The following is a 72,089-nucleotide window of genomic DNA, read 5'->3' on the forward strand; positions in this document are numbered from 1 at the left end:
TTGCATGTATCATGGCATTTTTGTGAACATGGCGTGAGTAGTTCTTGTGCATGTAAATTATTCTTGCATGTCTCTTACTTCATCTTGATCACTCTTGACTTCATTTATAAGTGGTTGTGGCTTGCGTTTCATGGTTTCCTTGTTTTCGATCATATCGTCCCTATTTTGCATGTATCATGGCGTTTTTGTGAACATGGCGTGAGTGGTTCTTATGCAAGATCCTTGATGCCTATTGATCACTCTTGGGTTTCATTTGTGGATGGGTTATTGCTTACGTCTATGTTCCATTTGTTTCAAGCATATTTTTTTACTTTGTTTCATTGGCTTTGACCATGACAGCTTTCGTGTGCAGCTTGTGGCTTGCATATCATATTCTTTCTGCTTTGTCATTCAGTATGTCATGATTGAGGGCTTACATCTCATGTCTTATTGCTTTTGAGCATATATTGCCTATTTTATACGCATCTCAGTATTCGTATCTATGGTTGGTTGTTGGGATATCACGAGGAATCTTGTGCTCTTGCGGTTAGCCATGATCTCATGCTCTTGCGGTGAGCTACCATGATGATTGCAGGACATCACGAGGGATCTCGTGCTCTTGCGGTGAGCCATGATCTCACGCTCTTGCGGTGAGCAACCATGATGATTGCAAGGGTGATTGTAACTCCCTGACTTGGTTATCACCTAGGAGGTTTTATATTGGCATGATCTTGGAAGATTTGTACTTATCTCTACATAATTCTTGGCATAGCTACATATTACTGTTGCATGCATAGTTTTATTTCCTTGTACCACTCACTTAGATGTAACAATCTAATTCGGGTGTTTCATACCCCTAGGATATTCAACGTCCCAGGTATATTAGTCGTGCCAGGTATCCAAAGATAAGCATGAGAAAGAAAAAAAGGGGCTACAAGGAGGCCAAAGTTTAGTTTAACTTTCTGTTACTCATGTTTTATGGTTTTTATGTAATCTTTGGGTATGTTTTGAGAGTTGTGTATCGCAGTTATATAAACAAGGGTTACATAGGGCTTGGATTTACTTATTATGCTATTAAAGTTGTAAATAGTGATTACTATGTACCATGATTGCGGTAAGAGTTATTTGACGAATTTTTGAAAGTCATGCATTACGGTGTACTCATATTAGAGATTTTGTTATTGGAAATCCCTTTTTATCTATCTTCAGCTAGCTATCAGGTTCGATCCATCGCTTTCATTGGTAAGGATTTCCATAACACCCTTGTGGATATTAGCTTGTATTTAGCTTCATCATATAATTAAAGAGTGGGGCGTTACAGTTGGTATCAGAGGTAGAATAAGTAGTTTGATTTGGATTTGAGCTAAATAACGTTGAAGATATAATGGTGATATGGGATATGTTTGGTGTTACTAACCCTTGGATTTCATGATGGCAGGATAGGTCATGGGGCTACTTTTGGGGATCACAAAGGATGAAGTAGCAACATGAGATATCTATAGTATGAGCGTTATGGTGTTCATTATTACTAACCTTTAAGTTATTTGGTGGCAGGATAGGTTACGTGACATTCAAGGTTGTTCCTGACGACTATGGTAAGTCCAATAGGTAAATAAGCAAGGGATGAGGTACAAGTAAGTATTTTTATTATTTAGTGGACTAAGACCCCTTGCTACCATCTGGGGTAAGGCATGAGATCTTTGGAAACATTTCCATAAATGGTTTATTAGAGGATAATAAGCATGTATGGAACTATTTTATTGTTTAATTGTTCTACATAAATTTTGGAGTTAAGAAGACTATTTTGTCCTGTTGAAATGTTAAAATTCCAAAATATATAGATGAGCGTCAACGGAATCTGGTGGGTAAGTAGAGTGAGGTAAGGTATGGGTAAGTATTTTAATTGAACCCCTAGTCAAGATCATGAGTGATTTGTTGGGTTTTGGAAACATCCTTCCTTATAAGCGACTGCTTGGGGTTTTGAGAAAATTACTTACAATCGATATAGTCCATTTTGAATCTTGCGTTGTTTTACAAGGACTTGATAAGTTTGGCGTTTTAGGAAATGCCAGGTGATAGTCGTTGGGAGACTACCTCGCCTTGTAGACCTTTGATCTTAAGGGATCTTGGAGATTCTAGGTATTAGACGCTTGAGGGATGCCTAATTGTTTTTATAAGATAAGACTTGGTACAAGTATACAATCTTGAGGATTATAGACAGTAAGTTTTGGAAATGTATGCCCTAAAGACACGTTTTGTTTAATTTATGGTAATGATGTTTCTTTTAGTCAGTTTATGGCACATATATTGTTTGCATTTAATTGTTGAAAAAGTGTCCATGCTATTAAATAAGTGATTCATGTGATGGGTCGTTCTTCACAGTTAGGCATGAATCATGGGTACTTAATAAGCAAGAAAATATCACTCTTGATCTTTTGATAGAACTGAACATTCTATCATGATAAGATCATTGTGCAATAGATCCTAATGGAGGATGGCTTGCCTTAGCCAGTAAACAGTCCGTTTACTCTAATTGTACAAGCGCATTTGGAATGCGTAGAGTGGACCTGTGATAGAAGCTAATGACAAAGTACTAATTATCATGGAGCTAGTCTATCACTGCTACTACGTGGACGAGTACTCTAATACTTGAGTATTAGTTGGTGGTCTAGTGAACCTAGAGCTATATTCTTAGATTCACTGTAGGTGAGGTCTATCAAAGATCAATAACCTTTTGAGTTGGGAGTATGGTTTCTAATTAGCTAGGACAGACTAATACAAGATAGTTTCTGTGATTCACCCCCTTGTGATTGTCCAAGAATAGTCAAATAAACCAGGGCCCTGGGAACGTGACTTAAGAGTGTGTGCTTCTGGGTAGCTTCCAGTGATAAGCAAGTACATTTGAGTAGTCACGGATTATTGGACTAGTGGTCTAAGGATGGTAGAAATCATTTAGAGAGGTGTTAGTACATTATTCCTTTCTAAATGATGGGTGTTACGTAGAGGGGTATTTTCGTCATTACACTAGTAGGTCAAAGACATGGCATATGAAAAATTATTCGTGGGGTCAATGTTACCATATGGTGATAGTTAGAACACTTAGAATGACAAAATATAGCTACTAGGTAGCAGGGATATTTTGGTCATTTTAGTAGCAGTGAATAATTTGTCTTTTGGTCCCCGGGGTAGCTCGATATAACTCATGTATTATTTAATACATTTGGCTTGTTGGGTGAATTACATTGAGAGAGAATTATTTTATTCAGAATGGTCCATAATTAATTGGGCTAGAATAAAATAATAGTTCATTAGTTTTTAATTAATTAATTGGGCTAACCTAATTAGAAAATTAATTAAATGGACTTAGCCCACTAGGGTTTGGCCCACTAGGGTTTTAACCCTAGGGTTCTCCCTATATATTCTCTCCTTGGTTGTTTTTCACCTAAGGTTTTTTCTTTACTCTTCTTCACCGAAAGAGAGGCCACGAGTTTTGAGATATACCTTGGAAGATCGAAAGAGAGCCTTCAAGTTCTGATGCGAAGGAGCCGAAGGATTGCAGAACAGCCGTCGTCTCCACCACGAGAAGAAGCTCCCGCCCATCTTCCGCCTGTCGCTTCATTCCGTCCGGTAATCCGAAGGAAAAGTAAGTTTCCTAGATTCTAATCAATACGAGGAAAGTTTTTTTATATAAAAACGCTTCCGTTGCATGCTATGTATCCTCGTGATGATCCTTCAGTAAGTGCTCGGGAGATTATTTTTTTGTCAAATTGTTTCGCAGGGATTGTCAGATTTGAAAGATTTTCTAAACTAAGGTTAGGAACTTTATAAGGTTTAGTAGGCACTAGGTTCATGAAATCCCTGTACCAATTTGGGAATCCGGATATTTGAAACTTGTATTAGTGGTCAGCTAAATCCATGTGAGGTGGGAAAGTCAGAAACGTATGATTTATGTTTTGGTCTTATTAGCTAGTTACAAATGTTTCGGATTATTTTACTGTTAAAGGTTAAATGTTGACCTCATGATTTTAGGTGTGGATATTTCAGATGGTGAAAACTAGACGTTCTAGAAGATTTGAGCCTGTCACCCCAAACTATCATGAGAGTAACACCTAAGAGGAGGAAACACAATATTCTCGCGAGGAGATATCAGAAACTCCACAAGGAAATCCATCTCAAGGAGAAAACTCAGAGGGTGGAAGTCACATAGATCGAATGGAGATGGTGATGGAGAATATGTTGAACTTCATGCAAGGGATGCACCTAACAGGTCAGGCTAACCCTCGAACTCCTGATATCGTTGACAGATTTCAGCGGTTGAATCCGCCTATCTTTCGAGGCAAAGCGGGAGCCGACCCAAGTGAGAGTGAATATTGGATTGAGCAGATTGAGAAAATCTTTAATTTTATCTGCGACGATGAGGGGGAAAAAGTAGGTTGTGCCACTTTCATGCTTCGGGATGAAGCAAATCAGTGGTGGAAGACCATGCAAAGGACCCTACAAGGATCCGGGGGGCAAGGTACGCCAATTGTTATAGGGGCACAATTTAAGGAATTGTTTTATGCTAAGTATTTCCCTTTGTGTAAGAAAACGGAAAAGGCCCGGGAGTTCATGGATCTGAAGCAAACTGGAGACATGTTTGTTGCCCAGTATGAAGATCATTTTACTCGGCTAATCAAGTATATGCCCATTTACAACTTGGACAGGGAGGCAAAAGCTCAGAAGTTCCTTAGAGGGCTGAAACTGGAAATCTAGCTAGCATTAAGCTCTTTGGGGGCACGTACTTACGTGGAGGTGGTTTCACAAGCTCTGACCATGGAAAGCAATCTTCACTGAATGAATTCCCTAAGAACAGAGATCTAAGAACCCAAGGACATAAAACTTGGGAAAAAACATGATCTTGGGGTTCGAAAAGAAAATTTCAAAAATAGGGAGAACTGTCCTAGATGTCAAAAATTTCATCTGGGAAAAACCTTGTGAAAGAGGGAACCCAAGGTGCTATACATGTGGAGGAAAGGACCATATATCTCGAGATTGCTCGAAAGGACCCTTGTGTTTCAATTGTCGACAGATCGACCACTTCTCTAAGGATTACCCGCAAAGGAGAGAAGTCAATCAGTCACGGACGAACCAAGGAAGCAGAGAGCCACAACAGGGTTGTGTGTTTTAGTTGACGGGAAAATATGCTAGTGACAACCTGGCGGTTGTATAAGGTACCTTGAGTCCTCCTTAATGCGGTTGTCTGAGTGTTAGTCGGTTCCCGGTCAGCCCATTCACATCACCTAAGGAGTGATGATAAATGTATCAACATATAATTTGGAAAAGAAGGGATGCCAAGTAGAAAGTTGTAACTTTGAGTATGGTTTGAAACTTTAAGGAATGTATTTAAGAATGAAAAGAAAGATGTAACAAGACTACTCTAGACCTTAGTTATGAATTTTTATGAGAAGCTAGTAATGGTATTTGGGGTTAGCAAACGTACTTGTAACCTTTGTGAGTTGATGATAAAGGTGTTCAAATCATACTTATATGAGTTTGTGATTGTATTTATGGACCAATATCTGACTTATACTCCTCGATAGAATTCAAGCATGAGAAAGTGTCGGTACCAAAAGTGTAACTACTACATCGTATGCTAAGTGGGCTTGGGGAATCAGAGGTTTGGAAAGGGGGTGATGGAATGGTAATTGCATACGTGGGCTGGGGTACGTTGTAACTATGAGTGGTATATTTTCCTTGATGTGGGCATGTGATCTGTTGTGGGCTTACTTAGGAAATGTGTTTTCCCGTAGTAGCAAGCAATGGGATTGCGGTTCCCATACTTAGCCTTTGGGGAAGGGGAATTTTATCCTAGTTACTGACCTGACCTTCGGTTTAGTATGCAAATAGTTGTACACCCCAGTAATTTGGAGCGATTGGCTCTGATCTGGTTGTTTCGAATCTCCCTTTATTGATATAGTTATTGGTGTAGTAGTAGGTATACTTTGGTACATTTGGGAGTGTGAGTTGGCCTTTAAAAGTAGGAGAAAGTTAAGCTTGGGAAAAATGAGAATGAAAATTGGGGGTCTTGGCAGCTAGAAAATTTTGGGCAGTATTATGCCACCCATGGTTGGGAAATTGGTAGTCGATGGGTTTGCCTTGGAACCGTGGCGATGCTATATAAAAAATTTGAGGTTTTCGTGGGAGCTTGAGGTACTTGTTCGCTCATGGGATTTGAATGGGGGTGGTGACGAGATAGAGTTTTTGAGGGATTGCGCTTGTGCGGTCCAGCACCATCCCGGGTGAATGAACGTGGTGGCTAACAAGCCTGTTCTAGGTGAACGTAGTGGCTAATGCAGGAATGAGCCTGTTTTGATGACTCGAGGGTGGGGACTGGTGGAGGCTTTCTAGCCTGTGGCAGTGAATGTGATCCCTGAGGGAACATCTACTTACGTCGCTAACCTGACAATTCTGCCCCATCTGATGAACAGATCTGACAAGCTCTTTAGGAAGACTCAAAAAGTGTGGTCATGTGTTGACAATTGGTAATGGGCTGGGAAGTTTAGATAAAATATTCTGATTCCTGAATCGAATTTTTGTGCCTAAGGACACGAGTTAGGGCAAACCATATTGAACGAGGCACACCAAGCCAAACAATGTCTCTTGAAAATGGGTTCTAGAGACACCATGACGTTGAGAAATATGCTTGGAAAATGAGAATTGATGCGAATTTTTGAGGAACAAGATGATACCTTTGGTTAAGGTCCTATGGAGACATCACAACCTGGAAGAAGTAACTTGGGAAAGAGAATAGGAAATGCAATTGAAGTACCCATACTTTTTTGAAAATGCGATGTTGCTGGAGTGAATTTCGATGTTGCTGGATGTAATACCCAAAAATTTGCAAGCTATTTCCATTAATTAAATGAAGCATTTTCCCGATTTTCTTTAGGTTCTCGAAAACTCGAGAATTTGTGGGATTCAAGGATCTTTAGGGGACCTAAGTGCAATAGACTTCAAAGTTTTATTAAAACTAACTTTGGATTCCAAAAGTTATTAAAAGTGGCTATGGATTTCAAACCCAAATTAAATCAAGCTTGGGACACATGGCATAGTAGGAAGAAAGTAATGATGATAGCTCATATCTCGAGGACACGTGGCACCGTAGGATGAAAGTAATCATTATGGCTCAAATCTCTATGACACGTGGCAAAAATCCATTCATCGAAGGGTTTAAAATGTCATGATTAGACCCATATCTCAAAGGCCACTTGTTACAAGGGGAAGAAAGCAATGATTATGGTGCAAATCTCAAGTGCCAAGTGTCACCATCTTAAGAAAGTCAAGTGTCCCAATCTTATGGATTTAAGGGCTCTATATAAGCATGCTTTGGGATGGGTTTTTGGCCACTAAATTAAGGGGTAAGTTGCTTATAAGAAGGGAGAAATTCTGCTGGAAAAAGGGAAGGAAGCTCTGCCCGAGTGGAAGCCGAAAGCAAGTCGCCGGAAGATACGAACCTGTCTTGAAATTCGTGCAAATAGTTACCAAAATTGCGAGGTAAGCTCTTTTTTTCGGTAATCACGTAGAGGGTCGAAAGAGGAGTCCGTAGGTTTAAACAACACTCGAATCGGAATTAAAATGAGAGAGTTATGGCCGTTTTAATTTTTGGGGTCGGAAGTCCGTGCAGCACGTGTGCCACACGCGCCCAGCAAGGCTATGCGTCCAGGTGCGTGGTAGCCCCTTGTGGCCGCGCACGTGGGCACGTGAGAGGCCTTCTGGGCTTGAAATTTTTCATGCAACCTTCTATTTTTAGTGGCTACTTACCTATCCAAAAATATTTTAAGTTTGGGTACCAAAAAGTCTCGATTTTTACAAAAACATTTCACTTGGAGTGACGTTTGGCCTTAAACTTCGCAATCGAGAAGTGAGGAGTTAAGGTGAGTGGTTCTTGTGCATGTAAACTATTCTTGAATGTCTCTTACTTCATCTTAATCACTCTTGACTTCATTTATAAGTGGTTGTGGCTTGCGTTTCATGGTTTCCTTGTTTCCGAGCATATCCTCCATATTTTGCATGTATCATGGCGTTTTTGTGAACATGGCGTGAGTAGTTCTTGTGCATGTAAGCTATTCTTGCATGTCTCTTACTTCATCTTGATCACTCTTGACTTCATTTATAAGTGGTTGTGGCTTGTGTTTCATGGTTTCCTTGTTTCCGAGCATATCGTCCCTATTTTGCATGTATCATGGCGTTTTTATGAACATGGCGTGAGTGGTTCTTATGCATGCTCCTTGATGCCTATTGATCACTCTTGGGTTTCATTTGTGGACGGGTTATTGCTTACGTCTATGTTCCCTTTGTTTCGAGCATATTTTTTTACTTTGTTTCATCAAGTTTGACCATGACAGCTTTCGTGTGCGGCTTGTGGCTTGCATATCATATTCCTTCTGCTTTGTCATTCAGCATGTCATGGTTGAGGGCTTACATCTCATGTCTTATTACTTTTGAGCATATATTGCCTATTTTATACGCATCTCGGTATTCATATCTATGGTTGGTTGTTAGGACATCACAGGGAATCTTGTGCTCTTGCGGTGAGCTACCATGATGATTGCAGGACATCACGGGGGATCTCATGCTCTTGCTGTGAGCTACCATGATGACTGCAAGGGTGATTGTAACCCCCTGACTTGGTTACCAAATGGGAAGTTTTATATTGGCATGATCTTGGAAGATTTGTACTTATCTCTGCATAATTCTTGGCATAGCTACATATTGCTCTTGCATGCATAGTTTCATTTCCTTGTACCACTCACTTAGATGTAACAATTTAAGTCGGGTGTTTCATGTTGGAAATGTATGCCCTAAAGACACGTTTTGTTTAATTTATGGTAATGATGTTTCTTTTATTCAGTTTATGGCACATATATTATTTGCATTTAATTGTTGGAAATGTGTCCATGCTATTAAGTAAGTGATTCACGTGATGGGTCGTTCTTCACAGTTAGGCATGAATCATGGGTACTTAATAAGCAAGAAAATATAACTCTTGATCTTTTGATAGAACTGGGCATTCTATCATGATAAGATCATTGTGCAATAGATCCTAATGGAGGATGGCTTGCCTTAGCCAGTAAACAGTCCGTTTACTCTAATTGTACAAGCGCATTTGGAATGCGTAGAGTGGACCTGTGATAGAAGCTAATGACAAAGTACTAATTATCATGGAGCTAGTCTATCACTGCTACTACGTGGACGAGTACTCTAATACTTGAGTATTAGTTGGTGGTCTAGTGAACCTAGAGCTATATTCTTAGATACATTGTAGGTGAGGTCTATCAAAGATCAATATCCTTTTGAGTTGGGAGTATGGTTTCTAATTAGCTAAGACAGACTAATACAAGATAGTTTCTGTGATTCACCCCCTTGTGATTGTCCAAGAATAATCGAATAATCCAGGGCCCTGGGAACGTGACTTAAAAGTGTGTGCTTCTGGGTAGCTCCCAGTGATAAGCAAGTACATTCGAGTAGTCACGGATTATTGGACTAGTGATCTAAGGATGGTAGAAGTCATTTAGAAAGGTGTTAGTACATTATTCCTTTCTAAATGATGGGTGTTACGCAGAGGGGTATTTTCGTCATTACACTAGTAGGTCAAAGACATGGCATATGCAAAATTATTCGTGGGGTCAGTGTTACCATATGGTGATAGTTGGAACACTTAGAATGACAAAATATAGCTACTAGGTAGCAGGGATATTTTGGTCATTTTAGTAGTCGTGAATAATTTGTCTTTTGATCCCCGGGGTAGCTCGATGTAACTCATGTATTTTTTAATACATTTGGCTTGTTGGATGAATTACATTGAGAGAGAATTATTTTATTCAGAATGGTCCATTGGGCTAGAATAAAATAATAGTTCATTAGGGTTTTTAATTAATTAATTGGGCTAACCCAATTAGAAAATTAATTAAAAGATCTTGGCCCATTAGGGTTTGGCCCACTAGGGTTTTAACCCTAGGGTTCTCCCTATATATATCTCTCTTTAGTTGTTTTTCCATCTAAGTCGTTTTTCATTCTTCTTCACCGAAGAGAGGCCACGAGTTCGAGTCATACTCCGGAAGATCGAAAGGGTGCATTTGAGTTCTGATGCGACGGAGCCGAAGGCTAGCAGGACAGCCGTCGTCTCCACAACGCGAAGAAGCTCCCATCGCTCCATTCCGTCCGGTAATCCGCCGCAAAAGTAAGTCTCCTAGATTCTTATCAATACGAGGAACGTTTTTGATTTTAAAACGCTTCCGTTGCATGCTTTGTTTCCTCGTTCATGATCCTTCATTTCATACCCCTGAGATATTCAACATCCTAGGTATATCAGTCGTGTCAGGTACTCGGAGATAAGCATGAGAAAGAAAAAAAAGGGGCTACAAGGAGGCTAACGTTTAGTTTAACTTTTTGTTACTCATGTTCTATGGTTCTTATGTAATCTTTGGGTATGTTTTGAGAGTTGTGTATCGCAGTTATATAAACAAGGGTTACATAGGGCTTGGATTTACTTATTATGCTATTAAAGTTGTAAATAGTGATTACTATGTACCATGATTGTGGTAAGAGTTATTTGACGAATTTTTGAAAGTCATGCATTACGGTGTACTCATATTAGAGGTTTTATTATTGGAAATCCCCTTTTATCTATCTTCAGCTAGCTATCAGGTTCGATCCATCGCTTCCTTTGGTAAGGATTTCCATAACGCCCTTATGGATATTAGCTTGTATTTAGCTTCAGCATATAATTAAAGAGTGGGGCGTTACACTCTGCATGCTATTTCAGGTGCCTGTGCATCAGAAACAATGAGGGTAAGGGGAGGCATTGGGCACGTATCAACCATTGTTCTGGTAGATTCGGGAAGCACTCATAATTTTATGTGTGGAGTTCTTGTTAAGAAGGTGGGTTTACAACCTAAGCATGGAGGACGATTTGAAGTTGTGGTGGCTTCAGGTGAAAAATTATCTAGTCCAGGTAAGTGCACTAATGTGAAGTTGATTTTACAAGGAGTGCCTATTTTTGTGGATTTTGACTTGCTTCCGTTAGAAGGATATGATATTGTGTTGGGCACGCAATGGTTGTGTACACTTGGCCCCATCTTATGGGGCTTTGCTAAGTTGCAGATGAGGTTCAATGTGACAGGTAAAGATGTGGTTCTTCAAGGGGTTTCCATTCTAAAGGATAAGGTAATTGGGGAACTTAAATTCAGCCGTGAAGGAAAAGTAAAAAGGGAATGTTGCTCCAATTGTTCTCTCTTAGAACCCCACTCTAGAAGGATAAGGCTGGATTTCAACGTACACATCCACAATTGCATCAGATTTTGGAAACCTTCCAGGATGTATTTAAAGAGCCCAACTACCTACCACCTCCAAGGGCCCATGATCACAAAATTCCTTTGATAGAGGGAAAGGGACCTATATGTGTCGAGCCCAATCGTTACCCATATTATCAAAAGGATGAGATAGAAAAGTTAGTGGCAGAAATGCTCTTTTCTGGCGTGATCAAACACAACAACAGTCCTTATTCATCACCAGTAATCTTAGTTAAAGAGCATGATGGGTCGTGGTGCATGTGTGTTGACTATCGTGCTCTTAACAAGATCAAAGGCAAGGACCAGTTTCCAATTCCAGTTATTGATGAATTAATGGATGAATTAAATGGAGCAAAAGTATTCTCAAAGCTTGATCTGCAAAGTGGGTATCATCAAATTCGAGTGGTACCGAAGGACACAACAAAGACGGCTTTCCGAACGTATCATGGCCATTATGAGTTTTTGATAATGCCATTTGGCCTTACCAATGCTCCATCCTCTTTCCAAGCTCTAATGAATGAGGTATTTCAAAACTATCTGCCAAAATTCATCGCTGTATTTTTTGATGATATTCTCGTATATAGTAAATCTTAGGGTGAAGGTGAACATTTTCAGCATTTAAAAACTACATTGGTTGTACTAAGATCTCACAAATTATTTGCTAAAAAGGAAAAGTGTCAGTTCGGTTAAGGTGAGGTGCAATACCTCAGCCACATAATTTCTAATACAGGTGTTGCTATGGATTTGGAAAAAATTTCTGTGATGATAAGCTGGCCTAAACCTGCCACGCTTAAGGCTTTGATAGGCTTCCTTGGGTTGACCAGTTATTACCGAAAGTTTATCTAAAAATATGGTAAAATAGCTCGACCACTGACTGTAATGCTAAAGGACTCCTTTGTATGGACACTAGTTGCTGAAGCAACTTTTCAAAATTTAAAGGAAGCTATGACTAAAGCTATGGTGTTGGCTCTACCTAACTTCTCAAACGAATTTATTATTGAATATGATGCTAGTGGATCGAGTGTGGGAGCTTTCTTAATGCAAGAAAGGCCAATAGCGTTCTACAGTTAAGCCTTACAAGGGAAGAACTTGTTGTTGTCCACATATGAGAAGGAGATTTTAGTATTAGTACTGGCAATGCAAAAGTGGCGTCCATAATTATTGGGGTGACAATTCCTAGTGAGAACTGATCAACGTAGCTTGAAGTATTTGTAGGACTAGAAAATTACTACTACAGCTTAACAAAAGTGGTTGTATAAGTTGATGGGATTTGATTTTGTTATTGAGTATAAAAAGGGGAAAGAGAATATTATGGCTTATTCTCTCTCCAAAAGAGAAAATACAGGAAGGGAAAATGGAGAACTTGCAGCTATTACCTAGCCAATTCCTAATTGGGTAGAGGCTATCAAAGAGGAAGTTAAGTCCAATTCAGATTTGCAAGGATTAATTAAGCGCATCCAAGGGGGCGAAGCAGTGGGCCCATGGGAATTCAAGGGTGGAGTTATCTTTTTTAAGGAAAGGATTTATCTTGTTGAAAATTCTTCCTTAATTAAAGATATTATTAGTCAGTTTCACAATAGTACGCATGAAGGGTATCAAAAAACTCTCCAACGAATTAGAGTAATTTTTTATTGGAGGGGTATGAGAAGAAATATTAGAGAATTTATTGTTGCCTGTGATACATGTCAACGGCACAAAACAGAACAACTTTCCCCAGCAGGTTTACTCCAGCCATTTCCTATACCAAGCCAAGTATGGGAAGATATTTCTATGGATTTTGTTGATGGTTTGCCACTATCCAAGGGAAAGACCACTATTTTTGTGGTTGTTGATAGGCTATCTAAACATGCCCATTTTATTCCCTTATCACATCCATACATAGCTATTGGAGTCGCACAAATTTTCTTTGATAATATCTTCAAGTTGCATGGAATGCCTAGGACTATTGCATGCGATCGAGATCCCACATTCACTAGCATATTTTGGTCAGAATTGTTCAAATTGAATGGCACAAGTTTTAATTATAGTTCTACATACCACCCTTAAACCGATGGTCAAAGCGAAGTGGTTAATCGAACAATGGAGATGTACCTGCAATGTTTCACAAGTTCACCACCTAAGGAGTGGAGTAGATGGATAGCATGGGCCGAGTATTGTTACAATACAAGTTGTCATTCAACTATTAAAACCACTCCTTTCAAAGTCGTATATGGCCGGCCACCTTCTACCTTATTGTCCTACATTCCAGGCATGGCTAAGGTTAAAGTTATGGATGTGACGCCCCATTCCCACTAACGGGTGCTACTCGTGAACAATCAACCGAATTGCTCACATGCCCGGCCATTCGTGAAGGATAGACTATGTTTCAACACGAAACACCCTAGGTGGGAACTAGGCTTCATCTTTCGCTTCCCTCACCCCCAGGATCCACTAGCAGATTTGGGCTTTAACCATACCACACTTGGCTAATTAATTTCCGTTAAGTTTGCCCAATCGCCATTTTTATTTATTTTAATTCTTTTTCGTTCCAAGAATTCCACTGGGCTCCATAAAATTTACCATTTCAATCAACCCATTGATTTTTATCAATTTTGGAGGAAAAACTCATATAATTTAAATTATCAAAAAATTTGACATTTTCTTCAAAAATACCCAAAATCTCTTTATTTTTTAAAATTCCTCTGGGCCCAAAATTAACCAAGAATCCCCAAATTTTTCAAAAAAATTGGCCGACGGGGCCTGCCTAGCACGCCCACCACTGCACGCGCTTGTTGCCCGCTGTGGCCCCTTGTAAGCCCCAGCTGCTGCCACTTGCCAACCCTACACTTTTTTTTTTTCTTCTCTTAGGCTATCTGACCCAAAATTTTAAAAAATTACACCCGTCATACATACATAAAAAAATACCCACTTTTCCATAAAAGCTTACAAAGAAAATACTTATTTTCTTCTTCCACAAAGTTTACACAACGAAGGAAAAATACTACCTTTTTACACCCACTCATGGTGCTTATTACAACATAAAATCAATACAACCAAAAATAGGCTTCCCTGAGCCCTACAATGGTCTTTAATCTTTAATCCCATGCATCCACATGTCATTTCATCTTTGCCTTGATTTTTTCCATGCCTTTACAACCTATATTCGAGGGTAGAAACCTCATGAGCTATTAAGCTCAATAAGGGTGCAATGACAATAAGTATGAACAAAAACATATTATGTGATGCCAAATGCATGCAAGCAACATGCAACATGGTTAGGGCTTCCACTTCCTCACAACCACCTAGGTTTGAGGCTTTAAACTACCCTACCCCACACAACCTCATGACCATAGGTCCTTGAACACAAACAACATGCCAATGCACACATTTAAAAGTTTAAGTGCATACTCACAACTTGCAAAGCCACCACCCTTGGGGCTATCCCTTACCTCATTCTTTAAATCTTCCAATCTTCATCTCAAGAGAGCTCCTATCATCATCTTTTCCCATCTAAGGTGGCATTTCAAACAAGCAACTTACTTTTGACCACAAAGTATACCAAAATAAAGAGAAGAAAAATGGGACTTACCTTGAGCCCTTCATCTCCTTCTTCTCCTTCTTCTTCATCCTTTCCTCCATGAGAGACTTCTTCCTATCTATATTTCTTTATTTCTTTTTCTCAACAATGGAAGACTTCTTCCTTCTTCATTTCCTTTCTTTTTGATTTATTCTTCTAGTCTTGATATTACAAATGCAAGACTTCATCTCAACCCTCCATTCTTTTCTCTTTTGGAGAGAAAATCCTAGCCATACAAATAAAGCACAATCCATGTGCTCTTGAGAAATCTCAATCTCAACCATTGATTTTGAGGAGATCTAATCTCCACCATTGGCTAGAAAAACATCTTGGCTACAACCATATATATATTTACATGTGGCAATCACTACAAGAAAAGTAGCTTTTAGTGGCCACTTTTAATGGCGGCTAGAAGATATTTGTCACAAATACAACTATTAGTGGCGGCCAAAAACTGTTTATCACTAAAGAGGCATGTTTAGTGGCGGCCAAAAAAATTCGCCACTAAAGAGTTCATTATTTGTGACGGCCGTGATTTGTGGCCACTAAAGGTATATTATTGTGACAAATCGGACGTGGCGGCCACTAAAAGTAAGCTTATTTGTGAGGGTCGGCATGGGCGGCCACTAAAAGTACATTATTAGTGACGGCCATAGGTGGTGCGAACCCAAAAGGATTTGATCCTATGAACCCACAACCAATGCAAGATATACGCACCCCAAGAACGCTAAACACAGATTTGGATGATCCACACGAAACCCTTGGACACGAAAGAACAAGGACCCCGAATGTTGAAGACGCCACAAGGTTGATCAAGCCTTGATAAGTCGGTTAGTTCATAAAAGAACCCAAGAGAAGAGCACCTCTCAAATCTGGAATTCCAGAAAAGTAAATCACTCATTCATTGATTGATTTTCAATTGTTGGGAGAGTACAATTTATAGAGAGAGTAAACACTTAGGAAAATACAAAAGACCATAATTACTAGCCTAGGAAATATTCAAATCTGATTTCCCACAAAATATTAAATCTCTAACTTAATTAGCCTAGAAACTCAAAGTATTAAAGATGCTTGAAAATATGAAAAGTCAGATTGGGTTTTCAAGATTAAATTTTCGTGCACCCATGTGGCTAAGATTTAAAACAACATGTGCAGCCCAAAATAATAAAGTACAAGCCCCAATGAGTCAGCCCAAGTGTCCATTATGGCCCAAGCTCTTCATTTAATAGTATTCTGGCTCAAAAGACTCTCAACAGCTCCCTCTTCAGCCCATATAATGTTGAAGACGTCTTGCTTGCTTTTTAGGTCAGAATCTTGATAATTTTGATTGGCCCACATATCTAGAACCAGCCCATTCAAAGCTTCTTTAAGTCTTTTAGCTCTTGCCCTTGTAATTGGCCCTACTGGAACATGCAATGGGTCACTTGAATGATTTGAGTCAGCTTGTTCTTCGTGATGATTCTCATCAATAGGTGGCGGCCACTAAAGATGCAGTATTGTAACTTGTGGTTGTTTGGGTACTAACATGCTTATTTGTGACAGTAGGTGTTGGTGGCCACAAAAAGCTCATTATTAGTGATGGTCAGGCTAGGCAGCCACAAAGAGAACATTATTAGTGATGGCCATGAGCGGTGGCCACGAAAGGTGGAGTGTTGGTACCTACCACTTTGGTGCCTAACATGCTTATGCTTATTTGTGACAATTGGCCACAAAAAGGTGCATTATTAGTGACGACCACAAGTGGCAGCCACTAAAAGTGGAGTATTTGTTACTTATTTGTGAGGGCTGGCGTGGGTGGCCACTAAAAGATAACTATTTGTGACGGCCAAGTATAGCGACCACTAAAAGTGGATTATTTATGAAAACCAAGAATAGCGACCAAGTTATACTTATTTATGACGGCTAACTTTGAGTGTCATTAAAAGTGAATTATTAATAAAAAAATATATAATAATGTTTTAATATAAAATGTCACATAAAATATAATTAATAATTAATAAAAAATATTTTATTAAAAAGTATATTTTAATATGTTTTTATTTCATAATAGAATTCATTCTTCTTTTAATATTTTTAAGAAGTATATTTTTTATTTCAATATATTTTTATAATTATTTATTAATAATATACTTATTTTTATAATTAATTATAAATAAAAAAACGTTTGCTATAAGCCACGGGGAAGCTTGAATAAGTATATTATTAATAATAATTATAATTATTAATAATAGACTAATTTTTATAATTATATTAATAATATATTTTTATAATTAATTATTAATAATATATTTTATATTTTTAAAATATAAAATATAATTAATAATTAAAAACAAAGTATCTTTTTATTTATAAAACTTTAAAAATAAACAAAATATATTTTTTACTTATTAAAAACCTACAAAAACTGTGCAAAATGTATATATATCAAATAAGTAAAATATATTTTTTACTTAAACAAAATGTATGTATCAAAAACTGTGCAAAATATATTTTTCATCTCCCTCCGTCATCTCTCCCGCCTCCATATTCATTTCCCTCAATCTCCCTCATCTCTCCTGCCTCCACCCTATTGCCTTCGCCGTCTGAGTACCGTAGCATCTCCTTCTCTGGCTTCTTCTCCTTCTTCGGCTTCCACTTCGGCTCCTTCTCCATCTCTTCTCCGTCTCCATGTTCGACTTCTCGCCACTGGCGCGCTGTCGTTCGTGTTCTCGTCACTGGCGCTGTCGGTACTGTTTCACCTCTAAAACACCACTAATCAATCTCAAATCTATTACTTCTTTTTGTTAACTTCTTGGTTATCACATTTTCACTGATCTTCAATTTGTCTTTCACAATTTCACTGGAGATCTAATGAATAAGTGGTTCAATCTATGCTCGTCATCTGAAAATCTAATTGATCGAGGAAATATCTATGTGCAAAATACGTGTGTTGTTTGTGATACGCAAGTGCATTGTTATTTCGTACGTGCAGGCTTTAGTTTTTGCGATGTGATGTTGTTTACTAGCTGTCATTGGATTGGTTTGTAGAGGTTGGATCTATTTGATTGATTGGTGCTCTGTTTTTGGATTGTTTACTGCTGGTCTATACTAGTTTGACTATTATATCAGATAGTGCTGCCTTGGTTTTAAATTTATTGAAATTGGATAAAGTCTAATTGTGAACATTCCTCTATTATTATAAAAACTTATCTACCTGTGTTTAGGACCACATGGTCCCACTGCCTCTTACCCTTTCCGGTCCTCCCTTCCAACGACTCATGAGAAATTATTTTGTGTTTATTACATATTGTATTACCATACATTTCTTGTGTTTTCAATTTTCAATCAATTAATTTGGGGAATTTAGAGTTTCAGATTTAAGGTTTTAAATTAATTAAATGTAAACTATAATTGGTTTGATCTTGGTCTTTTTTCTCAACAACTTGGTTGAATTTATTGAAATCAACCTATGAATATAGAAGAAGGTAAGCTGTCCAAAATGTATTCAAAACCATATACTCAAAGAATGATAAGAATTCCCCAAAATGTAGGCCATGAAAATTCTAAGTTGGAGCAGCTATATGTAAGTTTGGTGCAAGACCTATAAATATGCTTACCTGCTCAAAACTTTTCAACTCATGGACAATTAAGTTTATCTATTGTAGATTAAATAATAGATATTTAATCTATCAATTTTCTATCAATTGCCTAGTCTTATTTTTGGACAAAATAACATTTGATAACAGAAGTCCTTGCGGCTAACTTGATATGATTCTAATAATACATCCATCAAATATTTATTATAGATTAAATGAATACAAGAGTCTGTTTTTCTTATTTGTTTTGTGCTATTTACCTTTTAAATCTTCTTTGCTATGAGTTTCATGTATTTGAGATGGCATTGGTTATTGGCATCTTTTGTTTTGTTTGAACTAATCGAAAGGTCCATCTAGTAAGAAAATAATGACAATTCAGGTTGTGTTGGAAATGGAATGGTATTTTGATTTATAGCTAGTCATGTGAATAAGTAAAAGATGCCAACATATCCAAGAGAGAATGTAATAAATAATAGTAGTCATCTTTCATCGTTGTGATTCAGTACATGTGTTAAATTTTAATTAATTTATTAAATAAATTTTTTAATTAGCTAGGAAAAAAGAACTAAAGAAATATGTTCTTGTGAAGTTGGTGACCGGTCAGATCCTTTTGCCAGCTGAGTTGAAGATTTAATTAATAGCTTCATGGCATCTAATGGAATATTTGTTTGTACAATTAGTACAATAATGCTGCCTGCTGCTGTTGTCTTATGCTTATCTTCCCTTCTATTAAAACATCTTAAGAAGCTAAGGGACAACTATTTAAAAATATGACCTTTCTTTGGTCTATTTTTGAAAGCAGAAAACCTTATACACTTGAAAAGGGAGAATGAGTGGCTTTATGAAAAATGGGGGAAAAAGATAAATGAATTTGTATTGGTATTGGTGGGACTGTGGGAGTGGGGAGGATAAGGAATAATGCTTAATTAATTAATTATAATGCTTCATATGTGGCCAGGCAGATTTCTGCTAGAGTCTATTAGTGAAAGCAACACCTTACTCAAAATAAAAAATTCTTAACAGAATTAGTTTCCTCCACTATGTACATCTTTTAAACACAAGACAACATACCTCTGAGTTGCATGATGGAAATGAAATTATCTGTCGGAAGAATTTGCATATGAAGATGAAAGCAAAATTGAGAAAACCAGTATTCTCAAATTGTACACACCATAATGAGACAGATGCAACAACTCAAAATTTATATGTGTATATTTAAGCTTATATTGAATTAAATTAAGTTGTATATATGTGTCTTACTGACCTATGATGTCTGTTAATTGGTTAATGTATCAGATGTAAGAAGTACACTTCAAAGATACTGCTATCTCTTGTTGGATAACCAGTATTCTTCAGATAGTTCTAGATATATGCTGAGCATTTGTCAGAGCCACTTATAATAGAACATTATAGAGTCTTAGGGCACATGTCTGTTTGTTATTTAACTAACTAAAACCACATTACAAGTTAAAAGGATTATGTCTATTTATTTATGAAACAAAATTTTCAATACCAAATTTTATCTGTATAAAATACTGTTGGTAACTACTTAAAAGTTTTGAGATATCATCAATAATATCTAAAATAAGAAGATTTTGTACAAGTAAAAATATTAAGGTCATCCCTGCCATGCTACACAAGGTTCTCTACTTTGTGAGGGTTAGGAGAGATTTATATTTGTGCATGGTATTTTCTTTGTATATCTTTGCAAATAAACTCTTTCTGCAACCAACTCAGACTTATAATCTTTCAATCATGAAGGAGCAATCTTACTGTGGCTACTAGTGTAGTCCCTATTCATAAGCAAAAATATATTCCTCATAAAGAAATTTGACTTTCATTAATTTATTTTTAGCATAGCATCAATTGAACTGCAACACACAAACTCTTAGCGTTTGCTACTTGTTTTCCCCCGGCCCCCTCTTTATATTCCAGAAAAAACATTTACAGTGGGTTGGTTGGATTAGTAATGCTTATGAATCTTTTATGCTAACCGTGTTGCCCTTCCTCATCTCCTAGAATGTAAAGTAGTCTATTTTTTAATAAATAACCATTTCTTTCATTTTTATGTGTGTTGCACATGCATTCGTATGTAATCTTATTATAACATATCCCTGCTGTGTCCCAACTTATCATTTTAATAATTGTTGTCCTGATGCTTTGCATTGTGTCATTTATGTTCCAAATTTCTCTATTATGCAGCGAAAATAATTAATTGAAGAGAATGTTGTGCTTAAATAACATGCATATCATTTATATATTATGATCGCAGATAGCCTGGAAAACAATTAATTGAAGAGAATGCTGTGCTTAAAGAACGTGCATGTCATTTATATATTATGATTGTGGACAGCCTGGAAAACAATTAATTGAAGAGAATGTTGTGTTGTCAAAACATGCCTATCACTTATGTATAGTGATCGCATATTTGAGATATGGCTAGTACAGTTTGGAAATTGGTTGACCGAAGCAGGCATTAAACTGGTATAAACTAATTCAGATGAGTTTAATCGGTTAACTATTTTCCTCCTTTGGAACAATAATTTAGCTCATGGATTTTCTGATTTATGGGAGGAAAATTCAAATGTGCTTATTATTATTATTATTCATCTTTGTTGATGCTCTCTCTCTCTCTCTCTCTCTCTCTCTCTCCATTCTATGGTGTTGTTGAACAGATGGGCATGGAATATGAATATCAATTGAAGCTATGGCTTTTACATTATTGCTTAAGTTTGTGCTTCCCGGCCGCCTCTACTGGATTAAGAGCAAATGTAAAACAAACGAATTTATTACATTTTTATCTGATTTCCAAATGCAGCTCTCAATGTTTTTTTTTAATTCAACCTATAAAATAAAATAAATAAAAGCTACTCGATCGAACTTATGGTTTTATGTTATGTGTTTTTTGTCTTCATGTATTTTCAAAAATCTAGAATACTTTACGATCTCTCTCTCTTTATATATAGGATTTTGTTGGGTAAACATCACCCTGGCTCTTGTGTGTTAAGACTGTTGGGGGCTAATTTTGGTTTATTTTTAGTATTATAAAATTTCATCTTACAAATTCGAAATAATCAGACAAGGTAAGTCCATAAATAGTCTCAAATAATTGGGCTAGGGAAATTTATTTATTTACTTGTTTATAAGTCGGTGAACTTTTATTTTACTATTTTTTAAAAATTATTTTGTAAAATGAACTTCTGAAAAATAACCTCATGAGGGAAGGCCATCAAACTATGTTTTTTTTGTTGGAGTTTATCTAAAATCTTAAATTAATAAATAGTGATGAAAAAATTGAAATAATTAGTATAATTAAACCAATCTAAGTACTCTAAAAAAATCAATTATGAAACAAACTTTTATCAATATTACTCATTTTGATAATAAGAACACTTATGAATCAGATAATATCATGTTAATTAGACCTATTTATTTTCACTTTCTTTGTTGGATCTATTCATCTATAGGAGGAATAGGAATTCCTCTTAATCAAGAAATAATAATGGATTTTGGATATATGCTTAATTCCGTCTATTAGATCTTTTGCACATAAATTTTCTTGCTTTCCTATCTCAAAATTTTCTTTATTTTCTTGCTATTATGGATGAGTACAAGAAATTAGACTGACTTTATTACTGATGTTTATTAATCTAAATAGAGGTGCAATGTGCAATGTGAAATAATTTCTTTGTTAATCTAATATTGTCACGCTTCTCATTTCCCTTGTAGTGTTGGTTTGTTTTCAAATCGTTGCGTTATTTGGGATTGTATTTGTATCATAAGAGGTATGTATCCCATGAGTGATGGGGATTTCATCACTCCTTCCGGGTGGTGGGAGATCACCCTAATTTATAGGTATGGAATATTAGTGAATATATATATATATATGTACATTGACATTGTGTATGTACATACCCCGTGAGTGATGGAGATTTTATCACTCCTTCCGGGTGGTGGGAGATCACCCTAATTTATGTGTTTATTTGTCCATTATGTTTAGACTGTCTAATGGATGTTTAACAATTTTTATAAATTTTATGTTAAAATTGATAGAATTGAATAGATATGGCACACACCAAGAGGGGGGGTGAATTGGTATAATTAAAAAAATTCTTTTGAGAAGTGAAAATACTTTCGTAAAGTAAAGAATAAAAATGAATTCTTATCAATGAATAAGCAAAGTCAATAGAGCAAGGATGCAATCATAAAAGAGAAAAAGATGAAGAACAGTGAAGACACAGATTTATAGTGGTTCAACCTTCCAAACTTAGTTCACTACCATAGCTATCCACTAAGGATTTTTAAAACCACTTTCACTATCAAACCCCCTACTCAATACGAGCAGGTCCTCTAGTTCTTGACTAGGCAGTGTACAACCTCCCAATTTAATGGGCCCTCTAGCTACTGCTAGGAAAAATACAGAAATTGAAATAAAGATTCCAAGAGTACAACTCTTATTTACAAACTCTCTCTTTAAATGAATTATCGAGGCTTAAAAGTAATGAAACAGTTAGATATCAAAGCCTCTTAAATGAAAATACAGAGAGAAAAAGTTAAGAGCTCGATGTAACAGTGAAGGCCCGATGATTCAAGATATTCAATATTTTCCAGCAGCCTTCAATGCATCTTCAACCACCTATTTATAGTTGATGGTGGGCAAGTTTGAATTTTGGACCGTTGTGGGTGGTTGGGCGAGCATTTAATGCGCCAAAAACTAGCCGTTATAAGTTTATGTGAAACACATAGTCGATAGAGAAAATAGGTTAGTCGACTATTTTATCAAATAAAACTGGCCATAGTCGACAGACACAAAATCATAGTCGACTATTTCTAACACAAACTTTCCATAGTCGACAGATACAAAGGCATAGTCGACAGATGTTAAAATATGAAGAGAATTTTGAATTTAAAGAACAAAAATAGTCGACAAATGAAAATCCATAGTCGACTATCCTTACTTGATAGTTGACAGATGAGAAAATAGTCGACATATGTCTTAAATAGTCGACAGATCAAACCAGCATAGTCGACTATCCTTATGCATAGTCGATTATCCTTAACAGCATAGTCAACAGAATGAAACACATAGTCGACTATCCTTTTGAAAACATGAAAACTTAACTAAACCTCATCTTGATTCCTTTGAAAGCAAGTTGAGATTATCAAAAATATATTTATTTTGAATCTAAACACACTCAACCACACTTCCACATTTCTCCTAAATAAATTTTCATAACTTTGCTTCAAGGAGATTTAAAAATTGATTTTCTCATACATATAATCCATATAATATAGATTGATTTTCATATAGTCATTATCAAAACTATTTTATTACCAAGAGTAAAATATCAAAACTTGTACCTTATATTTGTTGTAGTTTCCTTTATTAGTTTTTTGAATAAGAATATAATTTTTTTATATTTATTTTTAATTAGTGTGATGGATAGGAGTTGGATGCAATTGGATGATAGACTTTGTGACCAATACTTGAATGGAGTTAATGATTTCCTTGAATTCGCGTTCAGAAACCCACGCATAGATGGAAAAATCTGGTGTCCTTGTGTGCAATGCAACAATACATATTTTTTTGTCAAGATGATGTCAAGTTTCATCTAGTTAGGTATGGAATAGTTAAGAATTACGTTAATTGGTACTACCACGAGTAAGAGGTATTGGTTGAAGTAGAGATTAGTGATGAGGATGATGACAACAATAACAATGACGATATGCCTCCTATGCTGGAAGAAGCCTTTGGGTTGCCAGGTGTTAATATTGATATGGGTCACTATTCATCTAACGAGAATGAGCCGAACTCGAGTGCAAATTTTTTTTATGAATTATTGCATGATGCTGAACAACCTCTATTTCTAGGATGCACCCTGTTAGGAACCAGCCAACCGTGTAGCTTCGATTCTGCCTTCTTTGATCCGTAGAGTTGCAAGCGCAAACTCCTCCAAGTCGGTCCACACGATCGAGCCTTTTCCACGACGCCTCGAGTAGTGCTAGCAAACCCTGGGCGCCTCCAAGAGAGATCCGAATTTTCCTTTTCTCCTTTTTTTTTTCCAGCTTCTTAAGTGGCCTTTTATAGAGTAAAAAACCCTAATTATGCCTTTGAAAAAAAAAAAAAAAAACCCTAAACGATTTAGGTCTGGCCCATAATCATATTGGGCCGTATCTCTCTTTTAAATTATGGAACGGGCTCGATCTAAGTGTGTAACCCCTTAGGTCCACCATTGGGCTAGATGTAGGCCAACTCTATTGGGCTATATGAAGGCCCAACTCATTAGATTAATTAAACTATTTAATTAAACTTATGGGCTTCTTAATTAGCGCATCTTATGGGCTTCTTAATTAAACTCTTTAATTAATAGTTTTAGAATTAATCAAATTAATTCTAAAACCCTACATATCATGGTTAACGTCTAGCAACATGCCATGAATACCTAGCCAACGATGAAAAAACACGGACCTTTTCAATTGCAAATACCGTGCAGTAAAATCCTTTCATCAATCTATGTCCCGATTGAATTTAGGGTATGATTTTATGACGAAACCCTAATCATTCAATAACTATGTATCCATTCCAGATTTATGACTTGATAGGTGAAATCAAAACACTTTTTGATTTCCACCTCACCTTGGCCAAGGATTTCCTTAGTCATGAAATCATCGGAATACACAGGACATCTTCTCATCTTATCGATAAGTGATGAATTCTATTTCGACATCCACAAGTCTTCATATGTGATAAGGTTACGCCCAGTGATAATTTGTTAATAACTCCATTGGAATCCAAAAAAGAACCAAAGCGTAACCAATCAAATATAAGACTACCGTGATGTCTCAAGTCTAAGGACCAATCTGCACTATTGCAACACAGAAATTCCAATTCAACAATAAACAATTACCATTAGGAATTCTGTAGCGGGTCAGTTCAGTGTACTTATTCTTGTAATAAGCACCCACATATATGCACTAGTGTCCACACACCAATGTCTATGAAATAAGACATACTCCTAATTGAGCATGCATCATATATGCTAGTCTATCCGAGTTATTAGTGTCCAATCCTAATAACTCTATGACTAGGAACATTTAAGATCAAGGCTTATGAGGAATATGTTTCATGATCGTCATCTCTATGCACAACCATATTCCATGAGCCTATTTGATCTATGGACTTTGTCAAGAATGGAAATAATAAAGACAACCATCAATGACAAATAAAACATAATGCCTTACAATAATAATTGATTGAAGATAAAGAGTCACGATGAAAAAAAAAATATGATCAATTACATGTAAATATAATTGGCTTGTGGGGCATAACTCTAAGTCGAAGCTTTCATTTCTTGTGAAATTGTTACATTTGAAATGTTTAAGTGGGTGGAGTAACAATTCATTCAACATGCTACTTGAGATAATAAGATCTACATTTCCAGTGAGTGAAACTGTGCCTTCTTCTTATTATGAAGCTAGGAAATTCATCCGAGCTTTAAGACTCGATTATGAAAAGATAGATGCATCCCCAAATGATTGCATACTTTTCTGAAAAGAATATGAAAATTATCATGAATGTGTGAAATGTGGTGCTCCTAGGTGGAAGTCAGTGGTAAGAAAAAAAGATGTAATTGGGAAAAAGGTACCTACAAAAACCCTGAGGTATTTTCCATTGACCCCAAGGCTTCAGAGGCTATATATGTCATCCAAAATAGCTTTAGATATGCAATAGCACGAAGATAAACGTGTTAAGGATGGGTTATTACGTCATCCAATTTCTGAAGCTTGGAAAAAGTTAGATGAGCATTATCCTTCATTTTCAATTGAACCTCGTAATGTTAGACTTGGATTGGCAAGTGATGGATTTAATCCATTTGGCTCAATGAGCATTGCTCATAGTACATGGCCTGTGATTGTAGTTACATATAATTTGCCCCCTTGGATGTGTATGACACGACCTTATCTCATATTAACCTCACTTATTCCTAGTCCAAAAGCCCCTAGAAACCACATTGATGTTTATTTGCAACCTTTGATTGAAGAATTGAAGGAGTTATGGGAGGCCGGTGTTCAAACATATGATGCCTCAAAGAAACAAAATTTTCAGATGCATGCAGCTATTTTATGGACTATTAATGACTTTCCTGCCTATGCAAATTTGTCTGGATATAGTACAAAGGGAAAGTGGGCTTGTCCTTGTTGCAACAAACACACTGAGTCTCATTTGCTAAGTTATGGGAAAAAAATTTGCTATATGGGCCACCAACGATTTTTACCTAGGAACCATAAATGGAGTAATAATAAAGTTCATTTCAATGGGAAGGTGGAACGTAGGGACTGACCTCCACATTTGTCCGGATATGATGTGTTTGAACAATTATGCACTGTTGAAAAAGGAAAATGGGATAATTCTAATGATACTTGGCTAAAACATTGGAAGAAAAAAAAGTATCTTCTTTGAGCTACCTTATTGGAAAGAACTTTTGTTGCATGACAATCTAGATGTTATGCACAATGAAAAAAAATGTATGTGATAATGTCATTGGAACGATCATGCATATTCAAGGAAAATCGACAGATGGTAAGAAAGCTCACATGGACTTGAAAGAGATGGGTATTAGAGAGACATTCCACCTACTCGGTGAAGATGATAAAATACCTCTTGCATGTTACATGTTGTCTTCAAAAGAAAAATTGATGTTGTGTGAATTTTTTAAAGAAGTTAAAGTACCAGATGGTTGTTCGTCGAATATCTTAAGGTGTGTTAATATCAAGGAGCGCAAAATCTTGTCCTTAATGAGTCATGATTGCCACATTCTTATGCAACGATTACTCCCTCTTGCTCTACGGGGCCTTCTCCCTAAGAATGTTTTTGGTGCATTAATTGAATTGAGCAACTTTTTTCAAGAGATTTGTTCCAAAGTATTGAGGGTTGAAAGGTTAAATGAACTTGAACTCCAAATTGCTGAAACTCTTTGCAAATTAGAACGAATCTTCCTTCCAACTTTTTTCAACATTATGGAACACTTGCCTATTCACTTACCTAGTGAAACTAAGATTGTCGGCCCTGTCCAGTATCATTGGATGTATCCAATTGAAAGGTTTGTACATGTTCTTATTCATACTAGTTTTTTTGGAAAAAAAAGAGAAAGTTTACCCCTTTATTAAGGAGTTTAAGAAAAGTTATCAATTTCTTTGACAGGTATTTACGCACATTGAAATCTTATGTCCGTAATAAGAGTCGTCTAGAGGGTTCAATTGCAAAGGGATATCTTGCAGAAGAATGCCTAAATTTTTGTTCTAGATACCTAAAAGGATGTGAAACAAAATTCAATCGCATTGAAAAAAATGCTGACGGGGATGGTGTGAAAACAATTGGTGGATTATATGTGTTTACTCAAACAGGTCGTGCTTTAGGAAAAGTGACTCAATGTGAGCAAACAAGTCGTGCTTTAGGAAAAGTGACTCACAGCTTTAGGAAAAGTGACTCAATGTGAGCAAACAGGTCGTGCTTTAGGAAAAGTGACTCAATGTGAGCTTGGAAGAGAGGAATGATCCCAAGCTCGATTATATGTCCTTAAAAATTGTGATGAAATCCAATCATTCATAGAGTAAGTGATAATTTTGACATATTCTACACCAATTAATTTATAACAATTATTTTTCCATGAAATTTCTCTTACTTCTTTTTGTGTGTAATTTAAAATAGAGAACACAAACAATTGGTGGTCCAATCTCTAGCCTATTCCCATCCCAGAAACGTAGAAAACATTCACAATAGAGAATTTTCAAGTTGGTTTGAGCATCAAGTAAGTATATTAAGATCCAATATGTATCATTTAAATGTTTTGTGGTTAGATGTTCAATGCCATCCATTTAAACGATATTGTTATTAAACTCATTTCCCTTTAAATGGAAAGGTGACACAAATGTATAATTCAGAAAATGACAAAGTCACCAATCATTTGTTATCACTTGCTTGAGGGCCAAATCATAGTGCATTGTCATACAAAGGCTACATTGTTAATGGTTTTCGGTTCCACACCCGAGATCGAGAGAAAGAATTGAAAACTCAAAATAATGGAGTTTTCGTGAGAGGGGAAACTAATAGTTTTGCAACTACGAGAGATGATAACCTAACCCTTGGTAATGTGGATTACTATGGCGTGTTAATGAATATTATCGAATTGCAATATCTTGGTGGTCTACGGGTTCACTTCTTTAAATTTTGATAGATCATTGTAGACTAATTAACCATTTATACTTGCTTGCCAAGATGAATAGGTGTTTTATGTAAGGGAAATGGGGGAACCTAATTGGTATGTTGTTCAACGATCACAACCTCAAAACTTTTATGATATGGATGCCTATGAAGCCATTAGTGATGAACCATTTCAACAAAATGATCTATCAAACATTGGCCAATGTTCAACCCAAGATGTGGATCTAAATGATTGTGAGTTTTCATGCCATAGAAGTGACATTCTGCTAGAGATTGCATTTGAAGAAGGGACATTAAGACAACGAAGGAAAAGAATGTATCCTTCAGTTAAGGGAAAGAGAAAGACTAGAGGAAGAAGGAAACAAAAACCAGTTTTAAGTGATGATGATTGATTGTATATGTCTTGCTCGCTTAGTTTTGATATGTTTCTTTTTTTTTTTCCCTCTATTTTTCTAAAGCTTAGTGTATTTTAGTGTTTCTTTTTTCTTTAGTCACTTTCTATATATAGTTTTATGTTGTAGCCAATGGAGTGTATAGCTGAAACCAACGAACAAACTCTCGTCACACCACCTAATTTTAATCCATCTACAAGACAAAGTTGTGCTGGGAAGAAATAATTATCTATGTTTTAATAGTTTGGTTTTCTCATCTGTAAAATGATAAAATAATTATTAGTTTTTATTTATCATATATTTATTATATAGGATCATCATCATCTAATGTAAGAAAAAGAGGTCGAGGGAAAACAAAGAATAAAATACTAACATCTTTGGTGTTAGAGTTATGCCCCACAAGTCAATTATATTTACATGTAATTGATTGTACTTTACATTTTGATTCTTTAGGAACAATCAATTATTATTGCAAGGCATTTATGTTTTTATTTGTCATTGATGGTTGTCATTATTTATTGTAATCCATTCTTGACGAAGTCCATAGATCAAAGAGGCTCATGGAATTTGGTTGTGCATTGAGATGACGATCATGAAACATATTCCTTACAAGTCTTGATCTTAAATGTTCCTAGTCATAGAGTTATTAGGATTGAACACTAATAACTCAGATAGACTAGCACATATGATGCATGCTCAATTAGGAGAATGTCTCGTTTCATGGACATTGGTGTGGGGACACTAGTGCATATATGTGGGTGCTTATTATAAGAATAAGTACACTGAACTGACCCGCTACAGAATTTCTAATGGTTATTTTAATGTCGAATTGGAATTTTTGTGTTACAATAGTGCAGATTGATCCTTAGACTCGAGATATCATGGTAGTCTTATATTTGACTGGTTACGCTTTAGTTCTATTTTGGATTCCAATGGAGTCATTAACAAATTATCACTGGGCGTAACCTTATCACATATGAAGGCTTATGAATGTCGAAATAGGATTCATCACTTATCGATAAGATGAGAAGATGTCCTATGTATTCCGATGATTTCATGACTGAGGAAATCTTTGGCCAAGGTGAGGTGGAAATCAAAACGTGTTTTGATTTCACTTATTAAGTCATAAATCTGGAATGGATACATAGTTATTGAATGATTAGGGTTTCGTCATAAAACCATACCCTAAATTCAATCGGGACATAGATTGATGAAAGGATTTTACTGCACGGTATTTGCAATTGAAAAGGTTCGTGTTTTTTCGTCGTTGGCTAGGTATTCATGGCATGTTGCTAGACGTTAACCATGATATGTAGGGTTTTAGAATTAATTTGATTAATTCTAAAACTATTAATTAAAGAGTTTAATTAAGAAGCCCATAAGCTTAATTAAAGAGTTTAATTAATCTAATGAGTTGGGCTTTCATATAGCCCAATAGAGTTAGCCTACATCTAGCCCAATGGTGGAGCTAAGGGGTCACACACTTAGGTCGAGCATGTTCCACAATTTAAAAGAGAGATTCAGCCCAATATGATTATGGGTCGGACCTAAATCGTTTAGGGTTTTTCCAAAGGCATAATTAGGGTTTTTACTCTATAAATAGGCCACTTAAGAAGCTGGAAAAATAAGTAAAATTTTGGATCTCTCAAAGGTGCCTAGGTTTACTAGCATTACTCGAGGCGTTCATGGAAACGGCCGATCGTGTGGACCGACTTGGAGGAGTTCGTGTTTGCGACTCTACGGATCAATCAAGGTAGAATCAAATCTTCACGGTTGCCCGGTTTCTAACATTTGGCTCTTGGTCAAAAATTGCCATTGGATCAAATGCTAATGTGTTTGCAAGTCATATTGGCAAGATTGTTAAAGTATATGAAGATGCCCCAATTTCTTGCAAGCGTTGGGAAGATGTTCCACAAGACAATAAGAATAAAATGTATTCTTATGTACTGGTAAGATTAATAATTATTCTATATTATACTTATATGATATTGTATTAAATCGTTCTTCATGACTTATAACGTTTCAAACAACTTTTTCTTTTAACTTGTGTAGGAGAAATTTGAATTTGATGAAAACGAAGTAAGAAAAATTTGGATCTTTAGAAAGATGGGAAGGGCTTTTGCAAACCATACATATAAGTTTAAGGCTGACTATTATGACGCATATGACAATGATGATGATCGAATTAAGTTTGCTCCAACAACAATTGACCAAGGACAATGGAGACAATTTGTCAGTTGGTTGAGCTCACATGAGTTTCAGGTATTCTATACCCTTTATTTTTTTTATGCACAAGTCACTTTAATTATTTAAAACATGATTATTGTATTTGGTCTTACATATAGGTTTCTTGTGCTCATAATAAGTCTAATCGATCAAAGCAAACAATGACTAAAACTACAGACACTAGAAGTTTTGCTCGAGTTAGAGCTGAACAGGTATAATTTAAATCATTTATACATCTTTCTCATTAACAATTTTTTTTTTTTTGTTGTTGATTAACTTGTCTATTTAATATAGGCTGAAATATTAGGACACGAACCGTTTGCATGGGAAATGTTTAAGGTGACCCACAAGAAAAAAGACGGGTCAATGGTTAATTCCACATCAAAAGAAATAGTGGTAAATTTTATTTTAAACAGTTTATGTTGTTATTGTGATATATATTTTAATATTATGTTATAACATATCTATTTTATTTATGATCAAATTTCAGGACAAAATTCAATCTTTAGTAACCCAAAGAGCTGAGGAAGAACCTTCTCAAGCTATTAATGAAAATGGAATTTTTTCTGAAGTAATGGGAAGAGAAAGACATGGACGTGTTCGTGGGTATGGATTCAGACCAACTCCTTCTTTTGTCCTAGGAAATATTCCATCTCGTCATGAGCTGGTTACAGAACTAGAACAAATGCGACAACATAATAATGGTTTGAAAAATGAAATGCAACTTTTGAAAGAGAAAAATGAAGCGTTGTCGACAGAACTGGACCAAGTCAAAGGAAGGCAATCAATTTTTGAAGCTTTTATGGAAGATGTTAGGGAAAGAAGGATTAGAAATAACAATTGACTAGACTTAATTGTTTGATGTCTTTTTTTGATGTAAAGTGCCAGATGTTTTTTTTTTTATGACAATGTGATTGTAAATTGCTAGATATTTTTTTTTATAACAATGTAAATGTAAAGTGCTAATCAATTATTAATTGACTAGAGTTGTTTTCTGAAGTTTTTTGATGATTAGAATGGTGTTTATTTTGGATGCAATGTATTAAATTAATAGGGTTTAAAATATAGAAAAACAAGAAGTGGGTTGTGGGAAAATTTTATAAAAATCACTTTTTGTGACGACCAACAAAAAGTGGTCACTAAAAATGTCTTTTTTTGTGGCAGCCATGACTCTCACTAAAAGTATTTGTCACACTTTTTGTGGCAACCAAAATAATGTGGTCACTAAAAAACGTTCATATTGTGGCGGCCAACAGTATCACTAAAATCTTACCATTTGTGACAACCAACAAAGCCGACACAAAAAATTCATTACTTGTGACAACGGTAGCCGTCACTGAAGAGTCATTATTTGTGATGATCATGACCGTCACAAAAAATGACATTAGTGGCGGAGGATTGTGGTTGTCACTAATATTTTTTTTGTGACTGACACATCCGGCAGTCACTAAATGGTATTTTTAGTGACGGCCAGCCAATAATTGCAACTAATACTATTTGTGACAAACTTTTTAGTGACAGCTTGTGACGACCAACTTAGCGGCTACTAAAACTTTTAGTGACGAGTTTTTATGTTTTTAGTGACGATCTTGGCCTCTACTAAAAATCTTGTTTCTTGTAGTGAATTCATGCCAACCACAAGCTTCCAACCACCACCATTGGATCATTCTTCCAATTTCAAGACCCAATCTCATAGCTTGAATTCTTTCCAATTTTCAATTATTTAAATTGGACTAATTTCAACCATCACTTTGGAGACATAAATCCCTCATTTTTCATTTATATAAATCACCATATTTTCAAGCATTAATGGTGACTATTTTACTTTCTTTTTCATTTATCTTTTTCCCCAACATCATGATGGCCTTCATAAATGCTTTGAGAGACATTTATAATTTCTTTTCTCATATAATTAAATCCCATATTTTCCAAGGCATTAATGGTGACTAATTATCATTTCTTTTGGAATTTCTTTAATTCACCATAATCATGCCTCTCATTAAATGTTTGAAAGACTAATATCATTTCTTTTTGCATTTATTTAATTCTTTCCCTTATCTTGGACAAGAGCTTGCCGAGTGTCATGTCTAGATACAAGGCTTGGTTTTCAAGCTTTCATCTCAACCATCCATGTGGCATTACCACATTAATTCACCCATTTAAGGAGAAATCAATTATTTCCTCACATAATTGAATATTCATATTTTTCATAATTTAATTCTTTTATGGAATTTCACTCTAAATTACTAAAATGCCCTTTGTGAATTATTAATCCCATATATCTCCACATAAATTCAAAAATGAGAAATTAATTCACTTCAACACTTAATTCCACCTAGGAATTATTTTTAATTTACCAAAATACCCTTCATTGGACTTACTATCCAAATTACAAAAATGCCCATCTCATAGGGCACCATTATATTCAACGATCCATCACTTTCACAAGCGTATTTTTGAAAGTTTCTCACTTCCTTTCTCATTCTCTTAACACCAGTAACACTAAGTGTTACAGTAGAGAGACAATTAATGGATCGAGATCAGATTATTAAAGAACTGCAAACTACACTCAAAGAAGCTCAGTCACGCATGAAAAAGGTGTATGATCGCAACCACGGGGAAAGAGAATTTGAGAAGTGTGACTGGGTTTATCTTAAGCTTCAACCATATCGGTAAACATCCATATCAATGAGGAAAAATCTCAAACTATCTCCTAAATATTATGGGTTGTTTAAGATTCTTAAGAAAATAGGAGCAATGGCTTACAAATTGGATCTGCCTGAAAAGTCTCGAATTCACCCAGTTTTTCATGTCTCATTGTTAAAGAAAAGGATTAGTGAAAAAATTCCTATACAAGGTGAGCTTCCCATTATTCGGAGTGATGATGAAACTTTTTTTCCCAGGCCACAAGCCATTCTAGATCGTTGGACGCATCAGAAGAAAGAAGAAATTCTCATCCACTAGCAAGGATTATCACCTGCTAAAGCTACTTGGGAAGATCTTGCTGCTATGAAAAGACAATTTCTAGATCATAGCCTTGAGGACAAGGCCAAATTGTAAAGGGAAGGGAATTTGTTACGTTGTAGTTTTTCTCTTTTAAATAAATTCCTGGATGGATTGTTTATCTCTAGTTGAAGTCCTAATTAGTAGGAATAAAGTAAGGAGTTGAGTCCAAGTTGTTTGGAAAGACCTGGTATTATGGGAAGAGCTAGTCTTCTCCTTTTTAGATGGAAGTAGATCATTGTAACTTCTTTTTATGCAATGAACATTGAGTTGGATGCCTATATAAGATGAGGTAGATCTTGAATAAAGTAGAGATTTTTATTCCTTTTCAACATTCTTTGTTATATTGGAGGCCAAGGTTCCTCAGTCAACCTAAGTATATACTTTCCCTTGCTTTAACAGGTTATATTTTCCCCTGCTTCACAATAGGTTCCAGTAAACAAAAGAGGAAGAGTCCTCAGTACGTACCATAGGGTCATTCTCCTTAGTAATGCTAGACCCCATAAGAAGAGTGTTACCCTAAAGATGGAAATTATGAAAGCCTCTTCCTTAGGGAGAAGTCCTCCTGGGATGTGTCAAGAGCTTTCTATGGACCTAGGAAGGAAGTACTTTAGGCTTTCTAGCTTCCTTGAATATACCTCCTACAAGCCCGAAGGAGTCATAAGAGTAGAGGGTGGCCTACCAAATAGAGGCAGGAGTTGGGGAGCTGCATGAAGTGCTAACTAGAGAAGATCAATTATCAATAATTTTTATAGTAGCTAGCTCTGCAATATTCGAGCTGTTGATCCAAGAAGACAACTCTATGCATCAGTTTGTTTTTGTAACCACACCTGTTATAGCTTCCGCCCCCTTTACCATAAGGTGTTTGGCGTTCCACATTGGCTTTTTCAAGCTATGCGATCAACTATGATGAGAGTTTCTCGTGACCTTGGCTATGGGTATTTCAAAGGCAAGGAATTGTTGGAGCCGTCTACAGCGTTATATTGATCGTTTCAGGAATGCTATACCCGAAGATGTAGAATAAAGTTGTTTTAGATTGCAAATCAGAAGTAGCCAGCTTGCAAGTAGAAGTTGTTAAGTGAAGACATTACTAACTTAAAACTAATTCCTTGTAAATTATAGATGTAGGTGCCTGTATCGAACTACGCTAACAAAAATGTCCCTATAATATAAAAGAAAGTATAAGGTAATGTATATGTGTATGCTTTGTTTTGCAGCAATTAGGACAACGATTGAGAGTCTGACATAGTCCATATTGGGGAGTTAAAGGATGGGAACTCTTAAGCTTGGCCCATATTGATCTCTTGTAACCTCGAACTCAAAGTTAGACAATTATGAATAAATGAGATTTTGGACAGAGGTATTCCCGCAAGAAACACCATAAATTATTCGATAGTTTGATACAAAGACATCCACATGTTAAAGAATCATCATATAAAGACAATCTCTAAGGATGAATGTAAGTGAAAGGCCGAACTACCGAAACAAAAATATTCCATTGCATCGAAGCTGTGTGATTAGCGGTCAATTTTGCAAAATTTTGTTATAATTATAAACCATGTTTTGATTTTAAATTGTTTTAATTGAATAGTTATATGTAATATATATAAATATATATAATATATATCTACAATATATAATACATATATATAACATATTACTTAATTGAATGTCATGCGTGAAGCACATATATATAATATATAACACATATATATAATATTACATATACTCATGAGCGCTTGTGTAAAGCAGCAATTGGAGGCCCACTGTGTTAAATTAAAGCTGCATGCTCCACCATTTAAAGAAGGCCCAGCTCACAGACAGAGAGGTTGCGCTAGAGATTGAGAGGCTAAGTGCAATTGAAGCCCAATTTAAAGCCTAACTTTAAGCAGCCCATGAAATTAAATTGGAATTAAATAGGAAGCCCATCTTGTGGAAGCAATGAGCGCACAACAGCAGAATGCGATCCTTTCAATGTAATTAAATCTAAGAGAAGGGTAGCATTGGAGAGAAACTTTTGTGATATATATATATATATATACATGAGGAGGAGCAGAAGAAGCCCTAAGCCCTCATTTTCCATTTCTGAAATAGTAATAAGGGGGAGGCAGCGCTATGATTTCTCGGACAAAATAAGAGAGCACAACAACGTGGAAGGAGAAGAGTTCTTTAATTTACGCACAGTGAGAGAGTTAGGGAAAAGATAGAGGAAGAAAGGGTCAATCCAAGAAGAAACAAAATGGGAATGGTTGGGCACAAAGGATAGAGAGGTATTTGAAAGAGGCGGAATCTCAACAGTCGCGAGGGTTTTAAAACCCACGATTGGAACTATCAATAGGTACAACTAATATTGTCGATAGTTTGCGTTGAAATTTCAAACTTTAATTTTAGCTCTGCATATTGTCGACAATATTACTGAGACCTATGAGTTTAATTGGTCCATGACTTTCACTCGGTCAGGATGTTAATAAATGGATGACTATAGTGCACAGTAATCGAGGAGCCTTAATAGGTTCATATGGAGTTAGACTTCATTACCGTTAGGATCATCCTGAGTCCTAGCTAGTGGATACTTAGGATCCTTCGAGATGCTTTGGGGATTTGGAGAGATCCCTTTAATAGGTCGATAGGATCGACCAACGTCAAGGAGTTGACGTGTCCTAATTGCTACATGGTTGTGAACCTAGAAAGTCACACACATATTGAGTAATGCATGGATTAGTGATCCATTGCTCTTAGTATGTTCTTCATCATTGTGGGACAATGATTTTGGTCACTATTGTATATGGGAAATGCTATAAGATAGAAAAGGCCTTAGTGGCATTATTGGATAATGCAAGGGCCATTATTTATTAATAGTGAGGCCAAAATGGAATAATCATAAAATGGGCAGAAGTCGGTTAAGGTTGACTGTAATACCCCGAGAGCCCAGAGAGGTTAGTATATATCGAGGATAGTGTAAGAAAGGAAACAACACCAGCTAGATACCTTTTGGGCTGAATGTTGGCAAAGAACTCCCAAGTTAAGCGTGCTTGCCCGGAGGTAATCCAAGGATGGGTGACCCCCTGGGAAGTTCGTGTAGGCCCATCAGGGTGAGTTGTTCCGGTCCTTCCTATCGCTCGATCGGGATGTTACAAATGGTATCAGAGCCGACCCCCGAGCCTCTGAGCGCGATGGTGGGGCAAACCTCAGCGAGGACGCTGAGTCCCCGAGGGGGGGTGCGTGTAGGCACCTTAGGCGAATCCCACATCGGCCATGCATCGGGGGGAGATCTGGGACCAGTTGTAAGGTCGCATGACGAGGACGTCATACGCTTAAGGGGGGAAGAATGTAATACCCCGAGAGCCCAGAGAGGTTAGTATATATCGAGGATAGTGTAAGAAAGGAAACAACACCAGCTAGATACCTTTTGGGCTGAATGTTGGCAAAGAACTCCCAAGTTAAGCGTGCTTGACCTGGGGTAATCCAAGAATGGGTGACCCCCTGGGAAGTTCGTGTAGGCCCATCAGGGTGAGTTGTTCCGGTCCTTCCTATCGCTCGATCGGGATGTTACATTGACGATATCTTTTTGTACGGTTGACTGAAGCTGAGCTGCGCAGGTGTGGTCAAGTTTGGTCAACCGAACCGTGCAGCTCGGTTAACCTAACTCAAACTGCTCGAGTTTTGGTTGATTTTGATTGACTGAAATAGGCAGTTCAGTTGACTTAACATAGGTAGCAAGCTAGTCAACTGAACAGTGATCTTCAGTAAACCAAAATTCCACCACGTCGTTTAACTCCAACATTTGATGCCCTGAAGCTCTGCATGCAAAGGATGGGAGAGAGAATGAAGGAAGGTGTGCAAGGGTTTTAAAAAGTGGGATTTGCTGAGATATTAACAGGGAAAGGGTTTTAGAGGAGGCCAACTCTAACGGCTGCTCCCCTTTCTCTAGCTCTCTACTTCTCTTTCCTCTTTTTGCTTGGTTTTTCTTCTTCTTCTCTATTGTTGTGGCTATCATCTTCTCTTGTTCCTAGAGATAGCTTGTACAACACCTTCATTTCTTCTCCAATTCAAATAGGCTATTGGATAGCCAAGAAGCAACCCAATGAGGAACACCCATGGAGCAATGGTTCACCTCCATTGAAAGAGTTTTAGCCTTACTCCATTGGAGGGTTTTGCTCATATCTTGGGCATGGACCTACAAGGTCCTTCATAAGTGAGAAGGTGGGCTAGTCACCCAGAGTAATAGCTTGGACATGGGAGCTCAAATGAATGGTAAGAAAGAGCAACTACCGCCTGGACAATCGGCATCTCTGTTCTTCGAAAAGGTATACAAAGAAAAATCATGCAAACCCCTATGGCATGATTTTTCTTTTGTAGCATATATATCGAGTCTTGCAAGGATTGTTTTTGCTTTCTGCTTTGTGTTGTTTTGATGTTTTTCTTGGTTTTGAAAATAATTTTTAAACCCGTAAATCCTTGCATAGATCCACTCGTTGTTGGTTTTTGGCCTCGGGCTAGAGGTCAATGGATCCCATTAGCAATCACCTACCTCCATACGTCACTACACAGAGACCACATAGTGCATCTCCCACCGTGATAATCAGGTGGTTATTAGGAATGACAAATCTCAAGCACTAACATATAAGAAAAGTGTGTTACCTCCGGTCTAAGAACTATTAATACAATCAAAACTAGTGACAAATCATAGATTCTCTTAGCCATGTGATATGTCACTTGCATCACATTTAGTAAATATTCAACTAACATTTACCAACATGTCTCCTATATCCATCCCATAGATTATGGCATGTGACTCACCATCATTTATCATTTATATCTCATACTAATCAAATGTAGTAACCCATGTGCCAGTCCATAATAGATTAATCGTAGCCCATTTCTAAGAAATCTAAGGACTGAGAATCACTTTAAGAAATCCTTAATTTGAAAGTCTTCATCACATAATCTTAACACTTAAGAATAAGACTTTCATTAGAAAATCTAAGGGCTCATTCATATATATAGATTGAAGAGATATGAATGAAGATATGACTTTAAAATATGAAAACATATTTTATTATATTTGTAAGATTTAAATCATTAGTTACCATATTACATATGCTAGATGTCATCTAAATCTATCATTAAGAGTACCAACACTAACAAAGATATGCTCCTGATTTATGGAGGTGGTGATATCCATGTGGATGGGTACATAGATTCGGATTTTCAATTGAATGTTGATGATCGTAAATTGACATATGATTTTGTATATCTCTTGAATGGTGGTGCTATGAGTTGGGAAAGTTCTAAGTAAGAAATCACAACGGATTTAACCATAGAAGATGAACATGTGGCCACATGTGATCATGCTAAGGAAGCTATTTGGATTCGAAAATTTCTTCCCAAGGTTGGTATAGTTTCATCCATTATGTCACTAGTACCTTTGTATTGTGACAATAATGGAGCCATTGCACAGGTGAAGAAACCCAAGTCTCATAGAAAGTCCAGACACATTGAACATCGGTTTCACATTATTCGAGAGATTATAACACGTGGGGACGTGTAGTTGCAAAGAATAGATTTAACAAAAAATGTTGCTAACCCACTCACCAAGGCTATGACTTAGTCAAAACTAGATCGACATCTTGAGAAGATGGGTATCAGACACCTGCTGATGGTGAAGCATTAGTTGTAGATTTCTTGTAAATTAGTATTAGTGCAAGTGGGAGATTGTTAGTGTTGTATGCCCCAATGCTAGATTTGGATAACGTTTAGTGAGCTTGTAATTAATACATTTATTGTATCTTTGTACATATTTATAAAAGACAAGGTTATCATCATTCATTAACTCTCAAGTTTCTTATATGAATGAGTCCCTAGATCTCCTATTTGGGAATCTTATTTTCAAGATGTTGAGACTATGTGACAAGATTCTCTGGCAACAAGACTTCCTAAATGATTCTTGATCCTCAAATTAATCAGATGGGGACTCTGATTAGTCGAGTATGGATTAGCACAATGTTTACTACCCTGTTCAATATAAGATACTGATGGAATGATGGTGTGTCACTTGCAATATGATATGAGGATGTCTCTAGTAAACCTGTAGGTGGTTGTTGGGGAAGAACAGATTGAATGTGACGCTAATGACTGACCACATGGCATTGTGGATAATGATCATGTTGTCTAGTTGTGATAGTGTAGTTAATCCTTAGACATGAACCAGCACGATTGTTTTTTATATCAGTGTGTGGGATTTGTTAATATGTCGATCCATCCAATTGCGAGGTAGAGAGGTTCATCTACGTGGTTCTATATTGCTAGTATATGGAGACAAGTGTTGGGGATAGGATCCATCACCCTCATCATAATTGATGGGGTGAACATCTTATGTGATCTACTGTTAGTGTGACGGGACAATCGCTAGTCAGGGCAAATTGATTATCAGGAAAGGTGTTTCCTAAGGTGTCATTTAGTCACATTGACAATATCAGACACATAGTTACTGAGTTTGTAAGTTTATCACTCCATGGCTCTCACTTAATCGGGACGTTAGGTGATGGAAGGATTATAGCATACAATAATCGTCAACTATAATAGGTTCACTTGAAGTGAGATTTCATTATCACCTATATTGTCCTAGACCATTTCCAAACACTATCCAGGATCTCTTAGATCATCACTAGGATATGGAGAGATTCCTATGATGGGTTAAGGTGTTGGCTAGTACTGAAATGGGTTTTGGTGCTATCTTATTTCTAGCAGACAGTGGATATAGAAAGTCACACACCATATAATGTTATGTCTGGTATCAACATTGTGCATCTGATGTGTCTTGATTGTTAAAAGTTGACTTATTGGAGCATCGAGAGTTGACTGCCTCGGTAGTGGACTCGCTAATGGGTGGAAGTCAACTCCCTATGCTGCCTTAGCCCTCCAAGTGTGGTCCACATGGGAGTCAATTGGAGAGGCATTTTGGGTGAAGAGGCGGTGGAATTGATGGGTGAAATTGGTGAAGGAAAATTACAAAGGATTTTCACTGCTTGCTTCTCTCTGTAATTCCCTTGCTTTTTTTGTCTTCTTTTACTTCTTGAAAAATTTTAGGTGTGTTAGTGCCACGCGTCAATTCAGACACAGGTGCTAGTGATACGAGATCCCCAGTATAGCACAAGAAGAGGTGCCCAAAACAGTACTGGACAATACGCTAGGTGTGAACAGCCTAAGACCACCATAACATGAGGTGGATCAGTCTAAGTACAGAAACAGTTTTTGTATCCCAACTTGACATCGGACTCTAGGTATTTGTTTATTGTATTTCATGTGATGAGATAGCGTGTTGCTTTAAGATCCAAGTTGTGTATATGTGTTTATGAGTTCCACTGTGTATATCTGATGTAAGTAAAAAAAAAAATTGTTTTTGAAATTGTTTTTACCAATGCCACCATACTTGTAATTCGTTATAAATAGCCCTTAAGTTGTTCTTTTCATTCAATCCATGAGAGGCCAAAAAGAAGACATGAGATGCATGGAAATCACTGTGCCTCTAAGCCATTGATGCTATGTGACGTGCAGGTGAGAGAGCTCCCTCATTGCCCATTTTGAGCTAGAAATCTTCAAGCCTTAGGAAGCTGCTCCCTTGGAGGTTCTCGATGTTGATTGCTTGTGTGGATAGCATTAAAGGCCAGATGCTTGGATGACTTCATGATCGCCTTCATCAAGAGTTGGTCTTGAATCTTTACTTCAAGATGTAATACTTTTCCCTCTCTTTCGTAATGTATTCCTTTAAAGAGATCCTAAAAGAATTTATGCTTAAAAATTTCTTATTTTTCTACTATGCTTATGATCCTTAAATTCCTTCATTAGGCATATGTTAAACTAGCTATAGTGTAAGTCAGAGATTATTATTATATTCCCTACAGCTTAAGTGTTAAACACCTTAGGCATTAGGAATATGTCGGACTAGTTGTAGTGCAAGTAGGAGATTGTTAGTGTATGCCTTATAGCTTGAGTGTTAAATTGTACTTGATATGCAACTTAAATTTTAAGTTGTACTTGATACACTAAGATCTAATGTTATTAATGTATATCCTACAACTTAAGTGTTAAGTTTTACATGATACATTAAGGTTGGATATATTGATGAGTAATATTTATATTTGTCTCATGTTCGTGACATTCAATTAGCACATCTTTGTCTTTTATATTTAATTATATAAGATGCCTAAAGACAAAGTCCCTAGGAATATTATATGTAGAAAAGAATTTAAGTGTGACTTTAATTGTAAGGTCTTTGATACACACGAGTATATACCTTAAAAAGTCCCTAGTTAAAAGTGTCATTGCGATGGGACATCAATGACGTAAAGGGATCGGTGTGTACTATGTCATCACCTTAGGGAAGGTGGCAATTGATCTTATAGACTATGAGAATTAGATGCTTAAGCTAGTACACGAGTGCTTGTTGAAAAACAAGTTCACTAAACGGTGACCCAAATTGAGGATTCCAAGTGCATTTTGCAAAGAGTGTCTGAAGAAACATCTTGTGGCAATTTTGCAAGTGATTCTTTGACTTGAGATCACCATAGTTGGATTCGTATACTTTGACACTGTTATGGAAGCATCTCAATAAGGGGTGTGAGTACAACATTGATTAGGTATGCCATGAAGCATGCGAAGGCTGTGCATGGTCAAGATAAGATTCATCTACCCTAGTCAAGGGGAGATATGTTTCCTAAGCCCTTTGGTGAAATATGACTTGAAGTTTGTTGCCATAGGTGGATGTTGATCCAAAAAAGTCATCATTTTCGGAAACCAAGGAATATCATGATCAAATCAAAAAGGAATTGACACTCTTTCCATATCCTTGTTTGATCGAGACACATTAAACCCATAAAATGATTGAATTTCATGGGAAGACCACCACTAAAAGGTAGCAATCACAACTTGATTGTTCTACTAATTGGCGGCCATGATGGGTTGCTAGACTTTGCTCTTGGTCTATGGCCTTTGAGAAAGGTCATTGCCAATATAAGAAGAAACCTATGGTTCACATGCATAAGGGCAAACATCACTAGGTAATGGTGGGCTCGTTTAGGGTTTGAGGAAACCCTTGTAAAGAGCTAAAATAAATAGAATCCATAAATTAGGGTTGCCAAATTCCACCCAAAATCCTAATTGGACTAGGTTACCTAATTAGGCCTTAGGTTTTTGTGGAAATTGATACCTAATTAATTAGGATTTTATTTATGGACTAACCTAAGGCTGTTGGGGTGTTTGAAGGAGCTCAATTGGCTATTTTAAAGTGTTTAAAACTAAGGCCCAAATGGGTTGTTTTAAAGTGTTTAAAACATAAAGCCCAAAAAGACAATGGAAAGAAAAACCCAATATCATGTTTTAAAGAGTTTAAAACATGGGCTTAAAGACCATGTGACCCAAACCCTTCAATTAGGGTTTTGTGCCCAAGGGTTATAAATAGCCCTCAAGTGATTCTTTTCGTTCAACTCATGAGAGGCTAAAAATAAGCCACAAGATGCATAGAAAATGTTGTGACTGTAAGCCATTGATGTTGTGTGATGTGCATGTGAGAGAGCTCCCACACCACCCCTTTTGAGCTAGCACTCTCCAAGCCTTAAGAAGTTGCCCCCTTGAAGGTTCTTAGTATTGTTTGCTCATGTGGATACCGTTAGAGGCTGGACGCTTGGATAACTTCATGATTGCCTTCGTCAAGTGTTGGTCTCGAATCTTCGTTTCAAGATGTAATCTTTTTCCCTCTCCTCCGTAATCTATTCCCTTAGAGAGATACAAAAGGAATTTATTGTTTAATTTTTTTTTATTTTTTCGCTAAGCTTATGACCCGTAAATTCCTTCATTAGGCATATATTGAACTGGTTATAATCCAAGTGGGAGTTGTTAGTAAATGCCTTACAACTTAAGTGTTAAACACCTTAGGTATTAAGCATATGCCGGATTGACTATAGTGCAAGTGGGAGATTATTAGTGTATACCTTGTAGCTTAAGTGTTAAACACCTTAGGCATTAAGCATATGCCGAACTGACTATAGTGCAAGTGGGAGATTGTTAGTGTATGCCCTACAGCTTAAGTGTTAAATTGTATTTGATATACAACTTGAGTGTTAAGTTGTACTTGATACACTAAGATCTGATGTTGTCATATATGTCCTACAACTTAAGTGTTAAGTTGGACTTTATATATTAAGATTTGATATTGTTAATGTATGACCTACATCTTAAGTGTTAAGTTGTACATGATATATTAAGGTTGGATATACTAATGAGTAATATATCTATTTGTTTCATGTTCATGACATTCAATTGGCACATTTTTGTCTTTTATATTTAATTATATAAAACGCCTAAAGACAAAGTCCCTAGGGATACTATATGTAGAAAAGAATTAAAGTGTGACTTTAATTGTAAGGTCTTTGATACACACAAGTGTATACTTTAATTGTAAGGTATTTAATTGTATTATGCCATCACTTTAGGGAAGTTGGCAGTTGATCTTATAGACTGTGGTCACTAGATGCCTAAGCTACTACACGGGTGCTTGTTGAAGAACAAGTTCATTGGACAGTGACCCAAATTGAGGATTCCAAATGGATCTTACAAAGAGTGTCTAAGGAAACCTTTTGTGGTGATTGTGCAAGTGATTCTTCAACTTTAGATCAACATAGTTGGATTCATATACTTTAACACTGTTATGGAAGCATCTCAATAAGGGGTGTGAGTGCAACAATGATTGGGTATGCCATTAAGCATGCAAAGATTGTGCATGGTCAAGATAGGATTCATCGACCCTAGTCAAGTGGAGATATGTTTCTTAAGCCCTTTGGTGAAATATGAATTGAAGTTTGTTACCATAGCTAGATGTTAATCCAAAAGAAGTCATCATTTCAGGAAACCAACGAATATCATGATCAAATCGAAAAAGGATCGACACTTTTTCCATATCTTTGTTTAATCAAGACACATTAAACCCATGAAAGGATTGATTTGCATGGGAAGACCACCACTGAAAGGTAGCAATCACAATTTGATCGTTCTACTAATTGAGGGCCATGATGGGTTGCTAGACTTTGCTCTTGGTCTATGGCCTTTGAGAAAGGTCATTACCAACATAAAAAGCTTATGGGTCACACACACAAGGATAAAAATTGCTAGATAATGGTGGGCTCGTTGAGGGTTTGAGGAAACCCTTGTGAAGAGCTAAGAGAAATAAAATCCATAAATTAGTTTTGCCAAATTCCACCTAAAATCCTAGTTGGACTAGGTTACATAATTAGGCCTTAGGTTTTAGTGGAAATCGGTACCTAATAAATTAGGATTTTATTTATTATTACCAAAATACAACAATCAAAACTTGTAATGTGGGGACATGGAGTAGGGCTTGCAATTTTTTGCTTGCCAAAGGGTTTGCCGGTGCTCTAGGAGGAAGATCACTCCAGGATGAGGGTTGGCTCTAGAGGAAGGTCACTATGGGAGAAAGGTTGTCTCCATGTGGATGGGTTCACTGGGTGGAAAGGAATTGCTCTAGGAGGATGGGTCCTCTAGGAGGAAGGTGCAACTCCACGTGGATGGGTCCACCAGGAGGAAAGGTTCACCAAGAGGAAAGAACCTTTGGGAGTAAGGGAATTGCTCTGGGAAAAAGGGTCCTCCAGGTGGATGGGTCCTCTAGGAGGAAATGTGTTATTTCCAAACTATAACAATTAAATTTAATTGTCTTGGGATCAACCAAAGCAGAGTCATTCACAGTGGTAGAGGGTTTGAGATGTCACAAGTGTGGACAACCAAGTTTGAACCTAATTCACAATTAGAGAATGCCGAGGCTTCAAGAGCTCGGATGGGGTCCCTAGAGCCTTTGAGGTTGCTGGCCCAGAAGGGTTTTCGGGGATCAAAGGTTTCAGTCTAGCCCAAAAATGACTTCAGGGGATTGTTCTTACCTTAGTTTACGAGCACAAAGTCAAAAAGGCACACATATGACTCCCCCGCGTGGGCCCTCCGATGCCTAAGTTAGACAAAAGTCTGAGATGTAGTTACAAAAGTATGCGAATGTATGTTCAATGTGTGTCTTAGGATGTATTCTAGTGTCCCAAAAAATAGGGTAGAGTTCTTCCGAATGGGTCTTAGAGAGAGAAATGGTAGAGTCTAGATGATCCTTGAAGGTCCAGAAAAGTCCTTTGCCTTGGAAGAGGCACTTATTTATAGACACTAGGTGGGGCCTATGGTTAAGTCCTCAAATTCTTCTAGGGAATGCATTGGGTGAGGCCCGAGGGCTTGAAGATGTCTTCGGAGGCAAAGTGCCCCGATGACTATCTTTAAGTGGCCCAAATGGGTCATTGGGGGCCACTTGGAATCCTTCATCTAGGAGACTCTATGGGAGTCTTCAGACTTATGCAAATGAGGTCAGATCATCCCAAGGAACCTTCTAGAGGGCCTGGGTGACTACTGTCCTGAAGACTCTTTGGGGATACAATATGTAATTGCTTAAAACTTAGGGAATTTTTAGGGCACCCACAATAATAGCTCTCTACTCTTGCCTTAGGCTGAAAGGCAAAGGGAAGAGTATAACAAGGTGGGTCCCAAATTTGACTCAACGGGGGAGAGTCTCTGAGGGAATAATGATGATTGGTCTGCCGAGGACTTGGACTATAAATACGAGGAGGTCCCATGGGCCACATTTCCCCTAAAGAGCATGAGTCATCCGGAATTCCTAAAGACTCTCAATTGTCTCGAAGTCTCTTTGTTACTCTTGGCTCGAAGACTATGGCTTAGCGAAAGACCAACTCTTAGAGGTAAAATCATTTCTTTGCAACCCCTTACTAAAATTACTATCTTCCTACAACTGCTAGCTCCAAGTCATGTGTCGGGTAGTTTACTTCGTGCCTTCTCAACTGATATGACCCATATGTGATCACTTGAACATGTTGTATTAATATGCAACCTAAAACTATTTTCGAGGCATCCATTTACACGACATAACCTCCAGGCCCACTTGGCATAACTAGGACTGGTGTTAAAGTCAGTCTAGTCGTAAGCTCTCAAAAGCCCTTCTCGCATTCGGTAATCCATTCAAATTTTATTCCCTTCTGCATAAGCCTTGTCAGGGGTGCAACTATCTTTAAAAATCCCTCCATGAATCTTCGGTAATAGCCAGCCAATCCTAGAAAACTTCGTATCTCAATTATATTGGTCAGCTATTTCGGCCCTTGAACAGCCTCACCCTTGGTCGAATCCATCGTGATTCATTCGATCAATATCACATGTCCCAAAAATATCACTTGGGATAACCAAAACTCGCACTTGGAGAATTTAGCGTACAATTGGTGCTCCCTAAGGGTTTCTAACACTATCCTTAAGTGTTTTTCATGTTCATTCTCATTTGAAGAGTTTATCAATATGTCACAATAAATACGATAACGAATTTATCCAAATAAGACCTAAATACCTAGTTCATGAGATCAATAAACGCAGTTGGCGCATTGGTAAGACCTAATGGCATTATTAAGTACTCAAAATGCCTATATTGGGATCAAAATGTCATCTTTGGTACATCATCGAGCTTAATCCTCAACTGGTAGTATCTATACCTCAAATCAATTTTTGAAAACACTTTCGCTCCCTGTAGCTAATGAAATAATTTGTCGATTTGTGGGACTGGGTACTTATTTTTCATCATGACCTTATTCAATTGATGGTAGTCGATACACATCCTTAGACTTCTATCTTTTTTCTTTACAAATAATATTGGTGCACCTCACGGTGACATACTTGGCCTAATGAATCCTTTATCAATCAGCTCCTGCAACTAACTCTTTAATTCTCCCAATTCAGATGGTGCCATATGGTATGGTGGTATTGATATGGGTCGCGTTCTGGGCATCAGCTCGAAGAAAAATCCGATCTCCCTGGGTGGTGACAATCCTAGTAGGTCTTCCGAAAACACGTCTCTGAATTCTCGTACAATTCACACCCCTTCGACCTTAGGTGTCTCCTGTTCCACTAATTGAGCACTAGCTAGGTACCTATATGCCCCTTTGTTCATTAGTTTTACCGCTTTATGTGTCAAAATTATTCTCTTTTCCTCGGGATTACTCTGTCCCTAAAACTTCACCAATTCTATCCCGAGTTTTCTTATGGCCACCATTTTCCTTCAAAAATCCATGTTGGCATCATATTTAGATAGAAAATCTATCCCTAGGATAACATCAAAGTCGTTCACATCTAGCAGTATCAGATTAGCTTGAAATCCATTACTGCTCATGCCGATCTCGCAATCTTCAATTAGCTTCGATGTCTCCATGGTTTTTTCCCATGAGCTTCCCCTATCACCTGTTAGTGTAGGTGCTCTAGACCCAATCAGATTGGGCATGTTGTACACTGACAATTGTAATCATGTTATTATTTGAATAAGGAGTTATTCAAATTCACAAGAAGTCATTCTATTAGTTTATTGTTATTATTGTAATAACCGAATGAAACTAGATAGAAGTCCATATGATGTATACTGTGAATAATCTATAAAGATGTGAGATGATGCATCACAGTTTATAGACATCATTAAACGTCCCAAGTCGTAGCAATGTCAAGAATGGACATTGACAATTGCGGTAAGACTTGTATGTGCTATGTTTTTGCTATGTGATAGCAATGGGGGTCTCACACCCATAGGCATGGGGATGCCTAGACAAGTACATAGGTGACTAATGTTGGAGAACGTGTCACTGGACATGACTCGCCATGAGAATCCATTTTGGTTAAATGTTGATGGAATTCTCATACGAGATGGGTGTAACTAATCCTTGGACCTGAGGTTGTCACGGTCATCTCATAAGAAGACCGGTATGCTTTGACATCGTTTCGATGGGCCTAGACAAAGGCTGCACGTGGGCGATCGTTGGGTATATCATGAGGCTTATGGAGATGGGTGCATAGCCAAGATGGGACTCGTCTATCCCTTGATAGAGGATGATGTATCTAAGGCGCATTCGGTGGATATTCACTTTAAATCCATGGCCATGGTGAAAGAGATCAATAAGGAATTATTGATTCACTTTCTATTAAGTGAAGATATCCGAAAGACCGAAGAAAACTCATGTGATCATTATCAAGTAACACATCGCCATACTTGAGATCACATAAGATGCATTGACGAGAGGATCGTATTACACGGTAACCATGCTCGTGAAAGGTTATTTGCGGATTATGAATCCTTCTGAATAATTGGGTAGGCATGACGCCTTGCTAGAGGCCAATCTTGTCTTATGTGTTCGTACCGACACATTGCCAACATATTCGGAAGCCTAATGAGTCATACGCAATAGGCACGGTCCCTGGCTTAAACTAGGAGAGTGGACGTATGGTTAAGTGGGACACTTCGGCAAGAAGTTGTGCCGTCGTATGTTCTCACGGAAAAAGAACAGATAGACGTAATGACGTCGATATGACGATGAGTCGTCGTAATGGAAAGAGTTTCCTAAAAATGGCATTTGATTAAATTAGGAAGGAGTTTCTAATTTAATGATTTTCTATTTGTTGGAGTGGCAAATAGGAAATAAAATATTTTTGGGCTTAAGTTAATATTTGGACTAAATTAGATTTGGGCCAAATATTAAATTAAATATTATATTTGGACTAAATTGGATTTGGGCCAAATATTAAAATAAATATTATATTTGGACTAAATTAGATTTGGGCCAAATATTAAATATTATATTTGGACCAAATTAGATTTGGGCCAAATATTAAATAAAATATATTTGGGCTTGAATTAGATTTGGGCCATAATATTTTATTTAACCTATAAAAGGATTGGGCCATTTAATTATATTTCTAGTTGGACTAGAATAAGCCCACTTATGATTCTAATTAAATTAGAATTAATGAGCTAGCCCAATCCATTAGGGTTTTAAAAACCCTAGGATATTTCATTATAAATATCCTTTTATAGGTTGCCCATTATTGAGGTGATTTTTGGTGTCGTTTTTCAAGAGTTGAAAAACGCATTGCCGTTCACTCTTCCCCGTTTCTTTTGGCATCGATTTGAAACGTGGGTGTTCTTTTACCGTCCATACACAAGCCGCGCAAAGGAGAAGGAGCTAGCACTCCTATTCCGCTCTCCTTGCCAACGGACGCGTGCCGCGTATCACGAGTTAGAGGCCGGACGCTTGGACGGCTCGAATCCGCGAACGACTCGATAATCTAAAGGTTAGATTTATTTATTTGTTTGTGAATGATTTGATTTCGACGTTGATCCAATCGCCGGGATCGGGGTAAGGTTCAAAATATTTGAACTACGCTGCTTGCCCCGTAGCGATCTTGCTTTACTTTCAGTGGTATCAGAGCCATCGTCGAAATATTTCAATTCCTTACGTGCGGATTCGGTTATGTTGTTATTTGTGAAATAATTAAATGATTGTTGCATTTGTATTTTTGGATTGCAAAACGTTTTTGGGTGAAGGGAAAAAGATCGTGTATGACACGAAAAAGAGCGAAACGGGGTTCGGGGTGCATACGGATGCACCGGGGCGTCGAAAGACGCGACCGAGCGGGGCCCGCGCGCGCTGGGCACGGCCTGGGGCGGCCTGGGCGCGCGCAGGGCCCGGCCAGGCGCGGCCGCGCGTGCGCAGGCAGCCCCAGCCGCGGCCGCGCGCGCGCAAGGCGGCCCCAAGCGCGGCCGCGCGCGCGCGCATCGCGCGGCCGGGCGCGGGCGCGACCCGCAACCCGCGGGTTCGACCCGCGCGGCCTTTGCGCGCCCCGCGCGGCCCTAGTGGGCCGCGCTCGCCCCCCAGCGGCCCCTGCTGCGCGGCCGGGCGCGCCAGGCGCGGCCCAACCGTGCCCAGCGCGCCCAGGCGCGGCCCATGCGCGCCCAGGCCTGGCAGCATGTTTGACATGCTGCCCAACCGCTTCCCGGCCCCTCCCGCTCCCTCGGGCTTCGGTTTGACCCTTCCCGGGGGTCCCCGTGAAGCACCCGGGCCGACCCTTCGGTGGCCCAGTGCGTTCCGTTCCCTTTTGGTGGGGCCCAGCCAAGTTGTTTGGCTATTTTTATTATTTTTATCCGATCCATGAGTGTATGACACTTATGGGCGGTGATTAAAATTGGGCCAGGGCAGTTAATTGGTTTATTTTTAATTATTGGGCTGCTAGTGTATGTTGGACATACATTGGTTGATCCAAGGCCTGTTGAGCCTTGTTAGTTAGACTAATTGATGGAGTCCAAGCCCAACACAATTAAAACAATTTTGTTTTTCCAAAATCATACAAATTTTTCAATTTATTGAAAGCGTTTCATTAAGTTTGAAATAGATGCGACAATTAATTAACATAATCTAAATGAATCAATTAGATTGATTGCATGGGTGTATGGTATGGATCGAGTCGACCATTTATTTTATGTTGGGAATGAATGCTTGTAAATTTGGTTTTTGAAATAGGGCCTGCGTGTCCTGCCTCTCTTATACTTTGATGTACATTCTCTTCTCATCTCACTCCCCCCGAATGTAACTCGGGGTTTCTGATTCTATGTAATGTATGTAGAATAGAATAGAGTAGCGATAGTTGTAGTTTGTATGAAGAGCAAGAGATGGAGCCAAATTGAAGACAAGATTCGAAGACCAATGAAGGCTTGAAGAATGTGCTTATGAAGCAAGATGTGATTCTTCACCTAGGTTTGACCCGCTAGCTTCCCTTCTATGGCTCGAGGGGACTAGCCGTAGTTATCCATACCATACACCGGTTTGAGTCGTTTATTATGCATTATTAATTTGATTAATTGCATGTGATGAGACCTAAATAAATAAATAATAAATCCCTCATTAATATTAAGCCAACTTGCCTTCCATCATTATGAAGCATTAGGTTTCTAGCTGGCACTTGATTTGTTGAGTCACTCAAGGTCATGTGTCACCTATGATTCCTATGCTTCATGGGCCATGAGATGTCCTTGAATGATGGGTCCGACTTAACTAGAAAAGTGGGGTTTGTTGAGTCACTCAAGGCCTTACTGAGTATAGAGGCAAAGATTGGGAGTCACATAAGATGTGCTTGACAAGGAGTTGTCAACCCAATGAATCTAGGAGTTGCATGGAGATGCAATTGGTAGCAAGTACCTACCTAATCGATCCTAGCACAATTTGTTGAGTCACTCAAGGTTGTGCGAGGGGAGATGGGATCCTAGCCTGCTAGGAAATCTTCCAACGGGATTTCCCTAGTTATGTCTTGAGGGTGGCAAACTCGTAGAAAATAGTGGGAGCAATCATAAAATGTTACTTCTTGCAATTTATGATTTCGTAATTCAATATGATTATAATAATATCTCTATTCAGTTGTTGATCCAGAATGTCTGGAAACATGTCGATAAGATCGATACTCGAGGGCAATAATACCTTCAACGGACTAATTTCTATGACTGGGAGATCATCTTGAGGATAGTCCTCATGTGTGATAAGATTCTTTATGCGATAAAGAGCTATCTTTTTACGAAGCCACCAGTTAAAGAAATAATAGCACATTAGGCCTGGACGTTGCACATGGGTGATATGATCATCGCTTGATATATCGTTTTGGCTGCCATGACCCCGAAACATAGGTCGCCACATAAGAGTTATGATACCTATGAGATCATGGCTAGGCTCAAGGATCATCTGTTGAGAAGCATGTCATGGAGATGATATGTTTTATCAATAGGTTGCTAGAGCTAAACTTGGGTATGGATGCCGAAACTTACCCTAGATTTGGTGCTACAGTCCCTCCTTAACGGCTATGGAAAAGACTCTTGGAGAGTGGTTATCCATACTTAGGGAGACCAAGCCTAAAATTGATTATAAGCCAAGAGAAGTGTTCTCTTAGTTGAAAGGCCCAAGGCGCACAAGGGCAAGCCCAAGAGTAAGAAAGCCAAAAAGGAAGAAGAGTTCTTCCATAGCGCAATCTGGAAGAGTCCAGAAGACTAAAACCCAAAAGGCAAAAAGGATGCAATCTATCTCCACTGTGATAAATCGAGAAGTGCAGAGTAAGAAGAGTTCTACTCAAGGCACTTCAGGTATTTATGTTATTGGAATTAATCTATTTACTTCTGATCAGTCCACATGAGTATTAGATACTGGATCTAATGCTCATACTTACACCTTTGTGTATGGGCTTAGGAGTACGAGGAGATTAATAATAGGAGAAGTGTACCTATACGTGAAAAATGGATCAAAAGTTGTTCCATTAGTTGTAGGGACCTATTTATTGACATTGCCCACAGGACTTGTATTAGAGTTACATAACTGTTACTACAATCCTAGTTTGACTAGGAATATAATTTCTAATTCTTGTTTGACAATGATGGATATTCATTTTTTTATTTAAAGGACAATAGTTGTTCATTTGATAAAAATAAGTTGTTTTATGGTAAAACAACAGTACGTAACAGTTTATATGTCCTTGATGTTGATACTCCTATCAATAACATAAATATTAAGCGACTTAAATCAGATGATTTAAATAGCACTTATTTATGGCATTGTTTCCTTAGCCATATAAATGAGACTCGCACATCCAACTTGTATAGAGATGGATATCTCGGCACATTTGATTATGAATCATATGGTGCTTGCAAATCTTGTTTACTTGGTAAGATGACTAAGTCTCTTTTTAAAGTAAAGGGAGGCTACATAAGTGCTAGGGCTTGTGCACATTGATGTGTGTGGGCCCATATCCATCCAGGCTCGAGGTGGGTATATCTACTTCATAACCTTTACTGATGATAGATCATGTTTTGGTTATGTGTATCTTTTAAGACACAAATCTGAGACTTTTGAAAAGTTCAAAGAATTCAGATTTGAAGTAGAGAAACAAACTGAGAAAAGTATCAAAGTACTTCGATCAGATCGAGGTGGTGAATACTTGAACAGTGAGTTTCTAGATCATCTGAAGTAGAATGTGATTCTCTCACAATGGACTCCACCTAGAACATCAGAGATGAATGGTGTGTCTAAAGGAGGAATCGGACCTTGTTGGACATGGTCTGGTCCATGATGAGTCGCGCTGAACTCCCTATTTCATTTTGGGGATACGCACTCCTCACCGCGATCTTTGTTTTGAACAGGGTTCCAACTAAATCAGTTACTCAGACTCCATATAAGATATGGAAAGGAAAGAAGCCAAATTTGTCTTTCCTTAAGATTTGGGGTTGTCAAATTTATGTTAAACGTGTTGACAGTAATAAGCTACAACCCAAATCGACGAGATATCTGTTTGTGGGATATTCAAGTGGATATTACTTTTATCACCCATGTGAACAAAAGGTGTTTTGTTGCCAAGCATGTGGTATTCCTTGAGAAGGAATTCTTAGATGCTGTGGCTAGTGGGAGGAATGTTAAGCTCGAATAAGATTCGAGGCGAACCACAAACAAATACTCCCCTCCAGGAACCCAAGAAAGATCACACACAAGAAGTTGTGTCAACTCCCCAACCTTCTACACAAGAACCTCATAGGTCGATGAGGGTTCGTTGCGAGCAAGAGAGATATGGATTTCTCATCTCGGCACATGGAGATATGCTTCTGGTTGTGAACGATGAGCCTACTACCTATGATGAGGCAATGTCTGACATTGACTCTGGGTTATGACAGATGAATGACAAAATAGCTTTCCTTAAAGGAAACCTGATCGAGGATGTGTATATGACACAGCCTGGTGGTTTTGTTACTCATAAACAAGCAAATAAGATTTGCAACTTGCAAAGGTCCATTTATGGACTAAGGCAAGCATCCCGGAGTTAGAATCAATGTTTTGATGAAAAGATCAAAAAGTTTGATTTTTCACAAAAGGGAAGTTGATCCTTGTGTTTACAAGAAGGTTAGTGGGAGCGTGGTAGTCCTTTTAGTCCTATATGTGGACAATATATTGCTCATAGGGAATGGTGTTCCCATGATGCAATTAGTTAAAATATGGCTTTCAAAATATTTTCTCCATGAAGAATTTGGGAGAAGCAGCCTATATTCTAGGAATAAGGATCTATAGAGATAGATCCAGGAGGTTGCTAGCACTCTCCCATAGTGCGTACATTGACAAGGTGCTAAAGAGGTTTAGCATGGAAGATTCTAGGAGGAGAAGTCTTCCCATGTCACATGGAATACATCTCTCCAAGGCTATGTGTTTGAAGACACAAGATGAGAGATAGGATGAGTCGAGCGCAATATGCCTTGGCTATTGGCTCGATCATGTATGCCATGTTATGTACGAGGCCTGATATCGCATATACTTTGAGCATATGTAGTAGATATCAAGTTGATCCAGGTTAGAAACACTGGATTGCTGTGAAAAACATTCTTAAGTACTTGTGAAGCACTAAAGAGATGTTTTTTGCCATATGGAGAATAAGAGCATACCATGAAGGGGTTCATGGATGCCAGTTTCCAATTTGACCATGATGATTTTAAATCACGTACAGTAGAAATTCATATTCTGCCTATATGGCTGGGCCATGAGTTGGAAGAGTTCCAACAAGAGATAGTGGCAGATTCAACAACTGAAGTCGAATACATAACAACCTTCGAAGCAGCTAAGGAGGTTGTATGGATCCATAAGTTCATTGATGAACTTAAAGTGGTGTCCAGCATTATTGATCTAATAACAGTTATTGGGACAATAATGGAGCCATCGCATAAGCGAAGGAACCACAGTCTCATTAACGGACCAAACTTGTATTGCGGCATCACCATATGATAATGGAGATTATCAGCTGAGGTGACATATGTAGAGAAAGTATCGACGGATGACAATGTCGTAAATCCCTTGACTAAAGCTCTGTCCCAGGAGAAACATGAAAGTCATGTTTGATCATCAGGTATAAGATACATGAATGATTGGCTCGTGCAAGTGGGAGATTGTTAGTGTAGGTGCTCTAGACCCAATCAGATTGGGCATGTTGTACACTGACAATTGTAATCATGTTATTATTTGAATAAGGAGTTATTCAAATTCACAATAAGTCATTCTATTAGTTTATTGTTATTATTGTAATAACCGAATGAAACTAGATAGAAGTCCATATGATGTATACTGTGAATAATCTATAAAGATGTGAGATGATGCATCACAGTTTATAGACATCATTAAACGTCCCAAGTCGTAGCAATGTCAAGAATGGACATTGACAATTGCGGTAAGACTTGTATGTGCTATGTTTTTGCTATGTGATAGCAATGGGGGTCTCACACCCATAGGCATGGGGATGCCTAGACAAGTACATAGGTGACTAATGTTGGAGAACGTGTCACTGGACATGACTCGCCATGAGAATCCATTTTGGTTAAATGTTGATGGAATTCTCATACGAGATGGGTGTAACTAATCCTTGGACCTGAGGTTGTCACGGTCATCTCATAAGAAGACCGGTTTGCTTTGACATCGTTTCGATGGGCCTAGACAAAGGCTGCACGTGGGCGATCGTTGGGTATATCATGAGGCTTATGGAGATGGGTGCATAGCCAAGATGGGACTCGTCTATCCCTTGATAGAGGATGATGTATCTAAGGCGCATTCGGTGGATATTCACTTTAAATCCATGGCCATGGTGAAAGAGATCAATAAGGAGTTATTGATTCACTTTCTATTAAGTGAAGATATCCGAAAGACCGAAGAAAACTCATGTGATCATTATCAAGCAACACATCGCCATACTTGAGATCACATAAGATGCATTGACGAGAGGATCGTATTACACGGTAACCATGCTCGTGAAAGGTTATTTGCGGATTATGAATCCTTCTGAATAATTGGGTAGGCATGACGCCTTGCTAGAGGCCAATCTTGTCTTATGTGTTCGTACCGACACATTGCCAACATATTCGGAAGCCTAATAAGTCATACGCAATAGGCACGGTCCCTGGCTTAAACTAGGAGAGTGGACGTATGGTTAAGTGGGACACTTCGGCAAGAAGTTGTGCCGTCGTATGTTCTCACGGAAAAAGAACAGATAGACGTAATGACGTCGATATGACGAGGAGTCGTCGTAATGGAAAGAGTTTCCTAAAAATGGCATTTGATTAAATTAGGAAGGAGTTTCTAATTTAATGATTTTCTATTTGTTGGAGTGGCAAATAGGAAATAAAATATTTTTGGGCTTAAGTTAATATTTGGACTAAATTAGATTTGGGCCAAATATTAAATTAAATATTATATTTGGACTAAATTGGATTTGGGCCAAATATTAAAATAAATATTATATTTGGACTAAATTAGATTTGGGCCAAATATTAAATATTATATTTGGACCAAATTAGATTTGGGCCAAATATTAAATAAAATATATTTGGGCTTGAATTAGATTTGGGCCATAATATTTTATTTAACCTATAAAAGGATTGGGCCATTTAATTATATTTCTAGTTGGACTAGAATAAGCCCACTTATGATTCTAATTAAATTAGAATTAATGGGCTAGCCCAATCCATTAGGGTTTTAGAAACCCTAGGATATTTCATTATAAACATCCTTTTATAGGTTGCCCATTATTGAGGTGATTTTTGGTGTCGTTTTTCAAGAGTTGAAAAACGCATTGCCGTTCACTCTTCCCCGTTTCTTTTGGCATCGATTTGAAACGTGGGTGTTCTTTTACCGTCCATACACAAGCCGCGCAAAGGAGAAGGAGCTAGCACTTCTATTCCGCTCTCCTTGCCAACGGACGCGTGCCGCGTATCACGAGTTAGAGGCCGGACGCTTGGACGGCTCGAATCCGCGAACGACTCGATAATCTAAAGGTTAGATTTATTTATTTGTTTGTGAATGATTTGATTTCGACGTTGATCCAATCGCCGGGATCGGGGTAAGGTTCAAAATATTTGAACTACGCTGCTTGCCCCGTAGCGATCTTGCTTTACTTTCATCACCAACCAGTCTATTCTACTTTTAGCCTCTTCTAACAATCCTGTGCAATGTGCCCCACTTGCTCGCACTTAAAACACACGATCCTCCATGAGTTTCCCACAGAAGTCATTTCTTTCTTCTTGGGAAAGTCTCTTCCATGTGTCCTTCCTCCCCACACACAAAACAATGAATCAGCCTTACCGAGCATTTCCTTCTTGGGTGGTTCTTCCTGCATTAGGGGCACCGCTTGCTACTCTAAAATTTTTTATTCCCTGGTTCAAGCTCCATATTCCATTTTGTCTCTTCAGACTTTATCAATCTTACTCATATAAGATCTCTTTCTGTGGTTAGAGCTCGATTCAAAGCCTCCTCGTAGGTATCAATGGACCAAGTACTCAGAGCTTGTTGTTACTCCACCTGCAGTACGGACAAGAACTTTTGTGTGCCTTCTGCTATTCATTCGTGTAATACCTGAAGTCTCTGTAAGAAATTTATAGCAAAGAAATAAAGTATCTTTTGATATAAGGGGACTCAATGAACGTATGTGTAGTTCTCGGGAAAATTTTTGGGAACAAAGGTAAAATTTCCAAAAGATTCTGGAGGCAAAAACAAGAAACCATTGTTCTAAGGACTTTTATTAGGTTCAATGCAAGTTTAAGGGCTCAAGTGTTAAAGAGGCAAAGTACTTTTAGGCTAAAGTGTGATACTTGAAAAAATTATAATATCTTAGGGGTGTAATGATGGAGCACAAATCACCATGTGAGGGCATAAATCTATAGGGACACATGGCGCGATATAGTGAATCTCATGATGAGTTCTTATCTCAACAAGACACATGGCGCAATCGGGTTCGTCGAAGTTGCCTATGAATATAAGGCTTTGGGGAGATCATTTTGGGCACAAAAAAAGCGGGAAATGATGAGATTTTGAGAGAGGAAACATTGCCAAAAGGAGAAATTATTTGCCAAAAATGATGAAGAAAAATGCCTCATTAGAAGGTTCGAGCTGTCGTCGTAAAGCATGCCAAACTACATCAAAACTACAAGGTAAGTCCAATTTCTCTTTATAATCCGGTAGAGGGTTAAATAAGGGTGTCGTAGGTTCAAACGGAGCTAAAACAAGGGAGTTATGGCTAAAAAATCAAAAGGAGACGAAACTATGCGGTTCTTAAGGGTAACGCTTGTAGCTCACGCGTTGGCAAGGGATTGCGCGTGTGGACGAGTCAATCACCTTCTGACGGCACGTGAGGGGGCATTCATGCTCCATTTTTTTGTGAAAAATTCTAGTTTTGTTCCTTTTATTGTTCCCTACAACCTTATGTAATAATATTTAAGATTTGGTTTGCAAAAACTTGTGATTTTTTACAGAAAACCATTCCTGAATACTGTAAACAGTGCACCACCGAGTCCAAAACAATAAGGTGGGTGTTTCTTGCATATTTTTGCTACATCCCGGTCATTTCGGCTTCATATAGGTAAGGGTGTTAACTACATGGCATGTTTTCCTTTAAATCGAGCATTTTCCCTTACTTTGGTATGCATCACCGTGGTGTGTGTGGCTAGTTGATGTCAAGACCATCAAGTTAGACTAGGGAAGTGGTCACGTGAGTTGTCAAAACATGATGGATCGGCAAGGGTGATCGCAACACCTCGACATCTCTACCACATGGGAGGTTTCATGTCATTTTTGCATATTTCATTTGCATGCACGTATTTTTTTCTTTGATTCACTCACTAAGATGTTCATATCTTACATCGGCATATTCAAATGTGCCAGGTGCCCCAGGAACGAGCAAGAGGAAAGGAAAGGAATTGGTCCTCAGATAGCTTATATTTTTTTTAGACTTTGATTGTAAAAGCACCTTGTACATATACGTGTTGTTTTGTGCTAAACAATGTCTCTTGTAATCCTAGTTTCCTACTTTGTAACAAGACGTGTCATGTTGTACTAATGCTAAGAGCACGTAGTGGGACCCCTAATTATTTAGCTTATGGTTTTAGCTTTCAGGTTCGATCCCTTTGCTTTTGTTGGCAAAGGTGTAATACCCGGTATTACATGGTATTGAAAATAAATAAGTTTTGATTATTTTGGACAAGACCTCGGGTGGTCCGGGAAGCCCAAGAGTCGGTATCGAGAAATAAATTAATAAAATTGCCGAATTGGCGGCTGGGAGTGCCTCGGGACTTGGATGTCCATGGAAGAGGGCAAGAGATTGACAAGCGTCTCAGGATGAGATTGATGACGCTGGAAGCAATCCGACCGGGAATAATTTTTGGAATTAATTTTGTAGAAGCCTGAGTAGGTGCCAATACTGAATAATCGGAGGGGACCTCCTGGAAGCTGAGGGGACCCTAGGGGTGGTTCAGTTTTCTAAGTAAGGCAACCCTTAAGTGTTTTCGGGTCGAATTAAGATTCTGTGCAGGCGCAGGGAAGAAATTGGCTTTATCGAGTAAAAGTCAAATTATTAATTTTGGAGAATTAATGTTTTGGTGGCTTTGGGGTAATTAATTAAAATCTTGGGAGGGTCCAAGTATAATTATTGGAATCCGCAAGTGCAATTAATATTTTCTTAAGTGAAATTATGATAAAAATAGGGGATTAATGTGTAATATAGTGTATATATATATATATATGCGCGCGGGCTTGCTGGCCAAGTCTCCAATAGTGCGCCTCCCCTGATATTTGAAATGGCATTGGATCAAAATAGAGAGTGGGAAAGAGAGATCGCGAGAGCGTGAGGATGAGCTCGAGAGAGAGAGCATAGCCGAGAGAGTGAGAGTGATGGTGCGAGTGAGAGTGATGAGGGGCCGAGCGGCCATGGCAGTGACTACCATGGCCGATGATGGATGAAGAAGGCAGCAACAGGCGGAGCAGCCAGGCGTGCGTGCTGGAGCTCGGGAAATGGTCGATGGCAGCGGTGGCTCGCGCGGAGGCGGCCTGTGGTGGCTAGCGGCGGCAGAGGAAGCTGGCGATGGCTGGAGCAGCAGGAGCGTCGGCCATGGAAGCTTCAGCGAGCAGGCAGCATGTGCGCAGGGGCAACCAGCCGAGGTAATGGTGGCCGGCCGATGGTCGCGCGATGGTCTGGGAGCAGCAAGCGACGCAAGGAGCTGGCTAAGGCGGTGGCTGGCAGCGTTCGACGATGGCTGTGCGTGGAGGCGAGGCCGTTCGCGAGAAAGAAGAAGAGTAGGTCACGTGTGCGGGAAAGAGAAGAAGAAGAAAGCACTGTGCGCGCGCGGAAGCCAGGGAAGAAAGGGAGAGGAAAAAAAAAAGAAAAAGAAAATAAAAGAAAATCTGGAAATAAAGGAGAAGAATAAGGGAAAATCCCGAAAATTTCCAGAAAAATTGGGGAAAAGTCTGAAAATTAGTTTGAGACACGAGGAGCGTGTCAGAAAATTGAAATCGGGATTTTAGGTGCGAGGTGGTGGCTCAGGAGACATCATCGGAGTAGGCATTTTTGGATTTCTCCTCCGGAATAGTTGAGGTAAATTTATAATTTCTTTTCGAGTTAATTTCCCTTATTTGAGATAGTGATATAATGTGAAGTGTTGATTTAATTGAACCCTCGGGTGGGGTTGTTTGGAAATTATTAAACGGGCTGATGTATCACTACAACAAAAACAGACATTAACGACCAAAAATTAACGACGACATTAGTTTTGGTCGTTAATGTAGTACTATTAACGACTAAATATAAATCCCGTCGTTATAAGATAATTTTTAACGACAGGCAAAATAAGTCGTCGTTAATATACCATTTTCCCGTCGTTAATGATTAAAATTTTTAATTCGAACCATAAAATAATAAAAAAAACTATTAAAATTTAACTAACACTTATATAAGTAATTCTTAATATAATTATATTTTTCTATAAATACAGAAATATAATTATTAAACTATAATAATTGAGCATTAGCTATTTATTGATAATATAATATGTTAAAAAAACATAAACATATTAAAAAGAATACATAAACATATTCAAAAGAACATATAACATACTATTTTTTATTAAATTATTAAATATTAAAAAAAACAAATAAATTAAAGAGCCAGGAATCCCCCGCCTCTTTCTTGGCTAAAATCCCCCCTCCCCCAAAAATCTCCAAGTGCCCAATCCTCCCCCAAATCCCTAAGTCCCCTTCTTTGGCTCTTAGCTCGCCATCGCTCGCTGCTAGCCCTCTCTGGCTCTCACCTCGCCCTAGCTTTCTTGCCGTCACCTCTCGCCCTCGCTCGCTGCTCGCTCTCTCTCGCTCTCTTGCCCTCGCTCTTGCGTCTCACTTGTTGCCTCGCTGACGTGCTGATGTATTTTTTCGTTTTGCCGTGTTTTTTCTGTTCCGTTTTGTTGTTCTGTTCTTCTGTGTTTTGTTGTATTTTTCTATTCTGCTAGCAACATCTTTTCTATTTTTATTGATTTGTTGTGTTAATTTCTTGTGGTTTTTATCATGCATCAATTTACTGCCTAATGTCATCCATTAACTAATTGTCGCTATGCAATTATTTCATTTTCTATAATGCTGATACTACTTCCAGACTTTCATGCATCTTGCTCATAATAAACTAATGTCTAAATAAAAGAGGAAACATATATTGTATACTTTGGCTGAACCATTAGGGGAGTTGGAGGAGCGGGTTGATCTCTACGGACCCAGAGTAAAAGAGGAAACACCCAATTATTGCAAGAGCTTACCTCGTAATTATTCTTTTGAGGTGAAAAAACACTCAACTATATATCATAGGATAGTTCGGTTGGTTTCTATAATCTTTCCTCGTATTCTTTTGTTAATGTGTATTACATCCTTTTAGTCTTTTTGAAATTCTATATCATGTTGACTAATATTAACTGTCGTGGCTATGAGCTCTCTGTTTTAACATTTATTAACAAACTGTTTTCCTGCAAGGTTGATGTTTCCAACATAATCAATTATTCTCTCGCATATTGGCCAAAGGTACCATTTTATAAGTTTTCTAGGGCATGAAAATATATGGAAGTTTCTTGTATTGCAGTGAATTTCTTTTACAAAACATTAGTGTCTGAACTACAGGTCACTGACAATCACACACAAATTGTATGTCTACATTGTTGCTTGATTGTATCCTTATCCTCAACTTTAAATCCATAGCTGCATTGTTGCTTGATTGTATAAGCTCTCCTAAAGGAAAACATGCCATTTGTTCCTTAAAACAGGTCATGTCATGCAGATTAGCATCCACAATTTTTATATTTGTAATGCTGCCAATCCTTTGCAGTAGCATAAATTGACAAAGAAGCAGATATTCAACCATAGATATTCAAGGGTTCTGTTCATTATGCATGGGCAAGTGTTCCCACATACCCTAGGTACTCGATGCATTCCCTCAATTGCTACGATGCTGATGTTTTCTTTCTATATTTTTTATGATGGAAGATTTTAGTTTTAAATGTTTCTCACTAGATTCCATGTTGTGTTATTTTTATCTGAAAATGGCTAGTGGAGTGATTGGATTTCTGATATGCTCAATGTGGATTTTATTCATCCTATCAATCCTATTAAAAAAGTAGAGGGAGGACTGAAGTTTAGAAGAGAGCTGAGGTTTTACAACTCTGAGGTAGTTACACTCCCTCCCTCCCTCCCTTGGGACATAATCTATTTTTTTCTTAGTAATAATTTCTTGATAATGGTAACTTTATTTCTATTTTTGTCTTTTATTATTACAGTTACTGACTTATAAAAAGAAGGATATTAGTAATTGACTTTTACAGTTAGATTTACGCTTGACTTGAATTTTAGTACTATAGAATTTGTTTAAGTTGAGATAAAAGAAAAGGATATGTGATCAAATTGTTACAGTTGATTGCACATGAATTTTATTACTACAAGTATTTCTTAATTTTGCAACTGCTAAAATTCTAACATGCTTTTGATGACCAAGAGATAATTATAGATAAGTTTTCATATTCAAGTACTTATATGGTTTATTTCTTTTCTAGATAATTGTATGTTCTCAATTATTTGCTTCAAACATTTTATGTTCACGCTGGAATAATAAATTGTTTACTGTACAATACAGCAAACCTCCATGAACAACACTTGACCTTTTTGATGAAGTGAGGAATTTGAGCTATTGTTTGCACAAGTTGCTAGGCTTCTCTTGGATCCTCCTCTCTCTAGCAGCCATTTAAACAGATACCAATTGAAGTAATTAACTTATGCTGTAATAGAACGTGTTGAACTGAAATTACTGCCCTTTATTAAGTATGACTCTCTTACAAACTAGTACACATAACTGGTAGTTGGCCAAATGCTTAATTGAGTCAACAACTGTCATTATTATTAGAATTTTCTCTGTCACTTTGTTACTAGAACATTATATGCATGCAGCACTAGAAAGAAATATGTGAAAAATCAATGTTCTGACTAAATATTGCAGAACCAATCTCACGTAAGGCATGCCTTTTAAATTCAATAATAATGGCTTTGTTTATTAAATTTTAGGAAGCATTTGCTGTTGTGAGAGAGGCTTCAAAGAGGGTTCTTGGCATTTGACCATTTGATGTGCAATTGATAGGTAAATTTTTATTAAATTATATATTTTCTTCTTTTGACACGTTAATTATTTTGTTGAGTTGTGTTTTATTTCTTTGGAATTGTCTTCTTCCCTAAACCTGGAGAATGCTTTTGGACTTGCTCACTTGTGTTTTAACATTTGCCAAAAGACAAGGAAAAAGATGCCAGTAGCAATTTTAAGTTATAAAACATAGCATGTTTTGAATCTATAATTGTTGGATACCCAATGTTGGCAATGAATATTTCTTTATTTCATATTTAACTTTGAATGCCCCTGAACCTACTATTAATTTTTAATTATACCCTACCATGCATTTGAAGTAATTTTATTTTCAAGGTTACACACATGGTTTGCATGGTTATTTTAGCTGAATCTAGAATGGTTATGTTTGTGGTCATATTCTCATACTTCAGTTGAAGCTCAGCACCAATTATATGTACATGAATACTGGTAGTGTTTTTATCCCATATTCTCGTGCTTTGTAATTTAATCTATCTCTAATATTATCAATTTTTGTTGTATCTAGTACGATGGATAGGAATTGGATGCGATTGGATGATAGACCAACATTGTTCGAGGTATGTATCCTGTGAGTGATAGGATTTAATCACTCCCTCCGGGTGGTGGGTGATCACCCATTTTTTTAAATTTTGAATGCTTAGTACTATATGCATCCTGTGAGTGATAGGATTTAATCACTCCCTCCGGGTGGTGGGTGATCACCCCTTTTTTTAAATTTTGAATGCTTAGTACTATATGTATCTTGCGAGTGATAGGATTTAATCACTCTCTCCGGGTGGTGGGTGATCACCCATTATTTTTATTATTATTAATGTTTAGTGTTATATGTATCCTGTGAGTGATAAGATTTAATCACTCTCTTCTGGTGGTGGGTGATCACCCATTTTTAAAATTTTTTAATGCTTAATACTATATGTATCCTGTGAGTAATAAGATTTAATATGTAACGACTTGTCTAGTGAGCCTTAGATGTTAATTATATTTTTATATAGTGTGTTGTATGTGGGCTTGTTAGATGCCAAAAGTAAGTTATGGGTGAATAAGAGGGTATGTCTTTAATAAACAACTCATGGTCTATTCTTTTCTAAATTTTTTCATAAGATTCCTTTAAAGATTTTGTTGTAAGTTTTTTTTCCATGCCTATAAACATCATATATAAATAATTATGTTTTTAGAAATTAAATTAGATTTTAGAAATCTTTATTTTCTTTTTAAACTAAGAGAAATTTAGAATTGCCATGAATGTAAAAAATGGGTGGTTGCAGACAATGGAAGGTCGTTTAGAATTGTAGCACCAAATAAAGCTAGTTTTGTTGAATTTGTGATAGAGATACACATCAGTCACAGCTGTTAGAAAAATGGAACAAATTCACCAAAACTTCTAGAATAAAATTTTACCAATTTCACAAAATCTTCCTAATTTGTAAGAATTTTCAAGAAAGCTAAATATGTAAATAACTGTCCAAATTGATCAAAACTAGTGACACAAAAGACACAAAATTTTTACTCTCTAGGTAAGTCAAGATATGGGAATAAAGGCTCTTATACCTATCAACACAAAGCTATGAGATCTTAATAATGTTTTCTAAAGAATTGTGAAAGTAATAGAGCAACCATCACTTGTGCATTCCTGAAAATGAAGCTAGAAGAAGCCGCAAGCAATTTCATTAACACTTATTTATATAAGACAATAACTATACTGTGTATCTGATATTTATATACAATGTCAGCTTATGCTTGTAGAACGCATATTTTGCATATCACATGGGCATACGTGTTGAATACATTTACAGCATCTATTTTGGAATGTCCATGCTTAATGGCTATTGGATGCTTCCTTTGCTTTCTTACAAAGGCTATCGTATAGATGCTAGGGAAGCTAACATATGAGCAGATTTTGAGTCTTCGTAGAGAGCATTAATGTATCAATCATGATTCATACATATATATATTTATATAAAACCTAAAAAGCCTTTAAAATTTTAATATAGGATCTGATTTAGTGATTTCTAATGCTGTAAAAAAAAAAAAGATAGAATTTTGAAATATAGGATTTGAATCATTCCAATATGGATTCATGGATTACTGGAAGGAGATTTTATGTTTGAAAGTTGTTGCACGAAGAGAAAGTGGCTTTTTGATTTGTGAGATTAGTCATGAATGCAAAAAATGATATACTTGCCATCTTCCAAATATTTTATGTTGGGTCATAGGACTAATGATCTTATAGAAGATATGGTCATGGATAAAGATAATTCACAGATTAGAATTCATATAGGTGGCCCCATTCCATAGAACTAAGGCTTTGTGTTTTTGTTAATCTACATCTCAATCTACTCTATATTTAAGGATTTCTATGTTTTGGTACATTTTAGTGATTGTATGTTATGTAGTTTGTGATGGAGACATTTTGGGCTTTATTAATTCTACTTCTAACATTTTATAAAGAAAACATGAATATTTCTTTGACTCTAATTTCATGTTTTATTTATTTGTTTTTTTGTAGGTTAATGAAACAACAAGACTCTAAAGGAAGCAACTGCTGTCTTGGAGTACATGAACAGATTTATGACTTTATAGTGTTTTGTTGTACATTAGTTTTGAATAGTGTATATAATTGACAAAGTGTTAGTTTTAGTTGAACATATTTTTTGGTGTAATTTGTTAGCAATTAACACTTATATATATATACTACTTTTGGTGTGTAAATGCTAATGGATAATGATTACTTTGGTGTTATTTGAATGACATGTTTAATTTTATGAGTTTTATTTCAATTTGATATGGATAATGATATATAGGTTTGGTGGTTTATATCAAAACATGATGTTTTTGTCATTGATGACTAGTAACTGTTTTCATACTATTAAAAAAAATAAAAAAATAAAAAATATTTTTTTTAACGATAGGAATCATATTGTCGCTAATTGTTCACATTATTAACGAGAGGAAATATTATCGTTATTAGTTTGTGTTTTGATAACTAAAAAGTTATTTTTAACGACAGGAATCATACGGTCGCTAATTGTTTAGACTATTAACGACGGAAAATATTGTCGTTATTGACTTATAATTTAGTAGTTAATAATTATTTTTAACGACGGGAATCATATTGTCGCTAATACAATTAATGACGGGTTTATCATTCCCGTCGTTAAAGACTTTTATCCTCGGAGGCAATAACGACGACTGACGATGGGAAAATTCCCGTCGTTATAACTTTTTAACGACCGAAAATCAACTTTCAACGACTGATTTTTCCGTCGTTAAAACCCGTTTTTGTTGTAGTGTATGCCGTGGTTGGTTGTTGGAGATTATGTTGATGGTGATTTTGCGATGTGTGGCAAAAATTGAGGGCATTGGGTTAATGCCGGATGTTAATGGGTTGAGTTTTTGTGTGTTTGCCTCTAGGTTCGACCGGGAAGGCAGTGATCCTAGAAGAACTCGGAGTTCAGGCTGAAATTCGTGCCGAGGCAGAGATGAGGCTTCGATCCAGGTAAGGGACGGCCCCATGTGGAGGTGGCCTTGCAAGTTGGTAAATGTGTTTGATAATATTTTTATGTTGCATTGGCATGTAGTGGTTATATCTTGTGTGATGCAAGCTCCAGTGGACCTGTGGCCATAAGGAGGACTAGTGGTGGGGGCTGATAGGTTGATGCCTCAAACCTTAGTGGGTTGTGAGGATGTGTGAGCCTAGCCTCATTTGCATGCATTTGGCATACATAAACATGATTATATTCATATTTACATGCATTGCACCCTTACTGAGTCTTTATGACTCATGAGGTTTTACCTCATGTGTAGATATTGCAAGTCCAGAAGTAAGCAGGGATGGCGCCGGGAGGCTGTTGTGGCAATTAAATTTGTTGCCCGAGATGTGTTGTTGTGTATTCCCTTGTAAAATTTTTATACGTATTCATGTAATTGAGTGTAAGCGATATTGAGCATTAGATGTATTTAATTGTTATAATCATCATAGTGTGATAAATGATTGTGAGATGGTTCTTTGGATATGGCTTAGTTGGCCAATATGAGTTTCGGACCAAGTAAAGATTAGCAAGGTACGTTCTCATAAATCCCCAATACTCAACGAAGTGTTTGTATGTTAGCTTGTGCCTGGGTCACCTCTGGCTTGCTATGGGGCGAGCTGAAGAGATGTGAAGCTCACTCGGGTTTCGGGTCTCAGTCCGCTGTGTTTTCTTGATTGAGTTGGGATCGATTCTTGAGTGGAGCGAAGGGAAGGACGAAGCCTAGTTCCCACCTAGGGCGTTTCTCTTGAAACATAGTCCAAGCCTTCAGTTGTGGTTTGATAGGTGAGTAATCTGGTCGATTATTTACCAGTGGCGCTCGTAAGTGGGAGCGGGTCGTTACAAAAGGCTTCCATAATGCCCATTCGATTGTCATTTGGTTACTGGCATCATGCATCTTTTGCATCTTTATGTATGAATTTTTGAGAAAACAAAAGCGGGGCGTTACAGTTTGCCTCGTACATTGGCATGTATTTTATGAGTTGGGTAAATTTCGAATCGTATTTGGTTATCGTCATCTCCCTAGCTTGCTTTAAATTTATAAACTCCCAACCCTTTTCCTATCTTTAACTTTGAGGAAAATATTTGGCATTAAAGGCTTCCCTGAATTGAAAGTAAAGCAAGATCGCTACGGGGCAAGCAGCGTAGTTCAAAAATTTTGAACCTTACCCCGATCCCGGCGATTGGATCAACGTCGAAATCAAATCATTCACAAACAAATAAATAAATCTAACCTTTAGATTATCGAGTCGTTCGCGGATTCGAGCCATCCAAGCGTCCGGCCTCTAACTCGTGATACGCGGCATGCGTTCGTTGGCAAGGAGAGCGGAATAGGAGTGCTAGCTCCTTCTCCTTTGCGCGGCTTGTGTATGGACGGTAAAAGAACACCCACGTTTCAAATCGATGCCAAAAGAAATGGGGAAGAGTGAACGACAATGCGTTTTTCAACTCTTGAAAAACGACACCAAAAATCACCTCTGTAATGGGCAACCTATAAAAGGATATTTATAATGAAATATCCTAGGGTTTCTAAAATCCTAATGGATTGGGCTAGCCCATTAATTCTAATTTAATTAGAATCATAACTGGGCTTATTCTAGTCCAACTAGAAATATAATTAAATGGCCCAATCCTTTTATAGGTTAAATAAAATATTATGGCCCAAATCTAATTCAAGCCCAAATATATTTTATTTAATATTTGGCCCAAATCTAATTTGGTCCAAATATAATATTTAATATTTGGCCCAAATCTAATTTAGTCCAAATATAATATTTATTTTAATATTTGGCCCAAATCCAATTTAGTCCAAATATAATATTTAATTTAATATTTGGCCCAAATCTAATTTAGTCCAAATATTAACTTAAGCCCAAAAATATTTTATTTCCTATTTGCCACTCCAACAAATAGAAAATCATTAAATTAGAAACTCCTTCCTAATTTAATCAAATGCCATTTTTAGGAAACTCTTTCCATTACGACGACTCCTCGTCATATCGACGTCATTACGTCTATCTGTTCTTTTTCCGTGAGAACCTACGACGGCACAACTTCTTGCCGAAGTGTCCCACTTAACCATACGTCCACTCTCCTAGTTTAAGCCAGGGACCGTGCCTATTGCGTATGACTCATTAGGCTTCCGAACATGTTGGCAATGTGTCGGTACAAACACATAAGACAAGATTGGCCTCTAGCAAGGCGTCATGCCTACCCAATTATTCAGAAGGATTCATAATCCGCAAATAACCTTTCACAAGCATGGTTACCGTGTAATACGATCCTCTCGTCAATGCATCTTATGTGATCTCAAGTATGGCGATGTGTTGCTTGATAATGATCACATGAGTTTTCTTCGGTCTTTCGGATATCTTCACTTAATAGAAAGTGAATCAATAATTCCTTATTGATCTCTTTCACCATGGCCATGGATTTAAAGTGAATATCCACCGAATGCGCCTTAGATACATCATCCTCTATCAAGGGATAGACGAGTCCCATCTTGGCTATGCACCCATCTCCATAAGCCTCATGATATACCCAACGATCGCCCACGTGCAGCCTTTGTCTAGGCCCATCGAAACGATGTCAAAGCATACCGGTCTTCTTATGAGATGACCGTGACAACCTCAGGTCCAAGGATTAGTTACACCCATCTCGTATGAGAATTCCATCAACATTTAACCAAAATGAATTCTCATGGCGAGTCATGTCCAGTGACACGTTCTCCAACATTGGTCACCTATGTACTTGTCTAGGCATCCCCATGCCTATGGGTGTGAGACCCCGATTGCTATCACATAGCAAAAACATAGCACATACAAGTCTTACCGCAATTGTCAATGTCCATTCTTGACATTGCTACGACTTGGGACGTTTAATGATGTCTATAAACTGTGATGCATCATCTCACATCTTTATAGATTATTCACAGTATACATCATATGGACTTCTATCTAGTTTCATTCGGTTATTACAATAATAACAATAAACTAATAGAATGACTTCTTGTGAATTTGAATAACTCCTTATTCAAATAATAACATGATTACAATTGTCAGTGTACAACATGCCCAATCTGATTGGGTCTAGAGCACCTAGACTAACAATGTCTCCCACGTTATCATCTGAGCTTGGCTAGATTTCGACCCTTATCATGAATTGGGATGGGATCGCTGCTAAGCTCACCCCATGGTTTACCACCATCTTCCTGCTTCTTCTTCTGACATAAAGGTAGCACAATTTACTTTCTCTGCATCACTGCATTGCAGGTGCTGGAGTAATTTCTCCATTTGCTCTAGCCAATATTCGGCTATGTTGGGGTCGTCGCTTAGCCTTCCCTTAAATACAGGCCATCGTTGCCTTCAGTATTGTTCCAACATGTTCTTCAAACACCTGGTTTGTTTTTCCATAGTCACATAGGTTAAGACATTTTCCAAGACTCTTTCCATCCCATCCAATCGTCTTCCCTGGATAGTGGGTTCCCTTGCTCGCCCCTCACTCCTTACATTGCTATTATCGTGGTGATTGTAGTGACATATCTCATTATCACTTTCGTTTTCATCTTTTCGGTTAGGGGTGTTAGAAGCTATGTTTCCTCGCTGCCTAGTGGTAACCATTTATAAGGGAAGAAAATGAAATCACATTCTAAGGAAAATTTTTATTTGAAAGAAATTTTATTGCAATGCAACCTCTCTACCAAGCATAACACACAATAACAAAACACCATTAGCAAAACACGATTACAAGAATTAAACAATTGATAGGAGGGGATTTGTTTGCGGCTACCTTAGTACTATTTCTTTTCTTGAGGATCAGCTGACTTCCAGACCCATGCATCATTAACAATTAAAAGTAA

General features: G+C 37.5%; 2 protein-coding genes and 2 long non-coding RNA genes across 9 annotated transcripts; all 4 read left to right on the forward strand.

Moving 5' to 3' along the window:
- Positions 1-4,191: 4,191 nt before the first annotated feature.
- Positions 4,192-4,731, forward strand: LOC127794771 (uncharacterized). Its single transcript, XM_052326018.1, has one exon. The coding sequence runs from the start codon at positions 4,192-4,194 to the stop codon at positions 4,729-4,731; it is 540 nt and encodes a 179-aa protein (XP_052181978.1).
- Positions 4,732-11,481: 6,750 nt separating this feature from the next.
- LOC127795631 (uncharacterized) lies at positions 11,482-21,170 on the forward strand. The gene is made up of 2 exons (XR_008021839.1): positions 11,482-11,831; positions 20,713-21,170. It is a non-coding gene; the product is annotated as an uncharacterized LOC127795631 (long non-coding RNA).
- A 9,943-nt stretch (positions 21,171-31,113) lies between these two features.
- Positions 31,114-32,201, forward strand: LOC127793717 (uncharacterized). Its single transcript, XM_052324408.1, has 4 exons — positions 31,114-31,316; positions 31,400-31,492; positions 31,575-31,676; positions 31,771-32,201. Exons 1-4 carry the CDS (start codon positions 31,161-31,163, stop codon positions 32,122-32,124), a joined length of 705 nt encoding a protein of 234 aa, XP_052180368.1. The 5' UTR covers positions 31,114-31,160; the 3' UTR covers positions 32,125-32,201.
- A 30,016-nt stretch (positions 32,202-62,217) lies between these two features.
- LOC127796003 (uncharacterized) lies at positions 62,218-68,650 on the forward strand. Of its 6 annotated transcripts, none has more exons than XR_008021904.1 (8): positions 62,218-62,843; positions 63,035-63,082; positions 63,322-63,474; positions 63,606-63,722; positions 64,610-64,682; positions 65,209-65,260; positions 67,210-68,199; positions 68,508-68,650. It is a non-coding gene; the product is annotated as an uncharacterized LOC127796003 (long non-coding RNA). The 6 variants fall into 6 exon arrangements; XR_008021902.1 differs by having other exon boundaries at positions 62,218-62,438; XR_008021900.1 differs by having other exon boundaries at positions 62,218-63,082.
- The last annotated feature ends 3,439 nt before the right edge of the window (positions 68,651-72,089 follow it).

The sequence above is a fragment of the Diospyros lotus genome, chromosome 2, assembly GCF_014633365.1.
Source record: "Diospyros lotus cultivar Yz01 chromosome 2, ASM1463336v1, whole genome shotgun sequence".
Lineage (NCBI taxonomy): Eukaryota > Viridiplantae > Streptophyta > Magnoliopsida > Ericales > Ebenaceae > Diospyros > Diospyros lotus.

Excerpts from the sequence above, each read along its gene's own strand:
- LOC127794771 (XM_052326018.1), top strand. The coding sequence starts at position 4,192 with ATGGAGATGGTGATGGAGAATATGTTGAACTTCATGCAAGGGATGCAC.
- LOC127793717 (XM_052324408.1), top strand. The coding sequence starts at position 31,161 with ATGGGAAGGGCTTTTGCAAACCATACATATAAGTTTAAGGCTGACTAT. Across the intron at positions 31,317-31,399 it reads TGAGCTCACATGAGTTTCAG|GTTTCTTGTGCTCATAATAA; the intron begins GTATTCTATACC and ends TCTTACATATAG. Across the intron at positions 31,677-31,770 it reads CCACATCAAAAGAAATAGTG|GACAAAATTCAATCTTTAGT; the intron begins GTAAATTTTATT and ends ATCAAATTTCAG.